Source organism: Malania oleifera, chromosome 2 (assembly GCF_029873635.1).
Source record: "Malania oleifera isolate guangnan ecotype guangnan chromosome 2, ASM2987363v1, whole genome shotgun sequence".
Taxonomy (NCBI): domain Eukaryota; kingdom Viridiplantae; phylum Streptophyta; class Magnoliopsida; order Santalales; family Ximeniaceae; genus Malania; species Malania oleifera.
Genome location: NC_080418.1, coordinates 35,984,305 through 36,056,393, shown reverse-complemented (window position 1 = coordinate 36,056,393; position 72,089 = coordinate 35,984,305). Strand labels below are relative to the sequence as shown.

At 36.7% G+C, this 72,089-nt stretch overlaps 1 protein-coding gene across 5 annotated transcripts; it reads right to left on the bottom strand.

The window, feature by feature from the left end:
- Positions 1–58,355: 58,355 nt before the first annotated feature.
- On the bottom strand, positions 58,356–65,009 carry LOC131149431 (uncharacterized). Of its 5 annotated transcripts, XM_058099866.1 has the most exons (9): positions 64,826–65,009; positions 64,480–64,625; positions 63,194–64,322; positions 62,218–62,336; positions 60,180–61,100; positions 59,798–60,098; positions 59,273–59,441; positions 59,065–59,170; positions 58,356–58,711 (listed from the first exon to the last, which is right to left on the bottom strand). In XM_058099866.1, exons 3-9 carry the CDS (start codon positions 64,016–64,018, stop codon positions 58,594–58,596), a joined length of 2,559 nt encoding a protein of 852 aa, XP_057955849.1. In that variant the 5' UTR covers positions 64,019–64,322; positions 64,480–64,625; positions 64,826–65,009; the 3' UTR covers positions 58,356–58,593. The 5 variants fall into 5 exon arrangements, with proteins under 5 accessions (XP_057955849.1, XP_057955848.1, XP_057955850.1 ...); XM_058099865.1 differs by lacking the exon at positions 64,480–64,625; XM_058099867.1 differs by lacking the exon at positions 64,480–64,625 and having other exon boundaries at positions 59,273–59,438; positions 64,826–64,981.
- Positions 65,010–72,089: the final 7,080 nt, after the last annotated feature.

The window sequence follows — 72,089 nt, the reverse complement described above, 5'->3', positions numbered from 1 at the left end:
TATCAGATTTGTGTGTTCAAGTGGCATTGGAAAGCTTACTAAGATATCTACAATTCATTGTGAAATAGCCTTTTGCTGATCCGGATGTTTACTAGGTCAAAATCGGGCTTGTACGCTAGGAAACAAAAAAAAAAAAAAAGCGTGATTTAACCCAAGCATGCAGCTCATGCGTGAACCTAGCCATGCGCTAGGAATAGGGGCTTCTTTTGTGTGTGTTTAAAAGTTGCTTTTGGGGGGCATTAACTGGAGGGGTTGAAAAGTCAAGAAAGGAGGATAGCTTTAAGGAATAAAAAGGGAGGCTTCTGAGAGGTTCTTTTTTTTGGCTTTTAGAGGAGGCAACAAAAGGAGGCGTGCGTAGGAGGGGATCAGGGTGCTGCTGCTATGACCTGTAGCTTCTCCTCTAACTCTCCACACGACTTGCATACTTCTTCTCTCTCTCTCTCTCTCTCTCTCTCTCTCTCTCTCTCTCTCTCTCTCTCTCTCTCTCCTTCTTCTCTTGTTCTCTAGTGTTTTTCTTGCATTTAAATACTTGGTTAATCATTATTGTTAAGTTTCACTTGAACTTTAATTAAAGTTTTGAACTTTTAAATTTCTGTTGGGTTATTATTATTAAAGTCAATTTATTTTTTTTCTCTTCTCATTTAGTATCATCTTTACAGTTAATTTTGGTTGGGTTATTTTTCATTGTTAAAGTTCGAGTTGATCTCTTAAAAAAATATTCTTTAGGATTTAAATTTTGTTGGGTTCTATTTATCTTAAGTTCAGTTTATTTAAAGTTTGAGTTTTTATTGTGTTTTAGTTTATTGTTTAAGTTGTTAAAGAGTCGAGTTTGTTTCTTTTGTTGGATCTAGCTTAATCATCACTTAAGTTTTTGATTGTGTTAAAATTTAGTAGTTTTTTTTTTTTTTTTTGTGTGTTTAATTGAGGTTTTTAGAGTTGCATGCTTCAGATACATGGTAAAGTTATTGTCTTTAGGCTTTTTGTCCAAAGTTCAAACGTGAGATTTATTTCTTACCTGAATGATTAAATGTTGGATTGTGTTTTGTATTTAATTTTGTCATCATCTATTTCATTGTGTCTGTTTCCCGTTTATTTTTTTGTTAATTTAGTGCGTGTTAGGTTGATAAATTAAATTTTCACATTTTTTTAATTCCGTCACAAAATCTCAAAAATCTTAGGAAACCGAATCTGAACTGTGTCCAGTAAAAAATTCATTCCTTATTTTCTTTTGGAATTACACAAAATTTGGAATTAAACTGCATTCCTTGAGCAAACAATCTAATCCTTAGGATAATTATTACACCACTGAACTCTTATACTTGGGATAACTTCTGAACTGTTCATTTTCAGAGTGAATCATCCATTGCCAATTACATAAAGTTTGCTATGACTGCGAGTACTATTACACATGGCTGTTACCATTACACAAACCATTATCATTCTTTAAAACCTTTTTGAGGGGTTTGGAGATGTTAGCATTAACAACTAGTATTTTAAGTAAATTGAGTTTGCTAGATAGGAATTAGGAAAACTAGATAGAGAAATCTTAAAATTATATTGAAACTTGTCGAAATTTCAACTATAGAATGAAATTTCCTTGGAAATCGAATGTGAGCTTTGGAAGAATGAAATTTCTCTCTTAATTTCTCCTATTTATTATTATTATTATTATTATTATTATTATTATTATTATTATTATTATTATCAAAGGGACAATTTATTAAATAGGGAGAAAAGGCATGAAGGTAATGTCACCCAAGTACAACAAAAGAATTGAAAAAATATTATAAAAAAAATTCAATAGAGTTTCCTCTTAAAATCGAGTATACCCATCCATGCTTCCACCTGTTCAAAGAAAACAACTTTCATGGGCAAAATAGTAGCAGTTTTGTCACAACTTTATACAATCATACTACATCAAATTTGTGTAAAACATTCGGCAGAGTCCCCTTTTAAAATCAAGTATACTCATCCATGCTTCCACACTTTCATGGGCAAAGAGTAACAATATTTTGGCAACTTTCATACACAATTTTATACAATCATACTACATCGAGCTTGTGTAAAAAATTCAGCAGAGTCTCCTCTTAAAATGGAGTATACCCATCCATGCTTCCACCTATTCAAAGAAAATAACTTTCATGGGCAAACAATGGCATTATTTTCACAACTTTCATATACAACTTTATACAATCATACTACATCAAACTTGTGTAAATGATTCGGAAAAGTCTCCTCTTAAAATCGAGCACACTCATCCATGCTCACACAATATTTTCACAACTTTCATATACAGTTGTATACATTCATACTATGCAAGCAGTATTTTCCAATTACATATACATATTAGGGAACAAACATTCCCAATTATATAAAAATAATGCAATGAGGCATGAAAGATAATACATAAGAATGAAACTAATGTACAACACAATATACCAATAAGTACATAAACAACAATGAGTGCTTAAGTGCCACACGCGGGTGGTCTCCGCTATCAGGGTGGCTGCCGTCTGCCTCTGCCCTCTCCTTGCTCGTCATCCTTATTTGGTCTTCCACCCCGTCATTGTCTTGTAGCTTTACCATCTATGTGCTGAGGTAGTGCATCATCATCCATATGAAGCGGATGGGGAGATGATTGATATAATGATGTAGGACGAGAATGAGGTGGAATGACTGGTGAATCCACATCCTCCACATCTATACTATCGTCAAACAGAAATGACGTGGCTAGGGTGGTAGGAAATTCATATGGGGTAGTTGAACTTGATACGTCCTGTGAAGACAGGGAGGATGAAGGTACATCTCCAAGATATGGTCTGTTACTAGACGACTCGACAATATTAGGTCCCTTTGAACATGTATATGGTGCTGACAGACTAAAGACGTCCTCACTTTGTACGAATGGCGGCTCTATAAAAGATTCTACAGATTGACTCCGTGAACCACAATCCGCATGACTCACTCGAAAAAGGAGCAGCTCGAGAGTTATCCCAAGTATGGGAGTTACGTTGTGTAATATTCAGCCCAAAGGCTAGATCGTCTCCTCAGGGAATGCGTTTTAATCTCAAATTTTACGTTTTTTTCCAATCGAAAACAAAAATGTACTGAACTCAATTCAAATTCGAGATTTTGAAGGTTGTTCAATTTTACTTTTGACAAATTAAATAACACGCAAATTAAACCCTAAAAACTAGCATGCATGGAATTAAATAACAAAAATAGAAACCCTAATCTACTCAAGAAAGCATTGGGACACGCGTTAATTAAAAATGGCAACCTAGAACATGGAATTAAAAACACACAATGGAAACTCAACCAAACACACACGCGCAATAAAAAATGGACCCTTAACGAAATTAAGAACTCAAAATAAAATCACAATTTTACGCAAACGGACCACGATAAACATATAAACTTTAATAAAATGGACCCTAACTAATCCGAGCTTCAAATTTTTTTTTATTTTACTTTATTTTTAAAATTTTAGAATCAAACCGGACATAATTAAACATCGAACTACCACTAAATCTACCAATAAAATAAATTACAAAAAAAAAATAAATAGATAAACAGTTAACTATTACAATAATAATAACATATTCAAAACCCAATATTTTCAAATATCTTCAGTAAATAAGAACACAATAACATCCACTCTTAATATTAAAAGAAAGAAAAGTAAAGAAGAGAGAAGGGGGGAGAGAGAGAGAGAGAGAGAAAGCAGCTTGGAGCATGGCTGGTAGTGGCTCGGGTTTGTGGGTGCTGGCAGTAGTTAGGCATGGCTAGAGGTTGGTTTGCTGGAGTTGCCAGTCTCCTTTGGTATTTCTGGAGTGTGCAGAAGGGCTGGCTATTGTTGGTAAGGGTCCCTCGGCTGGAGGTGGCTGCTGTGTGCCGTGGAACTGCTGGCTGTTGTGATGGTGGAGCTTGTGGCCGAGGAGTGCAAGGGAAGAGGGGAGTTGTTGTGCTAGAGTTTTGCAGTAGAGGGAGGAAACAGGGAAAGATTGAGGGAGAAGAGAGAAGGATAAAAAGAAAGAGGATAGAGACGAGTGAGAAACAGAGACAAGAAGAAAAAAAAACACAGAGAGAGTCCAAGGAGAGGAGAAAGGAAAAAGAGAAAAGAAGAAAAAGAGAAAAGAAAGAAAAGAAAAGAAAAGGAAAAAAAGGGAAAAGGGGCTTCGTGCTCTGGAGAAAAAGAAGGATTTTAAAGGGGAAGAGAGCTGCCCTAGGATCTGGATTCATCAACTTAACCCGGCCTGCATGGCCACAACTTCAATCGTAGTGGAAGGAGACTCATAAAGAAGTGATGGTAATATGCTATTTGTTTCATCAAGTTTAGAATGCCTCTCAGATTCTTGGATCTTACATTTCATATGTTATCACATGACACCAAATAGAAATTGGTTGAGCACCTACAAGTCAGCTAATTCTAGTTATGTCTTAATGGTAAATAATGTTGTATGCAAAATAATTGGAATATGAAATATCAAAATAAAGATGCATGATGGTGTTGTGAGAAATTTATGTGATGTAAGGCATGTATCGAATCCAATGAAGAATGTGATTTCATTGGGCACTTTAGATTGTATCAGATATAGTTTCAAGTCTGAAAGTGGGATAATGAAAGTATGTGAAGGCGACTTGATGGTGATGAAAGGACAAAAGGAAGCGGGTAATATCTATGCATTGCAAGGTATTGCAGTTGTAAGTGGAGCTGCAGTTATAGAATTTGAGTCAAATGTTCCGTGGCATATATGGTTAAGGCATATGGATGACTACATGTATTCAAATCTTTAGGGACCAACGAGAATAACATCATGAGGTGGAAATATGTATTTCATGGGTTTATCAGGAAGGGTCTTGGTGTATTTCATGCAGCACGAGTTAGAGGTGTTTGCTAGGTTTAACTTGTGGCTAAGGTGGGAAATTAGATTGAGAGAGAGAAACTCAGGTTAGACATTGGTATTGAGTATACTAGTTTTGTTCAAGGAGTTTTGTGAGCATGACATGTTGTATGTAGGGCTTGCAAGGAACTTCTTGGTGAAGTCAGTGAGTGTGACGTGTTTCTTGTTTAACCTATCGTGAAAGGTATCACTAGATGAGAGAGTTGCAAAAGAATTATGGGCAAGTTTTGCAAATAGACTACTCTAGTTTGAGTGGATGTCCACAGGTGCACGTTTTTAGTAAGGTGAGATATAGGCTTAGTTTAATGTCCATATAGTACATTTTTCTAGGGTATAAGAAAGGTGGGTTCAAGCTGGGTGATCCAACGACAAACAAGGTGGTGATTAGTGAAGATATGGTTTTTGGTGTAAAAGTCATAGTGCAGCGTAATCAGGTAAATGAAGAGAAATGGATGCCATAAAACTACAACAACAATGAACATATGATATAGATGGAGTTATAGACTCAGGGCAGAGATGACATAGTTCATATTGCTAGGAGTTATAACTTGGGATACCAGCAAGTTAACATGTTATTCACTAGGAAGGCTTTGACTGAGGCTAATCAATTGGGAGCTCTGTTGAAAGGTTTTGACATGTAGGTTTTGGTTATGACCAAGAAGAGTCTTATTTTGAAGATTCGCATGGAAAAAGTTGTTAGGAGATTGGTGTTATCTCAGGGTGGCTTTGTGGACAGAATTGCAGGGTGAAAATGTTTTTGTCATCTCAAGGTGGTTTTGCGGAGAAGCAATATAATTTGTTTGCTGCTAGGTACCTAAGGATAGATGGTGATGTCCGAGATATGTCAAAGGTCCCCTATGCTAGTGCAATGAGGTGTTTTAGGCAACAGAGTGGTCCGTCAGTTGTGAGGTATGTTGATGCAGACTATGCAGGGGGCTTTGATTATAGAAGGTTTACAGCAAGTTTTGTGTTTATTATTGTGGGAAGGCCTTGTTAGAAATCCAAGGCGCAGTCTCAAGTTGTTACATCTACAACTGAATCAGGGTTGTTGGAAGAAGCTGAAGCTACCACTGAAAAGTTCAAGCCTTGCTTGGACTTGGTTTTTGTCTCCAATTGCAAGGAGGGAGACGGTCCCAACCTATTGTCGCAAGGTCAAGGTGCAGCAACGGGTTTATATTTTCAGTTTCTCTTAAGGGGTGTATGTTTGCCAAGGTGGAGATTGTTGTCGTATGTGGCTGACATACTGAGTGGAAAACATGCATAAAGGGAAAACATAAAGGAAATCAAGTAGCAGTAGGGGAAATCGTCGATGGTAGCTCTCTAACTGTCGATGGTTTGGAGCAATATTTGAGAGATTTTCCTCTTTGTTTGAAACTGTCGACAGTTTGGCCTAAACCATCGATGACTTGGCTCAGGAAACCCAGCACAGATTTCAAATTTTGAATAATGGACATTAAGTTGATTGGAGTTTGGAGGGAAAACCTCCGGGAACTTTATATATATATGTTGATTGTGATGTATTTGTAATGGTTGATATACTGTTCATGTCCTTTGGACAAAGAAGATAATGGAAATTATTGTCGTTTGCTCCCGTGGATGTAGGTATTGCCAAACCACATAATTCCTTGTGTATTTGTTTTTATTGCTTTCACATAATTGTTGTGGATTATTTCTATATAGTTTACCATTGAGTGCTGCGCTTTTTTTATCGGATATTCCGTTGTGCACATCGTTTTTCACAACATATTACTTGACCACTATAGAGACTAATTATGTGGATTATATGAGAAAATGCTACAAGTGTTAGATATAAGCAAATAATTTGAAGGCTCCACCTATTCTATTAACATTCCATGGTCACTCCTTAGTCATTCTTAATGTTGGGCATGGATGTGATCAAATTGATTCCACCAATGGCTTCAAATGGACATTGTTTCATCTTAAAGGTCATTGATTACTTTACAAAGTGGGTTGAAGTTGCATCTTATGCAAATATTAGTAGAAAGGTGGTAGTCAAGTTAATAAAGAAAGAATAAATTCACAAATATGGCCTTCCAGAATAGATTATCTTAGATAATGCTACAAATCTGAATAACAAGATGATAAAGGACATTTGCCATCGGTTTAAAATTCAGCATCATTTACATAGCATCCTAAGATGAACAGAGTTGTTGAAGTTGTAAATAAGAATGCTAAGAAATTATTAAACAAGATGATAACTTCTTATAAAGACTGTCATAAGATATTGCCATTTTCATTACATGCCTATTGAACTATTAAGACTTCAACATCGATAACTTCATACTCTTTGGTGTATGGAATAGATGTTGTAGTACCAATCAAGTGGAAATATAGTCTGTCAATGTTCATATGGATTCTGAACTGACAGAAGTTGAATGGGTGAAGAACAAGTTAGGTTAGTTAAATTTCATTTATGATAACAAGTTGAAGGCAATACTCCATAGTCTGTTATATAAGCAAAGGATCATCATAACTTCTCATAAAAAGTCTTGTCCTCAAAATTTCAAGGAAAATGATGTGGTGTTGATAAAAAAATTTAAGCTAATAGAAATTATCCAAGAGGAAAATTTACATCGAACTACGATGGGCCCAATATAATGAAGATAGTTTTCTCTAGAGAAAATGTAGTCTTAACTGACATGAACAATGAAGAGCTTATACAATCTGTCGAGTATGATGTAATCAAGAAATTTTAACCTTGAGTTTTGTATTGTACTCTAAGATTTGTATTTCAAAATGATTGTAATCACCATTATGATAAACAATAAAGTTCAAGTTTCTCTCTATTTAATTAAGTATTTTCTGGTCTAGTTTGTGACTTTCATATTTGGGAAAGATGATATTTTGAAAAAAAAGAATATATTTAAAGAAAAAAAATGAAGGAAAGAAATATTAAAATATATATATACCAGATATTTTATCTACCTAGTCGTTTTTGAACTATGATTGGACTTTGATGCCTTGAATAAGGGCACATAGACAATCTATCAAACAAATGATAAATTAAGTCCAAACAATCACAAATCCAGGTTTCTCATTAGAGAAAAACTTATCACTTTGATTTGAAATATAATGTCTAATAGGTAATCAAGATTTGGGGTTGATTATTCTTTTGAAGAAGCAAAGCTATCCAACACTAGGGCAGATTTTTCAAAACATTTCAAGGATGTTGTAACAAGGGCAAGTTTTGAAAGGAAAATGCATTGTTCTTAAAAGTTAGCTTGGGTGTTCCTCTTTGTTACCAGTTCATAAAAGGATAAGGTAATGTTTTCAAAAGCAATCCGCAATGGTTTTGTTTAAATCTTGTTTTTACCAAATCCCAGAGGATCCTTAACCTTTTTGTTCTTTTCAAGTTAAAGCCTAAAATGTTTGAACATGTAACATCCTGCTATTTCTTTCCCAATTTTGACTTTTTTTTTTTTTTATACTGTAAGATTTATAATGCACTGATACTTACTAAATTAAACCAAACCATCAACCTAAGTAGTGAGAAGCGAAATCCATATAAACACCATCAAGAAAATATACAATACTAAAGTGTTAAAATGTGTCCCCAAAATATACATATAAGACTGTTTCCCAAAATACCCTCAACTGGGCTAGGGCTATACATAAATACTCTAAAAAATACTCACTCTACTAATAGGGTAGTACTGAGACCCCTCTATCTGCGAGCCTGATCTGCTCACCTACCTGGATCACCTGAAAAAAAATGTTAAAGTAATAGGATGAACCAATGCTCAGTAAGATGAAATATGCTATTATTAGTGTGTGGTAAATGAGTTACAATACTGAGAAGATCTATTTCTATATAATCATATATAACTGAATCTGTAAATATAGTATAGATAATACAACAACCACCATCCCATGTTTCTTAACATAACTGTATTTTAGGTTTCTATACATAATACTTCTACTATACATAAGTAAGCCCTCTGTTACTGTAAACTATATATACATATAATAGCTGAAAACTTCCCTAGATGGTTGTATGTCATGATTTAACCCCTCATGACAGGATTGTGCGGCCCGAAGGGGGGATCTACCCTAGTTAACCAACCAGGAATAAACCACTATACTCCATCAGTCTGATCGACCTTCCTCAACCCATATCTAATGGGGAGCCTGTCCGCTCCTAGGCATTTAATCGACCTAATTACCACATATTATCTAAATAGGTGGTTGCACTATGTACTGAATATCTGTATATAGTAACGGTACCGTGCTCTACTGTCTGATCCATCAGGGTCTAATACTAAATAATACATTACTATATACAATCTATCTGTTTTACCATGATTCTGTAATATCTGTATTAACCATGACGCTGTAATAAACTGTATCTGTATCAACTGTATTTCTGAAATAAACTGTAAAACTGTATGTCATGGTATTGAAAATTGTATAATCATGGTATTATGAAAATACTATAAAACATATCAACTGTCTGTATATTTTGTAAAATACAACTCTGAAAATACCGTAAAGCATGTTTCTATATTATATCTATATTCTCAAGCCACACATTAATTTGAAGCATATTAAACATACTTGATAAACTGCATAAATTTTTTATGTGAATAATAATCTAATAATAACATATAATTTATACTGAAAGCATACTAGAATTGCCTAGCATAACATTCTTCCCTTACCTAATTTTTTTCTAAAATTCCCCTACTATAGCGGGTCCTACACCCGCAGGGTTCTCCACTCAACACCCTAAAAATCATAAATCCCAGAACAAAACATCATTATTTCTATGTCTACTACATTTCTTACAACTGCTACTAAACCAAATTTTGCTTAAAAGACCTTACTCTGAATTTAGGATGAAATCCAACTTCGTCCCACCGACGATCTGCTCCAGAAGACTTAGGGAGAACTTCTCCAGGATCGTCGTGGTGGCCTTAGATCGTCGACCCAGTGAAGGACGGGTCCGAAATCGAAGAGAAATATGGAGGTGGAGCCATAGGAGAGAGAGAGAGAGAGAGAGGGAGTGAATTTTTGTAAATTTCTATGTAAAAAATCCAACTTTAAGCTATTTATAAAGCCGGATTCGTCGACGAGACACGCCACCTCGTCGACGAGTCCTGCAGAAAGATTGTCAATGAACCTGCACCCTCGTCGACGAATTTCAGATTTCCAAAAATCCTCTCTCAGTATCTTCTTGTCGACAAAACTTGTCTTCGTCGACGAGACCCTTTTATATCCTTGTCGAAGAATTCCCTGTGTTCGTTGACGAGGCCATGAGAAAATCCCTTGGGTATTATATCCAAAATGCAATGTCATCGACGAACGCTTTCTATCCCTCTTTATTATTTAAATACCCTAATTCTTCGGATCGTTACAAAACATGCATAGAAAATCATTTATCAACAATGTAATATCATACTACATGACAATAATGAGTAAAATGAGAAGAATTCATAGATGGATTTGTCAACTTCACTAAGTTCCAGCTAAAGTAATGATTGAGATAAGTGGTTAGCTAAATTCATACATTTTCTTTGTGGAATTTGGTTAAAAATGGCATCTCTATATTTTTATAAATTTTTATCTTAACGTAAAAGAGAGGTTGCTATCAATAATCATTTTTTTCCTAAAGATTTCATAACCAAGCTAGATAATACAAAAAATTAAGCTAAAACAAATAAAGAAGAAGGAATTGTGTAGGGTTCTTGATTGGCCACTTAATGGCGATCAGCTAGTTCATATCCTCCTATTTTTTCAAAGATTTTTTGCACCACCAAGATAGCAGTACAACAGGTTCAATTAATTTTAAAATTTTGAATTTTTTAATTTGATTGGTTGAAGAATCTAGATGTGTCAAGTCTCTTAGTCATTGCCACGTGTCAAACAACGAACTAGATCGTTGCTTGTTGGCAATTTGTGGTTATGGTAGTGGAATTTTGAAGTTAAAAATTGAAATTCCCAACCCACATTTCCCTCCACCATGCATAGTCTATCCTCTTCCTACACACCCAAGTTGGAATTACAATGAGAATACATAATAGAAATTCATTTTATTCAGGTATTAGGAAGACCATTTCAATTTAGAGGGGTTAACTATTGAAGAGATATCATCAATCTCTCAATTATTTCTTATGTAATCTTTGGGTCTATGCATATATTGTGAGTTTATCTCCCACTTGATATTCTACTTCATGTTTTCAGGTTAATCATTTCACCCTCCTACATTTATTCTCAAGTTTTGTTGAAATCTTGTATATGAGTATGCATATCATTGTGTAATTTGTATACACCATGATATTTCTCTATATTTTCATGTACTTTAATTGTTTTAGTATCTCTCTAGTGCTCTACATTTATTATGCAAAACCACACTTGGTTTTGACGTCATTTCTTTTTTTTTTTCAAAAATGCATTTTGATCAAATGAATTTCAGTCTCTGACTTATCTTTTTCTAATGTTTGCATGTTATATTTTCAAATTAGCATGTCATCTATGATAGGTGTAAATAAGGTTGGTGCAGTGTGTTGACACCCCAATTTTAACCAGGGCTCCCCAAGGAAGTCCGGCACAATAAGACTTGGTGTTGAGTCCTGAACAAACCCCTTTTTTAAAAAAAATTAAGACCCTTGATCTCCTATGGCCGAGTACTTTTTATGTCAGTTAGAGGAACACTTTAAAAGTTTCAAAAATGGTTTGAAGGAGTCTTGTAAATTTTCCAAAGTATAAAAAAATTTGTCCCAATTTTCTTTAAATTAAGATCTTTTAGTTGCAAAATTAATCTCTATTATCTAATTGAGTCCCTATAATAATCAGTCCCTATTAGGATATGTTTCGTTAATCATTAGTTAAATTCCAACTTGTTTCTTTTTTTAAGTTTTCAAATTTTTAAGTCCTATAATTAAGTATTCTTAGAACTTGGAGTTTCAAATTTTTGTTTCAATATAAAAATCAAGTTGAAGTCCTTCAAACCTTTAACTAAGTTTTAGGTTTTACACAGGATTCTTCTGATTTGAGTCTTAAACTAGAGCCCGAATACTGTTCATTTTATTTTAATTCTCGAATTCACTGCTTTTTATTTTTGAAAAATCAATTTCCCATTTCTTTGGGTTTTGGTTTGGGAATCATTCAAATTTTGGAATTGAGTTTTCAGTTTAGTCCCATAAAATTTGAATATTAAAGTGAGTCTTTGATTTTGGGTCTATTAATTTTCAAAGCAGGGGATTTGTTTGGGTGTCAAAATCTTGCTTTATTAAGCAAGGGTCAAATTGGTGAACTCCAAACTCAAAATTAAAAAGTGCATACATCAAAAATTTTATTCAGGGAGAAGGCACATGTGTACACGTGAAGTAGACACGTGAAGTACAAGCATACTGGGAATGTTACGAGGAAAATAGAAATGCAAGAGGTACAAACAACAGTTGCACTAAGGAAACTCGAGGGTACATAATAAAATACCAAAGATGAAGTGTAGGGTACAGAAAATAAAAAAAGAGGGTTGTACAAATAGGAGTTGCAGAGGGAAGCAATCCGAGGGTACATGTATGCAAAAATAACTAAAAAACAAAATAACAAAAATAACAATGCTAATGTCATGCCCACCAGTCTAGAGTTGCCACCTGGATCACCAAGCTCACCTGCACACAAGAAGTATCAAATCCAGTTAAATGAAATTCAAAAAATAAATACGCAATAAAATTTCACATGTGCATTCAATTAAAGGGAATTATTCCCTGCCAAGTAGAGGGGAATTCTGTTGAAGGGGCAATTCTGGCACCAAATTGAGCCCTGAGACTCCCTCTCGCACTATAGCTGGATACCCCCTCAAAGAGAACATCAACACTCTACCAAAATTAAGAGAAAATAGAGAAATCAAGAAGGGGGAAGAGCATAGAAACCCTACAAGAATTGAGAAAAAAATAAATTAGAAAGAGAGGGGAGGTTCTGCAGAATAGAAGAGAAATTTGTACAACCAGAGAGGCAGAGAAACTCTGCAGGATTGCAGAGGAGCAAAGGAGCGAAAGAACAAAGCAACAGAGCACAGAACAACATTCAAAGCATTTAGAAATAGTAGTGGAGCACCTTCAGAGCACAGAAACCAGCAAGCCAGGGTGCTCATAGTCCCGAAAACCAGAGCAGTTGAGGGTTGAGATAACCGAATTCTCCTCTTTCCACTTATTCTAGGTTAAATTATATGTCAGCTGAGTATTACAACCTAGGGTCTTTCTATCCAGTTCCAAATACGCTGATGAATATAATATGCGAAAATTTAAATTAAGCTCATCATTCACATAGTAACATACATGTGCGATAAATATAAAGTGCGACAATATACACAACACACGATATGTTATCGTGATTCGGCCAACTGTGCCTACGTCCTCGCCCCTAGCTCGCAAGCCCAAGGATTCCACTAATAGCTCACTTAAGGGTGGAGCGGCACCGATTACAACTAGGTCAATTAGCATAGGGCTAACCTCAACCTTAACCAGGTTAATTAGCGGGGCTGACCTCAACCTACACGCCTTAACAGGACGACACACCTAGCTTTCCTAACCGGGTCTAAGCCACTTCGGGACTATTCCAGGGCTAGTCTCCCTCTTCAGGCCCGTACTTGGAAATACAACATATGTGTATTACAATCAATGGTACAGTGATTGTGCTTTCATGTAAAGCAGATATGTACCCAAATACGCGCAATAACATACACCACAGTATGATTCAATATGTAAGCTCAGTGTGGTCTAGACAGTTCAACTCTCAAAGGTGTTTTCTATTAGTGTAATGCGTACGTGAGAGTGTCAAACAAGAAATCTTTGTATCACAAGATATTCAGTCAATAAGTTCACACAAAGATGTCAAGTCTCAAGTATTTCAATCAGTAGGATGTCTCAAGCATGTAAGTATCAAATGATGTATATGCTTGGTTTGAAAAATATATGTAATCTTTGTATTCAGCAAATAATATGTGAGTGATTAAATATTGCAACAAAGATGTTTCACCTCAAAAACAAATATCTCTTCAAATGGTTTTCAAGATAAAGCACAACAGATATTTGTAAATGATTTTTGAGAAGTTTTTGCAATCCAAAAACAGATACAAACTTCTCGAGATATTGCAATGAATATGCAATACTCAGAAGTTTTATAAAAGTCTTCTTAGGAGAGACTTATTAACAAAGTCCCCTAAGAACACTTAGGTTTAGCTCCCGTGAAAATCAAATCAATCTAATTAAAATAGGAGAGCAAACCTTTCTAATTAAGCACTCAATCAACTTACAGAGATTTTGAGCAATAAGAGAAGGTAAGTATGAGTGGTTGGGGCTTAGATATGAGTATTATAAGATTTGGAAATTTCAGAGAGTTTCTCCTAATCAAAGTAGCTAATCCCATACTTATTTGCACAAATGAGCACATATATATAGACATAGGACAAAATATGACTGTTAGGGACCTATTGGGCATAACTAGGAGAGCTTAATGACATTTCAAATATTTTAACCTTGTTTAAAAAATGTTTAACTGTGGTAAAAATCAGGGCAACCCGAGAGGTCCGGTCGACTAGAATAGTTTTGGTTGACCGAACCATATGGTTCGGTTGACTAGGAGAATTTTGAACTAAATGGTCGGTCGACCGAAAGTGCCTTTTCCAAAGGCGATTTTCCATTTCTCCGAGGTTCGGTCGACTAGATCATTTTGAATTGGCTGGTTCGGTCAACTAGACCGTTGGGATTTTTCTTGAGGACCCTTAGTCAACCAAGTAGTTGGAGTTCATTTTTGTCCGGTCGACCAAATGGTCAAACATTTGACCCCAGGGGGTTTCGGTCAATTAGGAGTTTTGAACTGCCTTGGTTCGGTCAACCAAGACCTTGGTCAACAGTTGACCCAAGTCTAGTTTGATCGACCAGGTCAAAATGAATTGTCTTGGCTGGTCGACCGAAAGTGCACAATGTGTGCAGTTCGGTCCTATTTGAATACACATTCATCCTATTCAAGTGCCTACATGCAAGTGCAAAGGTGAGTGTCCTAGGGTCATTTATGTCCAAAATCAAGACACAGAAATCAAGACTCTAAGATCTTTCTACGGTCACTTTTAGTTCGTATTTGGTTTGAGCTAACATAATAAACCATGCATGTGTTGTGCGTGCTTATTACAAACCAAATATCCTAATTACTATTACAGACTAATTAAATGAAATATATTATAACACTGAATATAAATTGGTCTTCAGGCTTTGCTTGCTTTGTGCACATCCTGATCATAACAATCTTAGTTCCTGCACAAAAACTCAAACACCCATTAGATACAATGAGTATTTGTCATAATCAAAACTGGGCGTGACCTATTAGGTCAACATAGTTCAAGTTCGAACCCGTTTTGAGAAACCACTGAAATTTGAATCCCCCGATCCAAACTCCTAACTCGGATCAGGTTTGGATCTCCTTATTCGAACCGAACCCACAACCAGAAGCCCACCTCGTTTCAAAGTGCCCTAAACAAGCCCTGATCCATTTGATGATTTATAACCACACCTATTTTAAATTTCTTCAAGCCCACTGTTCACGCCAAGACACCCAACCCACTCATTTAAAGTACCCGAAGTCCAGTACCCAATTTAAAAGACCGCAGCCCAATTCCTATTTTCAAAACCAAGCTCTGTTTCAAAAACAAAATGCGTCGACCTATTTTGAAAATGTAACCCAGCTTTTAAAAATTGCCTAGGCCTTGTTTTAAAAATGTGACTAGGCCGACTCGTTTTAAAAATAACCAAGACCCTATTTTAAAAATATGTTTGGGTCGGCCCGTTTTAAAAATAACCTAGGCCTTGTTTTAAAAATTTGACCAGCCCAAGCCTGCACCTAGGCTCGAAGTCCCTTAGGTCAAAAGCCCAACCTCCCTAACCTGCACATGACTAAGGTCACGTGACTTACTCGGGTCTGCCTGAGCCCGCACACACACTTGGGCACGAGTCAACTCAAGCATTCACTCATTGAGTCAAAGACGAGTTACTTCATCTTCATGAACTTGAAATCAAACCCTATGGCCCGAAACAGAGAACCTTAAACTAGATCACAAACAAGCATTTGAATCTGAACCATCACTTTCAAAATCATACACACACACACCTCAAATTCCAGAAACAATAACAACCGAAAAAACAACAACCAAAAAAAAAATTTGAAAGAGGAAAGGCACTTATCTGTTCGATGGTATTCAAGAATCCTCACTCTTGAGGTTTTGAACCTGTCAAGCTTAGGGAGAGCTTCGATCTCCCAGTTTGCCTCGCCATGGCTAGAAAGCCTTTAGATTTTCCAAAACTAGTAGGAAGGCCAGTTAAGGCTTTCGGTTTCATTTGGTAATAGAGAGAGCATGACGTAGTTTGTGATTTAAAGACTGGGGTTCAAGAAAAGAGGCTCGAGAAAGGTGGAGAGATAGGAGAGAGAGTGAAGATAGATCTCGACAAGGACAGAGAGGAGTGAAGGTGAAGGATGTGTTTGCAGAGGGTAACAGATTGAAGGAGCTGTAGGTCAGGGGTGAGTTGTAGGTGAGATTTAGGGTTTTTGGCTTGTGAAATAGGACAAGGGAGGGAAGGAGTTGCAGAGAGGAAGAAGGACAATGGTTCGCGAAGGTAAAAGAAAAAGGTAGAAGAGAGAGATTGAAAGAGACTGAGATGGGGATGATGGGAGAAGTGAGCTGCGAGGGGTGAGTGCTTGAGAAGAAGGCAGAGAAGGAAGATAACAGAAGCCCTAAGTTTTTGGGTTTGCTTCACAGAAAATAGAAAAGAGGGAGAGATAGAAAGAGGGAAGAGAGGGATCTGTGAAGAGAGAGGCATGAAAATGAAAGAAAGAAGAAATTTTTGGCTTAAGTATCTTAAGCCTAGAAGCCGCCGGATTGCAACACATGGCGTGTACATAGTCGTTCGATCAGAAAAGCCACGTGGCCTCTAATCACCATTGGGCCTATGCCTCCCACCAACGCTCCTGACATACCCACGTCAGCAATCTTGATGCGACTCACCTCCGCCGTCGGATATCTGCTCCGCATCAGCGGCTGAGATTGCTTCGTGTCAAAAGCAATAATTACTTCCTGACTACTCTTTCACGCATGCCTATTCCCCCCACGCATCAGCCAGCACATGGTTGTCTTGTCCCCCCTGCCATTAATGCGTGAAACATTTCCCTCCCAGCCGCCAGATCCCCACTCTAAGTAGACGACTAGGATCAAGCCACCATACGGATCCTCACCTGCATGCGTGCCCCACTAGAGGAAAGACATTTGTCATGGTCCTGACCCGGATCTTAAACCGGTCTTCCTTCCAGACCAGTCAAAGTTGACCAGTCTTCACCCCCTAAACTGGTTTGCACCGATTTTTTCCTTTTTCTATTTTAATTACTTAAATAAATCATTTCAAATTCACAAAAATTCAATAAAAATTCATAAAAATCACAGAAAAATCACAAAAATACAAAAGAAAAGTCTCAACAAGAAATAAAATATTTTTGGTTGGTTTTCTTACTTTCTTTCATATTATAAGCTTGGTTTCAAATTTCTAAAAAATGTTAAAAATCATGAAAAATCAAGAAAAATACTAAAAGGTTCCCAAAATTTTTTTCGCACTTAGAAAAATGATAAAAAATAAGAAAAAAAAAAATTTCAAACCCACTTGTCATCATTTTGCCTTAATTAGCTTTTTGTTATTTAAATTGCTCAAATTTGGAGAAAATACCAAAAATTCCCAAAAATATGTTTGCAACCAAGAAGTGTTTTTACACTTAAAAAAATCACACAAAATTCAAAAAACTCATAAGAAAATATTTTTGCCCTTGATTTTCACGATTTTGCTTTAATTGCCTTTTTGTTATTTCAAAATTCAAGAAAATTGTTAAAAATATTCATAAAAATGGAAGAAAAATCAAGAAAAATATTTTTGAGCTTGAAAATCATTTTTGACACTCTTTTGATGTATCAAACCTTCTGGAATATTAATTTTCATAGTTAGAAAGTTCTATAAAAATTTCAAAAACACTAAGAGTGTATTTCTCAAACTATTTTCTCGATTTTCCGATCTCAATGATTGCAATGGGAGGCATTGAGATCTTCGGAGTATGGTATGCCCCGGTTCTGAGGGAATACTTATATAGTATCTATCTTGTGCATTTTTTTTTTTTTTTTATGATTTTTGAGCAGGAGTAATTATAAAGGCTTATTAAATTTAATTTGTAGGATAATTTTCGATTAATTAGGTTTCATTCATAAGAACAGGCGCATTGGGGGTGCTGATACCTTCCCCTCGTGTAACTGAACTCCTGGACCCGGCTCAAGTAACGCAGACCGATTCTACCCTTAACTAGGTAGTAATCGAGTCTTCTAACCACATTAAAAGGTTAATGGTGACTCCATCACACCTTATTTTCCACAAAAATATTATTTTAAAATCCACCTTTTCCAATTTGCGTATCGTAAGGCAACACACATCAGGTATTTCCGCCCTGCGAAGGAGCACATTGCAATAGCTTGGAGACTCCACTGAGGATGATGAGATTGAGCCATTAATTAGTTGAAAATTATCCCAAAAATTCAAAATTACTAAGCCTTTTTAAGTAATCCCTTTCATGTTGTAAAAATTGGTAATTTAATCATGCGTGTGTGTTATGAATATATGTGTACTTTGGATTAATTGCAAATACCATGTTTAATTTGAAAAAGCATATTTTCCATGTTAAGCATGTAATTGAGTGTGAATACCTTGCCAAGCATGTGATTGTAAATAAGTTGACAAGCATGTGATTAGATGTGCATACTTTTAAGCATGTGATTACTTGTGAATATTTTGTTTAAATAAATATATGGATGAATGTGGGGTAGGTGGATTAGATTAAAATTGAAAAAATTCACTCACTGTCATAGCTTTATACCCAGGCTATCCTTGCTAGGATTATATAGGAGTGTAATAGTGTCAGTCCCCATGTGACAGAGCTTATGGGGACCCGTGAACCACTCCGCTCAGTGCGAGCTTTGTCTGGACCCCAATGGGGAAGGATTGAAGTTCAATCTGGGAACCTTTTGTCAATAGGGATTAAAGCCTAATCACATATGTTTATCAAAAACCCTTTGCCTAGGATAGAGCCATAGATAACCCTGTATATATATTTTTTTCCCGGGGTTGGGACAAAAGCTCCATGCTTCTCCATGTGGTGTCATGTTTGTACATATTGCTTTGAATTATGTGATACTATTACTGACTTATTGCATCCACATAGGCATCCTTATCTACTTTACCAAGGTTCTCGGAAAAGGTCTACTTCATCCATGGAGGGCATTGTAATTCATTGAGAGACAAAATCAGTCGTCCAACTATATTCTGAGAACCAAGAAAGGCAATGGAGAGGCAGTGCAAGCAAAGAATCGGTGATCGAGTTAGTAGACCGAGTCAACATGAATATGAGGTCCAATTCTTGGAAGGAACTGAAGAGTATCTGGAAAGGGTGGACCCCTCAGTGCTGTTTAAAGTTCTCCCATCTATATGGGCACATTGGTTTCTTGTTGCACGTATTAGTGAACCCCCATGTGGTCAAAGTACAAGTTGAATTATGGAATCCTTCGTATTGCTACTTTACCTTAGATGGGGTGGATCTAGCTCTGACCATTGAGGAGTATACATCACTTTTGCATCTAGCTAAGATCCCAACGCCCTTCAAAGCTTATGTACACACCAGAACATCCTTGGTTAAAGAATTGCATGATGTCATCGAGATTATAATTAAGAAGGCGAAATACACCAAGATCACTTGGCAACATTTAAAGGAACTAATGGAAAAGGAAGAAGGGGAAGAGGCCCAGCTGCATATGCTAGCCCTTGCCATTTATTGCCTGGTGGTATTTTCAAAGGAGCTTGGGACCATTGACCACGCAACCATTTCTTTTTTAGTACAGGTAAAAGAGGGAGTCAATCCGATTCATGGAATATTGGCTGAAACTTTCCGATCCCTACACAAGTGCCAAACTAGGAGGTGAGCCAGGCTGACGTGCTATGTGCCACTGCTATACATATGGATAATGAGCCACTTACCATGTCTTCAGGGATCCTTTCACTCTACCTTCTCCATGATCAAAATTCCCTTGGCTGAATGCGGGATAGACCGATGGGAGGAACACGTTAGTAAGTTTGAATGGAAGTCAAGGTTGCGCAATCTAGTCAGCAGGGGGCTCGTTTGGCAAACGCCTTGGATGGACTAGCCCAATGTCGTATACAGGTGTGGGAATTTCCCATAGGTGCTGCTACTAGGCCCGTGGGGGGATAGTTTATGCCCCCTCGTGTTCAAAAGGCAAGTGAGAGCAGCACATGGACTGGAAGACGCTCAATTCGCATATAAAGTAGGTGACAATCAAAAGCAGGTGCAAGAATTTGTAGTGTCTTAGGAGTACGTATACTTAGTGGAGTCAAGTAGCCAGGACTTGGGGGGTTGAGGGGAACTACAAACTATGTTGGGCTAATAGAGTGAATCTGTGGGCCAAGAAGATGTTTAAAGTCCTCACAGCTCATACAGAAGCTCCAGCAGCAAATACGCAGTTGAAAGAAAGTATGCATCCGACAGAGAGGGCAGCCATAAAAGCAGTAACATAGGATCAGCAGACAAAGCAAAGGAAAGAGGGTTTAGTTGCCTACTATCGTAGGGAGGTCAAATGGCAAGGAGCTCGGTGCATGCAATCGGAGGAAGAGGTAGTGGCTCTAAGGACAAAAAGACAAGTACTTCAAATAACCCTTAACAGGAAATCTCGGATCATAGAAGGCGCTAGAGCTAAGATTGAAGAAAAATACCTCTACATTCAGGAGTTGGAGAATTAGTGGAACAAACAAAAGGAAAAATATGACTAGGTGCAGGAAAAATTGGACCCATACGTGACAAAGGCAAGCTATTGGGAGGCCAAATACCGAGCCATGCAGCGAAAGATTGCAAGTGTAGCATCTCAAAGGCCAAAGTCAGCTCAGGAGGGCACGAGTGGGTCAGCGAGGGACATGCCTGGGTTCTGAATTCAGGATCAGTCTAAGTTATTCAGTGTTTTTGTATCCCTAAATTTTCTACAAAAAGATCTTTTTAATGGGAATGATGACAATCTTTTCGGCGAACCTTGGCTAAAGTAAAATAGGTTGCATACATGATCATGTTGTGTTTGTATATACTGATTTATCTATTCTATCCATGCAACGCACATTCATTACCATAGCATAATCATACGTTTACGATTCTATAGAGAAGGTTTTCTATGCAGAGTGATACCACTATGTAAAAATTGAGGTGCCCGCTCATCCTTACGGCACCAGGAGAAAAACAAGGATCATGGCTGAATAGGTGGAAAGTAGAATTACGGACCTAGAACAAGGGCAGGAGGACTTGAATGATAAAATGAGTAAGAGCTTGGACCTACTAATGGGTAAAGGCAAAGTTGTGCAAATATAGTACGATGAGATAGATACTGATCCCGTACACACTCCTGGTCATGACAAAAAAACCCCCTACCGGGCGTGTCTCTGTTTGTACCTATTATGCCGATGCCAGGATGTCCAATGGATAAAATGCCTCCAAATGTAATGACGGTAGATACAGAGGCAAGCAAATTCGCAAATGAGCACCACTGTGATGTGCCCGAAGAACAACTAAGGGCTATTGAGGGGACCAATGCATCCGGTTCTGTTGACCCCGCAGTCCTTTGCCTAGTACCAAAGGTGGTGCTACCGCCGAAGTTTAAAGTAACAGACTTTGAAAAGTTTGACAGAACCCGATGTCCTCAAACCCATTTACAGTTGTATTGTCAGGCGATGGCAGCTTACTTGGATGATGAAAAGTTAATGGTGCATTATTTCCAAGGTAGCCTAACCGGTGCAAGACAGGGAGCGGATACGTACCTAGAGAGATCTGGCCAATGCCTTTATCACTCAATACAACCATGTGATGGAAATGGCACCGGACTGGCTGACCCTACAGGCCATGGAGAAAAAGCCCAAAGAAACGTTCAGAGAGTACGCCTATAAATGGAGAGACATGACTATTCAAGTGAGCCCTCCGGTAGATGACCAGGATGCCATCTCTTTGTTTGTGGGCACATTCAGAGACCCCTACCGTGGGCATCTTCTATGAGCAACTCCCCATGATTTAATGGATATTATGGTAGCCAGAGGGAGGATTGAGGCCACCATCAAGGCAGGCCAGGCCAAAAGCGGTAGCGTCGAGACTAGTCCAAGTAAGAAGTGGGCCAACGAAAAGAAGGAGGAAGCCCAAATGATACAGGGGAACTTTAGTCAAAGAAGCCAGAATCAGAGGGGCTGTGACCAGCGGCCAGGAATGTTGTTGAACTTGTAGTTAACCAAGTAATACATGCAGGTGTGAGGCCCTAGTTCATGGCTCCCGCACCCAAACCAGCCCGTCCTAACTTCTAAGCGCACGAGGGAAATATTCCCCAGAACTTACAAAGGATTGATCCCATTCCCATGACTTATGCAGAATTGTTTCCCCAGTTGCAAGAAAAAGGGATGGTAATAGCCATACCAGGGATCCTCGCCACCAACTCTTCCCAGCAGTGGTTTGACCCTGAGGCCTATTATAAGTACCATGCAAATTCTCTCGGTCACTCCATTGACCGATGTTGGGCCTTTAAGTATAAAGTACAAGCATTAAGAGATGCGGGGAGGCTGGTTTTCGATGATAAGCAACCAAGGATCCAGAGGAACCCCTTGCCTGACCACGGGGGAAACATTATTTGAATGATAGAGGAAAGAGCCAAGGGAATCCTAGAAACATATCTTGATCGAATAACCCTAAACTGGGTGTATTGCAAGCTCATGGCAGCAGGCCTAGCAGAACAAGGGGCCACTTGTCCAAAAGGCACACTCTACACGTTCCAAAATTCAAAGAGAAGATCCATATAGCAGTGTAAAACTTTCCGAACTTTCTTGTGTAGGTTGCTTGACAGCAAGTGTGTAAGGATTGACTTTATTTAGAAGGGCAGTGAAATCTCAACTATCGGGGGACAACAAGCCGGTGCATCCCCAATATAAATGCCGGCCCTTCATACCCGTTGCAAAAAGGACCCTTTATACTCCTGAAGTGCCAGCTCGCTCGACAATTTCCACTCCCTAGCCATTCCTATACCAAAGTGATAAAGCAGTGCCTTGGAAGTATGATTACAAGGCTTATATTGAATGAGGCACAAACAATGTAGTGGGATTAAAGGGAGTAACTCACAGTGGGAGAGTGTATGTGCAAGAACAATTAGAGAAACCAAGCTCAGAAAAGGTAGGAGAACAAAGCAAAAGCCTCAAGAAGCCTGATCCACCACAAGAGGTAGAAGAGTTCCTGAAGCTGATAAAATACAGTGAGTATAGTATAGTTGATCAGCTAAACAAAATGCTAACACATATCTCAATTATGTCTTTACTATTGAACTTAGAAGTCCACTGAGAAGCCCTACTAAAGATACTTAACCAGGCATGCATCCCTCAGGATATCAGTGTTAAAAACTTCAACCACATAACTAGGAGTCTAGCTATGACCAATTACATAACTTTCGATGATGATGAAATTCCACCGGAAGGAAGGGGGCATAACAAGGCGCTACATATATCTACTAGGTGCAAAGATCACATGATAGCACGAGTTTTGATTGAAAATGGTTCCTCACTCAATGTTATGCCCTTGATCACTTTACAGAAATTGCTTGTGGACTTCTTGTATGTCAGACAGAACAATCTGGTGGTGAGAGCCTTCAATGGAACTCATCAGGAGTCGGTGGGGGCTATTGAGATCCCCTTACAAGTTGGGCCAGTAATTTTTAACGTTACATTCCAAGTATGGATATCACTCCATCATACAGTTTCCTGTAGGGGAGGCCCTGGATTCATAACACTTGGGCAGTTTCATCTTCATTGCATCAGAGGGTAAAATTTGTTGTAGAAAACAAGTTAATCTATGTATATGTCAAGACAGATGTAATGATCACCAAGCCCTCTTCCACTCCTTACATGGAAGCTGCAGAGGAAGAACTAGAAGATTCATTCCGAGCTTTTGAAATTATTAATGCCACAACCGTGATGGAAGGATCTCTTATTCCTCAACCCTATATTTCCCCTACGGCATGCATGATGGCTACTAAAATGATCAAACAAGGACACTATCTAGGAAAGGGACTAGGAAAGCACCTGTAGGGGATCCCAAGACCACTACTACTCAAGGAAGCAAAGGATAGATATGGCCTCGATTACGTGCCCACTACCACGGACCGAAGAAAGAAGGTAGCAGAGAAGAAGAGGCTCACCAGTGAAGTGAGTGCCCAGTGGGGAATGGAGGTCCCGCCTATTGAACAAAATTTCATGATTAAAAGCAGTTAGTCCAACCCTAAGGTAGAGGTAAAGCATCTGAGCATCTTGGTGATTGATTCAGAAGATTCTGTGGATGTTGTGAGCCAATGGATCCACCTTTTCTCCCCCAAAATAGAGCTGAGAAACTTGGACGTTCTTGACTATCCTGTCTTCCTCATGTAAATTTTTTTTTCTTTTCTTTCAAATCTTTTTAATTTGTAACTCGATGGAAATATAGTTTTAGGTAGCTTTTCTCATTTTAATAAAAAGGTTTATGTGTTTCCGGTCACCCTATGCTTCTTGAGATCCATTGTCAAAAGTGTGTTTGCTTTAATTTCATGCAGGGATAGGGAAGATGAAAACACAAATACACATGATTTAGGGGTTGATGCTAATTTTTAAAACATAATCCAAGCCAAAATGGAAAAGAAAAAAAAAAAGAGCCTAATTTATCCTCTAAAATGGAATGAATGCTAAAATCTGATGAAATACCCACTATGACTAGTAGTGACCCCACAGCCACCATAAACTTGGGAATTGAGGAAGAACCGAAACAAGTAAAAATAGGGGCGCTATTTAAGGGTGAAGAGAAAGACAAAATAGTGGACCTTCTGAAAGAATATCAGGATGTTTTTACATGGTCATACCAGGGCTTACTGAGCTTAGACACAGACCTAGTGACTCATAAGATACCCATATACCCCAAGTGTAAGCTTGTAAGCAAAAACTGAGGAAGATGCCGCCTGATATGCTGTTAAATATAAAGGAGGAAGTTCAAAACAATTTGAGGCTGGATTCTGGAAGTAGCCCAATATCCCGAGTGGAAGGCCAATGTGGTCTCGATAATGAAGAAGAATGGGAAAGTGCGAGTATTTGTTGACTACCGGGACCTCAACAAGGCTAGCCCTAAAGATAATTTCCCACTCCCACACATTAATAAGGCATGCCTTGTTTTCATTTATGGATGGCTTCTCGACTTACAACCAGATTAAGATTGTAATGACCTGCTTAATTTCCTTGTATGTTTTTTTTAAAATAAAAAAAAAAAACCCCCCATATAACCAATCTAGCAGATCATAATCAACCTGAACCTGTGGGTACCAGAGATACACCTGAAATACAGCATGGAAGCCTAAGCAGCAGGAAACATAACATCATATACATACCACAACACCAAGTCAGTACAATAGCAGAGTAACTACCTCCACTGTAATTTTATATATATACAACCCAAAAGAACTCCTACGGTCATTTTCCACAAAATCCATTCGACCCTACCAAAATACATACCCTTCAGAAAGGGCAGACCAATTGTATCTATCTCAGCGGAGCTTTATCCGCTCTCCTATCAGGGGCTCTTGAAATGAAAATATAATTTGGGGTGAGACACCTCTCAGTAAGTAAAAATAAACCAATACCAGTGTATGGCAACATAAGTTTTCCGTGTTATACATAAATCATACATAAACATATTTAGTAAACTGGTTGTATCATATTTAGGAAAACATATATTATCATAGCATGGGAGAAGATACTGCATTTTCATAAACATAATTCATCTCATATGATAATAATAATAAAAAACAACCCTGGAAGGTTAGCTGGCTGGTGTCATGTATTACCCCCACATGACTGGGTTGTGTTGACCGAATGCGAGACCTGACAATGGCTGGCCGACCACTGCCAAGTCAAAAGTACAGTTTGTAAGTACGATGGGATTGCTAGACTTGGTCCGTACACCAAGGGCGCCAACACTTCAATAACCACATCGACTATCTATCCTCACGCTGCCCCATACAATAGTGATAACACATATATCATGATGATCATGAACATATAGCTACGGTACCGTACATGTGCAAGCTTAAACCAAGCCAACTAGGTTCTAATAACATATAACATATTCCAAACTGTGATACATTGCTATTCTATAATAGTAATTGTCAATTCAATATGATCATATCACATTTCTTATATAACGTGAAAATCATTAGCTCGTACGCCGGAATTTCATATTTTATCAATCATGACCCGTACACTGTATCACATAATAATAAGAAGCTCGGCCCATGCGCCGGCATATCATATAAATGGCTTGGTCCGTACACTGGCATAACATGTAACAAGCTCGGGCCGTACGCCGGCATATCATGTAAATACATCCTCGGCCCATACGCCGGTATATCATATCAAAAATCTTGGCTCGTATGCCGGTTTTCCATATTAAAACTTTGTATCATTTAGCATTTTCCCAGCAAACATTATTGCTTTATAAATTCTCCTCATGCCACACAGAATTTTTCCAAACACAATGCTAATATGTATGTATATATATATATATATATATATATATATATATATATATATTCCTGAAAGCAAATGCTGTAAAAATCATACATACATTTTCATGAAAATAACTAGCTTAGTTTATCCCCTTACCTAATTCCTTAAAAAGTCCCTAAAACAATCACTCCAACACCTGCAGGATTTCTCGGTCAACACCCTGAAAACAACATCTCTCAAAACTAAACTTCAATATTTCATCGTATATAACACTTCCTACAACTATGGTAAAGCCAAATTCTGAATAAAAAGTCTTACCTTAACTTAGGGATGAATTCCAAAGTAACTCCACTGACAATCTACTCTGGTAGGTTTGAAGAGAACTTTCCCAGAAGCATTGTGGTGGCTTCAGATCTTCGAACAGGCGAGAATCCGGCTCGATATCTTAGAGAGAAGGTAGGAGGGATGAAGTGAGCAGAGAGAGAGAGAGAGAGAGAGAGATTCTCGCTGGATTGTCGGCCAAAAAATGAATGTTAGGCCTATTTATACACTGGCATTCATCAACGAGCCACGTCGCCTTGTCGACGAGGGCAAGAAGAAAATTCGTCGACAAGCTCTCACCCCTTGTCAACGAAATTCAAGATCACCAAAACCCCTCTCGGTATCCTCTCATTGACGAGACACGTCCCTATCGACGAGCTCCTCATGTTTTCTCATCGATGAATCCCCTGTGTTCATCGACGAGACCCTGTTACATTTTCCTTTTCCCCCTTCTTCCATTATTTAAATACCATAATTCTCTAGGTCACTACATTCTCCCCTCCATTTAAAAATTTTGTCCTCGAAATTTTCTATCCATATAATTCATCATCCCTTAAAGGCAAATGGTCTACTTATTTTATTACTTACCCTCACTTATGGCGGAGGAATACCGTGGTTACGTTCCAAGTCCTGGGAGATTACATATACAAAATAAAATTCCCCCAAAACTAAAATATACTTACTAACTAATCTATTGCATGTACCTGCAAAAGAAATATTACCTAACTAGTTACATTTTCTTGATCATGAAACCTCATGGAACAACTGTGGGTATTTCTGCTTTATCTGTTCCTCAAGTTCCCAAGAAGCCTCTTCTATCGCTTGATTTCTCCATAGAATTTTTACTAGAGGAATTTTCTTATTACGTAACTCCTGCACTTTCCTATCCAGAATCTATATTGGTATCTCCTTATAAACTAGTGAATCACTGAGCTCCAACTCTCCATAATTAATTATATGAGAAGGGTCTAGGACGTATTTCTTCAACATTGAAATGTGGAATACATCGTGCATCCTGGATAACATAGGTGGTAAAGCTAACCTATAGGCAACCGACCCCACTTTCTCTAGAATCTCAATTGGGCCAATAAACCTAGGGTTAAGCTTACCCTTCCTCCCTAATCTCATAACCCCTTTCAACTGAGCTATTTTAAAAAATACATAATTACCAACATCGAATTCCAAACTTCTGCGGCGATTATCGACATAACTCTTTTGTCGACACTGAGCTACACTAATTCAATCTCTAATGAGTCAAACCTTATCATACGCTTGCTATTCCATCTCTAGCCCCACAACTCACCATTCACCCATCTCATCCCAATAAAGAGGAGAACGAAATCTCTTACCATACAGTGCTTCAAATGGTGTCATGCTAATGCTGGACTGATAATTATTATTGTATGCAAACTCTACCAGCGGCACGAACTGAGTCCAACTACCCCCAAAATCTAACACGTATGTTCGGAGCATATCTTCTAGTATCTGTATCATCCTCTCAGTCTGCCCGTCTAATTGAGGATGGAATATCATGCTAAAAGACAATTGAGAACCTAGTGCTTCCTACAAACTCTTCCAAAAACATGACGTGAAACGTGAGTCTCAATCTAAAACAATAGATACTGGCACCCCGTGAGAACGAACTATTTCCTTAATATAAATCTTTGCCAAACAATTGAGGGATTAGCTGATCTTAATAGGTAAGAAATGGGTGGTCTTAGTCAAAGGATCAGCAATCACATCTGGCCGTGCAACGCCGTCAGCAGTCTTGACACAAAATCCATAGATATATGATCTCATTTCCACTCTAGGATAAATAGTGGCTACAGCTGCCCTGCCGGCCTCTAGTGCTTAGCTTTTACCTGCTGGCACATCAAACACTAAGCTACATATTCAGCAATCTCTTTCTTCATACTACTGCACTAGTATGACTCTCACAGATGACTATACATTTTCATACTACTGGGATGAACTGTGTATAAAGATCTGTGAGCTTCTTCTAAAATAATCTTCCTGATATCAATATCGCTAGGAACACATAATATGGAATGAAATGGCAAATCTCCATCATCTGCAATACTAAATTCCTCCCCCTGACCACTCTGCACTTTGATTAATACCTCTGTTAATTCTGGATCATCTTTCTGAGCATCTTTAATCCTTTCCTGCAAAGTAGGCTGCACCACTAGACTCGCAATACATACTTAAGAATCATTCTCGATCAATTCGATGTTGAGTCTCTCCAGATCCATCATGATCGAATATTGGATATCCATAACCGCCAATGCTGATTCCACAGTCTTCCTACTCAACGTGTTAGCTACCACATTTGCTTTCCCTAGGTGGTAACTGATGGTACAATCAAAATCTTTAATAAGCTCCAACCACCTTCTCTGCCTCATATTCAATTCCTTTTGAGTGAAAAAGTGCTTTACACTTTTATAGTCAGAGAAGATTTCACATCGCTTGCCATACAAGTAATGCCTCCAAATCTTCAATGCGTGTACTACAGCAGCCAATTCAAGATCATAGGTAGGGTAGTTCTTTTCATATTCTTTCAACTGCTTGGAAGCATATGCTACCACTCTACCATACTGCATCAATACACAGCCAAACCCTTTCAAAGACGCATCACTGTAAATGACATAACCCTCACCCCCTAACGGGATGATCAACACTGGCGCCGTGACAAGTCTCTACTCCAATTCTTGAAAACTCTGCTCACAACTATCGTCCCATTCAAATATGACATTTTTCCTAGTCAATCGTGTCAGCAGCCCTGATAACGTTGAGAATCCCTCAACGAAACGACGGTAATACCCACCTAGCCCCAAGAAACTCCTAATCTTCCTGATGTTCCTCGGTCTAGCCCAATTCACTATCGCCTCAATCTTACTACGATCCATAGAAATACCATCTCCAAAGATAACATGCCCCAAAAACACGACCTTCTCAAGCCAAAATTTTCATTTACTGAACTTGGCGTACAACTTCTTTTCCCTAGGTGTCTGTAGAACCTGCCTGAAGTGCGTCTCATGCTTCTCACGACTCCTCGAATAGACTAGTACATTATCAATAAAAAAAAAAACAACGAACAGAACTAAGTATTGGTGGAAGACTTTATTCATCAAGTCCATAAATACTGCAGGAGCATTCATCAAACCAAACGGCATAACAAAAAATTCGTAATGCCCATACCTGGTCCAGATGGCTATCTTCGGTACATCTTCTGCTTTCACTTTCACATGATGATAGCCTAATCTGAGGTCATTTTTAGAATACATCTGAAAAGTAAGGTGTAGTCCCAAGAGGGGGGTGAATTGGATTATAAAAATTTCTTTTAATTCCTTTTAAGAATCCTTAACCTTCTTTTATTACTTTGAGCTAATTCTTGACTTGTTTGTTTAATTCTTTAATCACTCAAGAACTTAGTTCTTTTAATTCTATCAATCAACACAACTATGTAAACAACCAAATAACCAAACCAATCATTCAAGTAACCAAGCCAATCATCCACAATTTGAAAACAAATAGCCAAATGATTTGTCAAGCACAAGTTACCTGCAGCACTTAAAATAGTTTGTTTGTTTATATAAGCCTTGTATATATAAAATTTGTACTTGTTGATATAAAGTTTTGTATTGATTGTGTTGCTTCTTCAATATGATGTGCAATACCACATCCAATCAACACAATATCTACACTCTTATCAATATTCAGAACTTAACTAAACTCTCAGTTAATTTATCATTGGGCTGTTGACCAAGTAACGTACTCCTATATGGTTTTCGCAAGGTATGGTATAACCAACGTTTTCCCTTTTGATTTTCGCAACCCAAATCAAAATTAGACTTTAAGTTTACTTGATTCTCAAATATACGTAGTATATATGATTTCCAATTTAAACCATCCACGCAATTTAAATATGTTGAAAATAAAGAGTGAGGGAAAGAAAGAGTGAGACGGAGATTTTTACGAGGTTTGGCTTATACCCAACCTACGTCCCCACCTTTGGAAAACCACCAAAGGATTCATTAAACTTGTTTCTTTAACGGGCGGAATAAACCTTTACAACACTCCTTGGTTAAGGTTAGAGCCCGCCTTCTCCAATTGATGTCCCCTTGGTTGGTCACCCCTTAACTAGGCTAGAGCCCGCCTCTCTAAGCAATATCCCCTTGCTTATCTAACAATCCAAACAAACCTTGGAATCATCAATCTACAAGATACAAATCAAATATTTGTATACAAAGAATTTTCTCCTAAAAAAGCTGATTAGTACAACAATTCATAACAATATGAAAATCAACTTGAAGCTCAATGAAGTATATCACCGATTAATTCTTTCAATGATTAAAAGATTCAGAATTTGTAGCACAATTCTAGTGGAAGAAGATCAGCAAAAACCTAGTTGAATTCGTGCAAGTTGAGAGCAAGAGAGAGCCTTGAGAATTTGAGAGCAATTGAGAGAGATTTAAAATTTTTGCAGAATTTGAATTCTTGGTGTATTGATTCAATGATCTTTGAGGCTTATTTATAGACTTGAAAAGGTATGTAACTTGATCCCCATGTGACTTGGAGTATTCCCCAAGTTTTTACAAAGTTTGGGCCCCAAGCAAACTATTTAAACAATGTTTCCGTTAAGTTTTTTAAAATTCTGTTCGAGTGGCAGTCGCCTACCACGATCTGAAAGTCACCTGCCATGTAATTTTTAAAGGGGAAGTAGGGGTAGTAGGGTAGCAATCGTCTACTAGGACACAACCAGTTGCCTAGCTTGACCACCCAGGCTGCTGTCAAGCTGCTGTCATGCTACTGTCAGTTTCGAGTACCTTTCAGTCATAACTTATTCTGTGTAACTCTAAATTTGATGATCTTGATGCAAAATGAAATCTAAAAGAAAATCCTACAAATTTCATGTTGAACACGTTTTAAAATAAGGAGCTTTGGAAAGATAAAAATACACCTCAATGCGGACGTAGAAAAATTAACAGCATTTGGAAAATCCTCTTTTTTGTGCTTTTCATTCCAAAATGATTCTAACCTTTTTGAAATAATTTTTGACCTTATAAAAATATTTTCAAAGTATGTTAAAAGGTATCTAGGTCCAATAAGTTTACCTAAGAGTTTCATGCATCCATATTGAAATTCTTTGAAGTACTTACATGAACTTTCCTATAAACTCTTTCAAATTTTCAATTCTTGAATTCCTTGAGGTCATTATGCTTGCTTCATCTTTCTTTGAGCTTTCATCAAGTTCTATTTAATCCTCATGCTCTCATGATCTTCAAGCTTTATCTTTAAATCCATTTTTGAATTTATGCTTTAAGCTTCATATAATCATTCTTCTTTGAAGTACAAGCTTTCATGAATTCTTCTGAACACTCGACCTTGCATTCATCATTGAATCCTGAAATAACATCACTTCACCAAATATGTTAATTTCTACTTGTTTGTTAGCATTTAAATAAGATGTTAAGTCTTGTAAGGTTAACAATCTCCCCCTTTTTTATGATGACAAACAAGAAGTAAAAATTGGAGTGAGCCTTAAAAAGACTCCCTCTTTCAATAAGCATCATCTTTACAATATTTGCAAGATCAATATTAATTTCAAAAACTCTTTTGCAATCATGCTCATCACTTCATTCAAGTTTAAGTTTATCAATCAATATCAAGTACTTCTCCTCCTTTTAATATATATTATGTTCATGCTCAGTTTTTGCAATACCATGCTCAATTTTTTTTTAACACTTCTCCCCCTTTTGACATCGATCAAAAAGAGAAAATAAATGATTAAGTTCAAATAAAATCCAATTTTGAGCATATCATCAAACATGCATATCAAACATATGTATATACTCAATTTATAGTTTTTCAATATAGCATGTGTAGTGTGTTTTAATAATCATATCTTTACTAACAGCTTTTTCCTTTAGACAATATTCAAGATTTCAATTGTTGATTTTATGATATTGATTTAAAATTGCATTCATGATATCTATTTAAAATTCATGATACCAATTGAGAATTGATACCAATTGAAAATTTAATTCATGATACCAATTGAAAATTCTCTGAATTGATTAATAGGGAAACAATCATAATATAAGCAATATGATATAACACTCCCCTTGAATTCAATACATTCAGTTTTGTTATCAATTTTGCTTTCATCATCCTATATTTCAAAACATTGATTCACATTATGTATCAAATATCAATATTATGTTCATATCATCAATGTCATACCATGCTCATAAAGATAATTATTCTTGTCATGCTTAAAAAACCAATTGATTTTTTAGATTGTGATACCAAATGAGTTTTTTTTTTTTAAATTGTGATACCAATTAAAATTTTTAAAATGTGAACCAAAAATATTCATGGATACCAAAGACTTTATAGATACCAAATTCATTGTCATATTATACACAACTCATGGATACCAATATAACCATTATATCTCTCATAGCTCATGGATATCAATATAAAAAGCAGTAAGTCTATCCATGTAATTCATCAATAGCATGCATGATCAAGAATTAATCTCATATCAAAATTCATGCTTATGCTTAATAATCTCATGCTCAAATTTTCAACATAGTGAGTCATAAATTATCAATATAAGTCAAGCCAAGTCAAGTCATACACATGTAGCATATAGACTATCATATAGGCATGTAAGCATGTAGCATATAGGCTTTCATTCTCAAATATCAAGATACTTATGTAATAAGCTCAATTTGATATTTTCTTAATATTTTCTTAAGTTAAGCCTTGTAAAAATTATCCTATGATTTTGCCAACAATGCCATTTTGAATTTGTTATAACAAACTCTTTAAACTCATCTTTTAGTGTTTCTACTAGTTCGTTTATTGATTATGAATTAAGTTACTTTCTCAATTTTTAAAGGGAATGACTTAATCCATGGAGTTTTTCATTTATGAACTATCTATTATCTCGATACCCATACTTTCTTGGGTCCGGTTGGTTTCATAAAGGATGTTTCTTTAACTCTCCATATTTGTTTAGTTTTCACACATTTTCTCTTAAATGGACATTCAAACTTGATATGCCCATTTTTCTTACATTGATAACATATTGTATTAGTATAGATATTAGAGGATGTGCTAGCATAAACTTTGGATTCTTTTGAAAAATAACCCATATAAAGATTCTTTTTCTTTATATTTTTAATCCCATTAAATCTCATGCCTTCTTTATTTAAGGTCATCTATTGTGAGCCTATTATCTTGTCAAAATTTGTTTTTCCTTTTGCAAAGTTATAAATGATTTTTTCTTTATCTTCAATCTGACTATTTAGATCTTTTATCTCTATCTCTTTCTTGTTTTCAACCTTCTTTAGTGATTTTTCTAATTCTAGAGATAGTTTTCTTATCTTATCCTCTAATTCAGAAATATATATATCTTTCATATATTGTATAGAGGATAGGGATCAAAGGTCTTCTATCATTTTTTCATTCTTACTTTCTAATTCTTTGATTTTCAAGTCTTTTTCTTTTTCAGCAAGATTTTTGGCTTCTAACTAATTTTTCATAGCTTCATTCTTACTTTCTATTTTCTTGATTCTTGAATTCTTTTCTCTTTCAATAGTTCTAAGAGATTCTAACTCTTTCATTATTCCTTCATTCTTGTTTTTCAATAAAGTATTTTGTTTGGTTACTTTGACTAGCATCTTATGGACTTTGAATAAATCATTTTGTAATTCATCATAAGATGCCATACACTCATCATTGGATTCATTTGATGAATCACTACAAATATTATTTAAGGATTTGGATGAGGATCTTTCCTCATCATCCCAAACCATAAAGCAAGTATAAACAACCTCTTGGTCACTTGATTCAAATTCCAAACTACTTGAACTATCCCAAGTAGTGGCTTTCATGACCTTTTTGTTTTTCTTCTTAGAACCTTTCTTAAGTAGTTGACATTCTGATTTTATATGCTCAACTTTATTGCAACTGTAACACGTAGGAGTTTTATTCTTTGATTTCTTGCTAACTTCGTCTTCTTCTTTATCTGATTCATATTTGGATTTTTTTCTCTTGAATTTGTTTCCCCTTCTTAGCATCCTTGCTAGCTTTTTAGATATGAAGGCTTTTTTATCTTCATCCATTTCACTACTTGAGTTTTCTTTTAAGGCTTTAAAGGCTATTGAATCTTGGGCTTTGGTTTTTCCACTCTTTTCATTCATTGCCATTTCATATGTGAGTAAAGAACCTATAAGCTCATCTAAGGAAGTGGTTTTCAGATTTCTTCCTTTCGTTATAGCAGTGGCTTTTGGTTCCCATTTAGATGGCAGCCCTCTAAGAATTTTTCTTATCATCTCATAAGTAGTGTAGGTTTTTCCTAGTGCATTTAGGGAATTTATTATGTGAGTGAACCTAGTAAACATATTAGTTATGGATTCATCTGGGTTCATCCTAAAGGCTTCATATTCACTTGTAAGCATATCGATCCTATTATCCCTAACATTTATAGTTCCTCATATGTTACTTCTAATTTGTCACATATCCCCTTAGCTGATTTGCAAGCCATTATTCTATTAAATTCAATGGCATCTAAAACATAATAGAGAGCATTCATGGCATTAGAATTTACTTGTAGCATCTTATAGTCTAATTCTGTCATATCAATTTTCTCCTTAGGGACTTGTTTTCCATCAACTATCTTAGTGAGAATTTGGTTACCTTCCATAACAACCTCCTATGCTTTCCAATTCATAGTTTGGAGATATATTTGCATTCTCTTTTTCCAAAGGGTATAGTTCAAACCACAAAAGATGGGTGGCTGGGTTGATGATTGTCCCTCTCCAAAGGGAGCTACGCCTAATTGAGCCATTTAGATCATTTTATAACTACTAATTAAGATTTGCTATAACCTACCTCTCATACCAATTGAAAAGTAAGGTGTAGTCCCAAAAGGGGGGGGGGTGAATTGGATTATAAAAATTTCTTTTAATTCCTTTCAAGATTCCTTTAACCTCCTTTTATTTCTTTGAGCTAATTCTTGACTTATCTGTTTAATTCTTTAATCACTCAAGAACTTAGTTCTTTTAATTCTATCAATCAACACAAGTATGTAAAAGACCAAGCAACCAAACAAATCATTCAAGTAACCAAGCCAACCATCCACAATTTGAAAAAAAACAACCAAATGATTTGTCAAGCACAAGTTACCTACAACACTTAAAATATTTTGTTTGTTTATATAAGCCCTGTATATATAAAATTTGTACTTGCTGATATAAAGTCTTGTATTGATTGTTTTTCTTCTTCAATATGATGTGCAATACCACATCCAATCAACACAATATTTACACTCTTCTCAATATTCAAAACTCAACTAAACTCTCAGTTAATTTTTCCTTGGGCTGTTAACCAAGTAACATACTCTCATATGGTTTCAGCAAGGTATGGTATAACCAACGTACTCCCTTTCGGTTTCCGCAACCCTAATGAAAATTAGACTTTAAGTTTACTTGATTCCCAAATATACGTAGTATATATGATTTCCAATTTAAACCATCAACGCAATTTAAATATGCTGAAAATAAAGAGTGAGGGAAAGAAAGAGTGAGACGGAAATTTTTACTACTCACCTTTGGCAAACCACCAAAGGATTCACTAAACTTGTTCTTTTAACGGGTGGAATAAACCTTTACAACACTCCTTGGTTAAGGCTAGAGCCCGCCTTCTCCAAACGATGTCCCCTCGGTCAGTCACTCCTTAACTAGGCCAGAGCCCTCCTCTCTAGGCAATATCCCCTTGCTTAGCCAATGACCCAAACAACCCTTGGAATTGTCAATCTACAAGATACAAATCAAATATTGGTGTACAAAGAATTTGCTCCTAAAAGAGCTGATTAGTACAACAATTCATAACAATATGGAAATTAACTTGAAACTCAATGAAGTATATCACCGATGAAATCTTTCAATGATTGAAATATTTAGAATTTGTAGCACAATTCTAGTGGAAGAAGATCGGTAAAAACCTAGTTGAATTCGTGCAAGTTGAGAGCAAGAGAGAGCCTTGAGAATTTGAGAGCAATTGAGAGAGATTTAGAATTTTTGCAGAATTTGAATTCTTGGTATATTGATTCAATGATCTTTGAGGCTTATTAATAGATTTGAAAAGGTATGTAACTTGATCCCCAAGTGACTTGGAGTATTCCCCAAGTTTTTACAAAGTTTGGGCCCCAAGCAAACTATTTAAACAATGTTTCCATTGAGTTTTTTAAAATTCTATTCGAGTGGCAGTCGCCTACCACGATCTAGAAGTCGCCTGCCATGTAATTTTTAATTTTTAAAGGGGAAGTAGGGGTAGTAGGGTAGCAATCATCTACCAGGACACAACCAATTGCCTAGCTTGACCACCCAGGCTGCTGTCAAGCTGCTGTCACGCTACTGTCAGTTTCGAGTACCTTTCAGTCTTTCAGTCATAACTTATTCTGTGTAACTCTAAATTTGATGATCTTGATGCAAAATGAAATCTAAAAGAAAATCCTACAAATTTCATGTTGAACACGTTTTAAAATAAGGAGCTTTGGAAAGATAAAAATACACCGCAATGCGGACGTAGAAAAATTAACAGCATTTGGAAAATCTTCTTTTTGGTGCTTTTCATTCCAAAATGATTCTAACCTTTTTGAAATAATTTTTGACCTTATAAAAATATTTTCCAAGTATGTTAAAAGGTATCTAGGTCCAATAAGTTTACCTAAGAGTTTCATGCATCCAAATTGAAATTCTTTGAAGTACTTACATGAAATTTCCTATAAACTCTTTCAAATTGTCAATTCTTGAATTCCTTGAGGTCTTTATGCTTGCTTCATCTTTCTTTGAGCTTCATCAAGTTCTCTTTAATCCTCATGCTCTCATGATCTTCAAGCTTTATCTTTAAATCCATTTTTGAATCCATGCTTTAAGCTTCATATAATCATCCTTCTTTAAAGTACAAGCTTTCATGAATTCTTCTGAATACTCGACCTTGCATTCATCATTGAATCCTGAAATAACATCACCTAACCAAATATGTTAAGTTATACTTGTTTGTTAGTATCAAAATAAGATGCTAAACCTTGTAAGGCCAACAACATCTGTGTACCCTGGAATTGGTCAAACAAATCATCTATACGGGGTAAAAGATACTTGTTCTTTATTGTCACTTTATTAATCTCCCTATACTCTATACACATTCTCATGGACTCATCTTTCTTCTTCACAAATAGAACTGGAGCTCCCCACAGAGATACACTAGGTTATATAAAGCCCTTATCAAGCAGATCTTGCAACTGATTCTTTAATTCTGCCAATTCTGCTGACGCCATTCGGTAGGGTACTTTAGAAATCGGTGCTGTACCTGGAAGCAGATAAATAGAAAAATCTACCTTACGATCAGGTGGAAAATCTCGTAATTTATCTGGAAAAACATTTGTAAACTCCTTTACTATTGGCGTACTAGTGAGCTTCAATTCATTCCCTATCATTTCCTTCAAAAATGCCACGAACCCCTAACAACCATTCAGCAGCAGTCTCCTCGCCTAAATAGTTGAAACTAACTGGGGCGAAGATTGCACTCGCGACCCTTAGAACTTGAATTCTGCTTTTTCTAGAGGTCTGAATATCACTTCTCATGAATGGCAATCTATACTGACAAAATTAGCTGCTAGCCAATCCATGCTGAAGATTACATCGAACCCATGCATGTCCAACATTATTCGATCGGCAGACAAAATTTTCCCTTGAATATCAACTTGGCAACCTCGAAGTACCCTACTACACCTTACCACTAACCCGGACAGTGTAGACATTAACAATTCGGTATTTAACAACTGTGTTTCAGCCTCGCATAATTTAATACACCTCACAGATACAAACGAATATGTGGATCCTGAATCAAACAATGCAATAACTTTAAAAGAAAGCATACTAACCATACCAGTCACCACGTCGTCGGCTGTCTCAGCATCACCCGGCGTTAGAGCAAAAACTCTAGCTGGAGCTATATTCCTCTGCTGGCCCCCACGTGGCGCTTGATAACCTCCCCGGTACGATCTGGGAGCAGGAATTGCATCTGGTGGTGTAGGGCAATCCCGCATCAGATGACCCTGTCTACCGCAGTGATAGCAAACAGCTCCATCTACTCGACACTCTCCCCAGTGTCTCCTCCCACAAGCCTGATAGACAAAAGGACTCTGTACTACCTAAACCTCACGATCCCCAGTCTCGTACCTCTGTCCTCTACCATGATTTCCTCTTCTCCACTGACCCAACCTATAACCCTGCTGGTAGACTGAAGATGCAAATCTCTTCCTCTATCCCTGCTCCTCTGCATCCATGCGCTCACCAACCTCTACCAAGGCTACTCTATCAACTAGCTTAGAAAAATCCTGGATCTTTAGCACTACCACGTGCTTGAATATACCTTTCCTCAAGCCTCTTTCAAACTGTCTTGCCTTTTTCACCTCATCAGGAATGATATACAGAACAAAGCGAGAGAGCTTTATAAACTGTGCCGCATATTGCTGAACCGATAATTGTCCCTACTTCAGACTCAGGAACTCTTCCACTTTAGCCTCCCTAACAGTAGCTGGAAAATATCTATCGAAGAACAACTCTTTAAACCAATCCCAAGTCATGGCTATCGGCTTCATCCCTGCTGCTCTAGAAGCCTCACAACAGTCCACCACCTCTCGGCCTCTCCCCCCAGTTTATAAGTGGCGAAGAGGACCCTCTGTTCTTCTATACACTGTAATAGAGCCAAGACTTTCTCAATCTTCTGCATTCAATTCTCGGCGGTTGTAGGATCAACTTCTCCTGAAAATGTTGGAGGATTCATCTTCGTAAACTTCTCTATAGTGTACCCCTGGCTAGCAGACAGACCTCCTTGTTCCCTAAAACTTCTAGCGATCTCGGCCATAACCTGCTAAGCCACGCTACACAGTGCTGCGTCAAAGTGAGTCCCGCCTGCACCTGAGGGCCCTACCCCATCACTGGCACTCGCATGGGCACTACCTCCTCCTAGATCCATCCTGAAAGACAAAAAACGTAACATAGAAATCCTATCTTTATAATTGACCCGCCTAACCTAAATTTTTATCTCAACATTCTCAGCTTATTTCTAACCCCAGTCCTACATTCTAGGAACATAACTCGACAATAGTTTACTATGGTTTTCCTCAAATTGTCACCATAAGAAAAACACAAAAACCACCACGGAAGTCCTACCTCTAGACTGTAGAACAACACCTCAAATTCTTTTCCTACACTCTGGTATCGTTTCCGCTGCACTTTAAAGTCTACAGAACCTAGAAACCTAGGCTCTAATACCAAACTGTAACGACCTGCTTAATTTCCTTGTATATTTTTTTTAAATAAAAAAAAACTGATATAACCAATCCAGTAGATCATAATCAACCTGAACCCATGGATACCAAGGATACATCTAAAATAGAGCATGGAAGCCTAAGTAGTAGGAAACATAACATCATATACATATACCATAACACCAAGTCAGTACAATACTAGAGTAACTACCTCCACTGTAATTATATATATACAACCCAAAAGAATTCCTAGGGTCATTTCCCACAAAATCCATCCAACCCTACCAAAATACATACCCTTTAGAAAGGGCAAACCAGTTGTATCTATCTCAACGGAGCTTTATCCGCTCTCATATCAGGGACTCCTGAAATGATCATATAATTTGGGGTAAGACACCTCTCAGTAAGTGAAAATAAACTAATACCAGTGTGTGGCAACATGATTTTTCCGTGTTATACATAAATCATACATAAACATATTTAGTAAACAAGTTGTATCATATTTGGGAAAACATATATTATCATAGCATAGAAGAAGATACTGCATTTTCATAAACATAATTCATCTCATTTGATAATAATACAAAAACAACCCTAGAAAGTTAGCAGGCTGGTGTCATGTATTACCCCCACATGACTAGGTTGTGTGGCCCGAAGGCAGGACCGGACAATGGCTGGTTGACCACTGCCAAGTCAAAAGTACAGTCTGTAAGTACGATGGGTCTACCAGACCTGGTTCGTACACTAGGGGCACCAACACTTCAATAACCACATCGACCATCCATCCTCACGCTACCCCGTATGACAGCGAAAACACAGATATCATGATGATCATGAATACATAGCTACGGTACCATGCATGTGCAAGCCTAAGCCAAGCCAACCAAGTTCTGATAACATATAACATATTCCAAATTGTGATACATTGCTATTCCATAATAATAATTGTCAATTCAATATCATCATATCACATTTCATATATAACGTGAAAATCATCGGCTCGTACGCCGGAATTTTATATTTTATCAATCACAGCCCGTACACTATATCACATAACAATAAGGAGCTCAGCCCATACGTCGACATAACATGTAACAAGCTCGGCCCGTACATTGGCATATCATGTAAATACATCCTCGGCCCGTACGCCGGTATATCATATCAAAAATCTTGGCCCGTACGCCGGTTTTCCATATTAAAACTCTGTATCATTTAACATTTTCCCAGAAAATAGTATTGTTTTATAAATTCTACTCATGCCACACAGAATGTGTATGTATATATATATATATTAAAATTTTTCTCATTTACATATGCTAATATGTGTATATATATATATATATATATATATATATATATATATTACTGAAATCAAATGCTGTAAAAATCATACATAAATTTTCATGAAAGTAGTTAGCTTAGTTTATCCTCTTACCTGATTCCTAAAAAAGTCCCTAAAATAATCACTCTAGCAGCCGCAAGATTTCCCGATCAACACCCTGAAAACAGCATCTCCCAAAACTAAACTTTAGTATTTCATCGTATATAACATTTCCTACAACTATGGTAAAGCCAAATTCTAAATAAAAAGTCTTACCTTAGCTTAGGGATGAATTCCAAAGTAACTCCACCGACGATCTACTCCGGTAGGTTTGTAGCAAACTTTCCTAGGAGCATCGTGGTGGCTTCAGATCATTGAACCTGCAAGAATCCGGCCCGAGATCTTAGAGAAAAGGTAGGAGGGACGAAGTGATGAGGGAGAGAGAGATTCTTGCAGAATTTTCGTCCAAAAAATGAAGGTTAGTCCTATTTATACACTGGCCTTCGTCGATGAGCCACGTCACCTCGTCGACGAGGGCAAGAAGACAATTTGTAAACGAGCTCTCACCCCTCGTTAACAAAATTTAGAATCGCCAAAACCCCTCTCGATATCTTCTCGTCGACGAGACATGTCCTCGTCAACGAGCCCTTTATATTTTCTCTTCAACGAATCCCCTGTGTTCGTCGATGAGACCCTGTTACATTTTCCTTTTCCCCTTTCTTCCATTATTTAAATACCATAATTCTCCGGGTCACTACTAAGATGGCCCCAGAAGATAAAGAAAATACCATGCTCATCACCTTATTGGGAACCTTCTATTAAAAGGTAATGTCATTTGGTCTAAAGAATGCAGAAGCCACTTACCAAAGAGCCATAGTAACCCTATTCCATGACTTGATCGTAAAGAGATCGAAGGGTAGGTGGATGATATGATTGTTAAGTCACAGGGTGAAGGAAACCATCTGGCAAACCTAGAAAAGTTGTTTAGAAGGCTACGAAAATGTCAATTGAAGTTGAATCCTAAAAAATGTACCTTTGGTGCTAAGTCAGGAAAGTTGTTGGGGTTCATCTTGAGCGAGTAGGGGATCGAGGTTGACCTGGACAAGATAAGGCTATTCAAGATATGCGTAGCCCCAGGACTGAAAAATAGGTGCGGAGTTTCCTAGGCAAGCTTGATTACATAGCCCAATTCATATTTCAATTAACCACTACCCGTGAACCCATTTTCAAGCTATTAAGAAAGAATAACCCAGAGAGATGGAATGAAGAATGTCAGGAAGCTTTTGAAAAGATAAAATACTATCTCTTGAATCCACCGGTTTTGGTCCCTCTGGTACTAGGGAGGCCGCTCATCCTATACTTGGCAGTATCTGAAAACTCGATGGGTTGTGTACTAGGGCAACACGATGAGTCCAAAAGAAAAGAGTGGGCCATCTATTACCTAAGCAAGAAGTCCACAGAGTGTGGATCCTATAAAGAATAAGGTCAAATAGTGCTAAAAACCTAAACAATGAAGTGATGACAAGGTTGTGCAGTCAATTCAAGGTTAGGCATCATAACTCAGCTCCTCATAGGCCACAAATGAATGGGGCAGTTGAAGTAGCCAATAAGAACATCAAGAGCATTCTAGAGAAGATGACTAAAACTTACAATGATTGGCACAAGAAGCTCCATTTTTGCTTTGATGGCTTATATAACCACGGTTTGAACCTCCGCAGGGGCTACCCCTTTCTATTTGGTGTATGTAATGGAGTTCATAATCCCAATAGAAGTTGAGATTCCTTCTCTGAGAGTCTTGAAGGAGATAGAATTGACCAATGCCAAATGGGTGCAATCCAGATACGATCATTTGAACTTGATTGAAGAAAAAAGGATGGTCTTCATAGCTCACGGGCAGTTGTACCAAAGGAAAATGATGAGAGCATTCAACAAGAAGGTGCGACCCCGACGGTTTTAGGAGGGGGACTTGGTATTGAAAAAGATTCTACCGATTCATAGAGACCCCCACGGCAAGTGGACGCCCAATTATGAAAGACCTTATGTGGTAAAGAAGGCATTTTTGGGTGGTTCCTTTTTGTTGGAAGATATGGATGGGACCGACCTCTTGCACCCCATTAATTTGGTTGTTGTAAAAAAGTATTTTGCTTAAAAGCCTTTGTAAACTCTCAAAAATAATTCAATGAAATGGCTCTTCCATGGATCTATTGTCAACTCATGTTTTGATTAAATGATTGATGATTATGTTTAGCCGACCGGTTTTCCTATAAAAAAAAAAAAACTAAACAATGATTTATCAGTTGCCAACCAAGTTGAGTCTGAATGTTAAAACGTTTTCTTCCAAAATAAAACTAGTGTTGAGTTTCAAAGGTTTGACAAATCGTGAGAGACAACATCTGGATGCCAAAGTGACAGTAGGCCCTCTTTCTGCTACCCATAAAACTCAAAAACAAACCCTTTGCTAGCCCTCTTGAGCCCGAAAATTCGATTTTTTTTACTTACCCGCCAAAAGATCATACCCTATACTGGGGAAATATTAAAAAGTTTAGTCCCGCATGGAATACAAGTCAAAATAGAGTCAATATTCCTTCACAGAAGGGAAAGAAAAAGAGGCACCATATAAAAAAGAGAAAGAAAAAGAAAAAAAAAAAAAAAAGGAAGGGACACACTTAACATATGGTCTTTGGCTAAAGATCCCCCTTTTATAAGATCAACAAGGTTTGAGCCTGATTTGACCATTTTTTTTGTTTAACCAATACCCCTAGCCTACGTTACGGTCCTATTTAAAAAACTGACCAAATTGGTGCATACAACGTTATCTCAAATGATTTAATAGATTCAATGATCGAGTTTGAACTACGTAATGACCTGATCCTGAAACGGTACGCAGGCAACTTGTTCAAACGACAAGTTCATTCAATATCTTGCAAAACCCCCCAAATTGGGGCAAAAAATGTCATTTAGGGGAAGGGGTTTTTTCGAGCCTTGATTTCCTTGTACTTTTATAAACCTGAATCCTTAAGCCCAAGTTTCGTCCCAAATCTAAAAGACCATCTTGAGATCAAAATGTGAGTGAAGACCATGGAAAAGCACCTAAACAAAAGAGAGCCCCATTTGATTTTTACGGCACAAAAGGATCCCTCAGGTGAAACTAGGGCAGTTTGTGAAAATGGGAAGATCAATTATTCTAGTGTTCAGTTTGATAAATTAACGTTAACCTCAATTGACTTCGGTGAAATTGTTGTAAATTCTTCTCTTCCTTGAAAAATAGCACTTGCAAATGGAAAAATATCCTTTGCACATGCTGACCTCTCAATTTGACAAATTGATGACATAAATGCATGAATATTTCTAAAACCTTTTACTTTGAGGAAGAAGGGATAGTCAAAAGGGCTATAAGCTCCAGTCACATTCGCCAAGGAATAAGGAATGGGTAACATGGCCTAGATTAGTGGCTGATACAGACCCCATGTCAAGTCTAGTGGGAGTAAATTCCAAGCACCTTCTCATAAGTTGAAACTATGGCCAAGACTAGTAAAACTGGGGTAGTTCTTATGTTGAAAACATAGTCAAGATCCGAAACTGGTGCAGCCTTCAAATTCCATTGGAACAATTTTAGGCACCTTCACACAAGTTGAAAATATGGCCACGACTAGTAAAACTAGGGTAGTTCTCGTGTTGAAAGGAAGATTCAGGCACCATCATGCATTTCATGCATTGCAGTAGGAAAGTGCATGCATGTTTATCCCCGCATTGTGGCACCATAAATAGAAACATGCATTATATAGCTTCATTCACTCACACCAGTTGCGTTGTACAAATTCTTGCATCCATCATCAATAAATAACCTTTGTTTCATTAATGTCCATAACTGAGGAAAACGAGCTCAGGAAATGATTGATTCGCCTCCTCGGAATAGGGGCATTGGCTTTTGAGTTCAAATCGAGTCATCCACGAACAGCCAAAGAATCTCGAGATCCTAAGACCGATTGATCGTCCCCAGTGGAGTAACCATTTTTCAAAGGTTATTTTCCAAAAGAATCTCAAGATCTCGGACCCGATTAATCATCCTCAGTAGAGTAACCATTTTTCAAACTTAAATACTCATTTTCCAAAAGATCTCGAGATCTCATACCTGATTGATCATCCCCATCGAATCAAGTACATTTCAAACTTAAATACTCATTTCGAGATCCTGCACCTGATTGATCATCCCCAGTGGATCAACTATATTTCAAACCTAAATACTCATCTCGGGATCTCGCACCCGATTGATCATCCCCATATAGAGTAACCAGCCCTCCAAAACTAGAATCATGCACCTCAGTAATCTTCTATCACTCATGGTTATGCATGACATCCTCTCCGATGTGCTACCTTGGATTTTCACATCCGATACATGACATCCTCTTCGATGCGCAAACTCAGATTCTCATATCCGATACACGACATCCTCTCCTATGCGTTAGCTTGGATTTTCACATCCAATGCACTACATCCTCTCCAATGCGCTAGCTCGGATTCTCACATTCGATGCGTGACATCTTCTCCGATGTGCTAGCTTGGATTTTCACATCCGATGCACGACATCCTCTCTGATGCGCTACCTTGGATTTTCACATCCGATACAAGACATCCTCTCCTATGCGCTAGCTCAGGTTTTCACATCTGATGCATGACATCCTCTCCTATGCGCTAGCTTGGGTTTTCACATCCGATGCACAACATCCTCTCCGATGCGCTAGCTCGAATGTTCACATCCGATGCACGACATCCTCTCTGATGTGCTAGCTCGGGTTTTCACATCCGATGCACTAGCTCGGATTTTCACATTCGATGCACAACATCCTCTCCGATGCACTAGCTCAGATCTTCACATATGATGAACGACATCCTCTTCGATGTGCTAGTTCAGATTTTCACATCTGATGCATGACATCTGTTGACTCTATGAGTCTAATCTGGTTTTGATAATGACAAATCACTTGGTATTTGATCTGTGCATTAAGTTTGTGAACATGACTTATATTAAGCATGCATGGAAGGATAACAAGTCATGGAAGCCTTAAAGTAAAGCATACATATCTTGGAAAGATCCATGGAACTCAAAGAGTACGAGAATCAAGATGCAAAGGGCAAAATTTAAGCAAATATTGGGAATACTTAGACATTATGTATTTACATTTTCGTATGATTTAATTTGAGGCTTAACATATACTTTAGAATGACTTTTAGACTCATGCATTTCATGAACATCATTAGGGGACATTCATGGACTTAGGATTCATGTCAAAACCCTGAAAAATGTTGGATGGACATTTTAGAGTGTTAGAATTGGTGTATTCCCAAGAGGGGGGGTGAATTGGAATTTTAAAACTTTTTCACCTAGGTTGATCTATGCAACAACGGTATGTACACAACCTAGGATCAGTCTATGCAATTTCCAAACGCGTAGATAAATATGCTGTGAAAATTAAGTCAAACGCATCATTCACCCATAACATACACGTGCGGTAAATATAAAGTGCAGAAATATAAGCAAACACACGATATTTTATCGGGGTCCGGCCAACTGTGCCTACGTCCCCGCCTCAAGCTCGCAAGCTTGAGGATTCCACTAATAGCTCACTTAAGGGTGGAGCGGCACCGTTTACAACCAGGTCAAATTAACACAGGACTGACCTCAACCTTAACCAGGTCAATTAGCGGGGCTGACCTCAACCTACACGCCTTAACAGGACGACGCACCTAGCTTTCCTAATCGGGTCTAAGCCAATCCGGGACTATTCCAGGGCTAGTCTCCCTCTTCAGGCCCGTGCATGGAAATACAACTAAAGTGTATTACAACGAAATGGTATAGTGAATAAGCTTTCAAGTAAAGCAGATGTGTACCCAGATATGCGCAATATCACATACACCACAATATGATATAATATGTAAGCTCAATGTGGTCTAAGATGTCAACTCTCAAATAGATTTACTATCGTTGTAATGAGTGCGTGAGAGTGCAAACCTAAATGATCTTTGTATCACAGGATATTCAATCTAAGTGCTCAAACAAAGATATTATCCAAACTTCATATATTTCAATCAACAAGTTTTCTCAATATATATATGTATATGAAGTTCTAGCAATGTATAAGTTTGGTTTGCAAAAAGAGTTTAATCTTTGTATTCAACTATAGATATAAATCAATGAATATTGCAACAAAGATTTCTTTTCTCACACAAACAAATATCTCTATAAAGATTTATCAAGATAAAGCACACTAGATATATGAAAGTATTTTGAAAATGTTTTGCAACCAAAAACAAATACAATCTTCTTTAGATGTTGCAATGAAGGTGCAAATCTTAGAAGATCTATCAAAGTCTTCTTAGGATAGACTTATTTACCAAGTCTCCTAAGAATACTTAGGTTTAGCTCTCAATGAAAATAAATCAACCAAATATGAATGGGAGAGCAAACCTATTAACTATAAACACTCAATCGACTTACAGAGGATTTAAAAGATCGAAGAAGGTAAGCATGAGTGAATGGGGATTGGATATGAGTATTATAGGGTTTTGGTTTTTCAAAGAATTTTCCCTAATCAAAGTGGCTAATCTCCCTTAATTTTCTCAAATGAACTCATATATATAGGCAAGGGAGAAAATATGACCGTTGGGGACCTTTTGGGTATTATTAGAAAAGTTTAATGACGTTTAAGGCATTTTAACCCTGTTTAAAAATATTAACTGCGGTAAAAAAATCAGGGCAACCCGAGAGGTCCGGTCGACCAGAAATGGTTCTGTCGACCAGGACTCAAATGGTTCGGTTGACCAGGGGTATTTTGAACTGAGTGGTCGGTCGACCGAGGCAAGGCGATTATGCAAATTTCTGAGGTTCGGTCGACCGAGCCTTTTTGAACTGAAAGGCTTGGTCGACCAGACCGCTGGGAACTTTCCCGAGACCCTTCGGTCGACCAGGTAGTTGGAGTACAAAAAGTGGTCGGTCGACCGGGAGGTCAAAATGTTGACTCCTAGGTGGTTCGGTCGACCGTCAAGAAATGAACTATGAAGTTTGATCGACCGGGCCTTGGTCAAACTGTTAACTCGGTGATGGTTCGGTCGACCAGGCTAGGAATGAACTATTTTGGCCGGTCGACCGAAAGTGCACCAAGTGTGTATTTCGGTCCCGTATTGACCCAAACAAGTCCTATTCAAGTGCCTAACAAAAATATGTGTATATGTGTGTGTCCTAAGGTCACTTGGGGTCCAATTTGAAGGCACCGAAAAAATCCGGTGTCGGTCGACCGAAGGGCACCCTAAGGTTCTGTCTCATTCATGGTTCGGTTTGAGCTTACAAAACAAATCATGCATGTGATTTGTGAGCTTATTACAAACCAAACACCTACTTATTATTACAAACCAATTTAATATATTACATTATGAAATAAAACTTTGGTCTTCGGGCTTCTTTTGCTTTGTGCACATCTTGATCTTATCATTCTTGAATCCTGCACAAAAACTCAAACACTCATTAGATACAATGAGTATTTGTCATAATCAAAATCGGGCGTGACCAATAAGGTCAACATAGAGGTAAAATAATACTGGAAAATAGAGGCTTCATTGACGAACCCCATGGCCTCGTCGATGAATGCATGAAGGCCACTCGGCAACAAAGGTATTGTTCTCGTCGACGAGAAAATACCGAGACCTCTAAAATTTCAAACAGGTCACTCGGTGACGAACCCATGTTCTCATCGACAAACGAGTGTTGAACACTTGTCGACCAATGTATCCACCCGTCGATGAGATCCTAGCGCAGAACGGTGGTTCAATGCAGACACGGACGTAAATAGTTTATTTTAAATGATCAAACGGCCAGGAATTGATCCAATACTGATAATACATGTTTAAACACTCCCAAAACCCTAGGAGACTATAATAAGATAAGAAGAGAAAACTTTTGCATACCTTGCCAACACTCTATCACATTCAGACATCTTTTGGGCATTCTCTCAGCTTTTCAAAAGCATTCACTCATACATCTTACAAGCACATTTTGATATTGAGGTTTGGTATACAAGGTTTTATATTTGAGCATTTAATCTTCATTGTAAAAATTTTTCTTTTCTTATATTTTTATTTAATATATTATTAAAAGAGCAAGAATCCTAAGTTTCATATTTTTGTTTGAAAAATTTTGTGGGAAAAGTTCATTCTAGGACTTTAAATCTTTGAAGCATTCTTGATTTTATTTTTATTCAAATATTTAATATTCTTTTATTCGTGCCAAAAGTTATTTGAGAAAACCCTAGATCTCCAACATATATTATTTGAAAAATCAATTTATAGAGATATATTGCATTGGGTGTAGATCTTTGAGAAAACTCATCATACATATTTTTATATACAAAGATCATATATTTGATTATTATTGAAATCATCACATACATTCATTGAGCTTCAAGTTATATCCTTTGAATGCATTTTAGGAATTTTATTGTACTCATTAGTTTGTTGAGAAGCATCTGAGTGTTTAGGAATTTTATCAATCTATTGTATTGACGGTTCAGGTTGTCCGGGGAAGGAGGAAGCTATGCCTCTTGTAAGCAACGAAGTAGGAGGAAGTTGTGTCTCTTGTAAGCAGCGGGTTTGTAACAGGAAGCTCTGTCCCAGTTAAAGGAGTGAGATTAGTGGAATCCTTGGGTGTTTTTCCCAAGGCGAGGATGTAGCCAGATTTGGCCGAACCTCTTTAAAAATTCGGTGTCTATGCTCTCTCTCTCTCTCTCTCTCTCTCTCTCTCTCTCTCTCTCTCTCTCTCTTTCTCTCTCTCTCTCTCTTTACATTTACGCATTTATATTCATATTATATCTACTGTGCATGTTTTAAATATTGGTATATATGAATATCTAAAATACATGAGAATAATTGGGTAATACTGAATTAATTAAGATATCCACGAATTAAATCAATTTAGTTGTATAATACTGAAATCGATGTATATCTAAATTTGTGGATGTATGGTTGGGTTTTCAATTAAGGATTGAAATATAAAAATATTTTTAAATACCCAATTCACGCCCTCCCCTCTTGGGATTACACCTAAATTAACAAAAAGGTTAGTTAGGTAACTAATGATTGGTTATTTATACTTGCTTATTTTCAAAATTGTCACAAAATTAATTGGTAGCAAAATAGATCATCTAAGTTTGGTGTCAATATCAAGTTACTATGAGGTAAATGTTGGGGATGTGGCTTATATTCAAAACGGATCACATGAACTGGACAAAGCTACATGAGGCGAGGGACAAAGGGACAGAAGCAAGGTGTTTTCTTCTATTCCAAACTGTTGATTGTTTTTCGTCGACATAGATTACATAATTTCAAATTGGGGGCTTGTTGATTAAGCTTATTTAGAGGATTACTAGAACACTTCTGTATGCATTAGATGTTATATAAACATCATTATGTAACCCTATTGGCTTTAGAGACATTTATCATAGTGAAAACCCTAGTGCTGCTCCCGTGGACGTAGGCTATTGCTGAACCACGTAAATCTTGTGTGTTCTAGTTGTATTTTTTATTCTTCTTATCATTGTTTGATTGCTTCTTGAGTATATTTCATTGTCGAGTGGTTGCATTAGGTAGTTGATTGATTTGTGTGTGATTGTGTGCTTCTACTGCACATGTTCAAGTTGAATGAACATCAACAAGTCGTACAAGAGCTTTTGTTGGTTACAAAAATTGGTATCTGAACTAGATACTTGTTGTTTGCTCCATGCGAATTGAATTAACAAGTGGTATCAAAGCTATTAGTTCAACATTGCCTGGGGTCTCTTCAATTAAGTTCAATGTGAACAAGTTCAACGGAAGTGGTAATTTTGGGCTTTGACAACAAAGAGTGAAAGACTTGCTAGTGTAGCAAGGGATGGTGAAGGCTTTGTACGAAAAGAAGTCAAACGATATGAATGATGCAAGTTTGAAGGAGCTTGAATCAAAGATAGTTTCCACGATCTAGTTGTGTATGGTCGATGATGTGTTGTATCACATCATGGATGAGGACTCTCCAGCGGCATTTTGGTTGAAACTGAAGCTCTAATACATGTCCAAGTCGATTTCGAACAAGTTGTTTCTTAATAAAAAGCTTTATTGGCTTAAGATGATGGAGGGTTTGGACTTGACTCAGCACATCAACACATTTAATAAGATCATTAGTGATCTGGGGCGAGTTGATGTGAAGTTGTAGGAGGAGGACAAAACGCTGATGCTACTAAATTCCCTACCTATGTCACCTACATACAAGAATCTGGTTACGACGCTGACTTGAGGGGAAAGAAACCCTAGAGTTGGAGGACATCACAAGTGCATTGCTAGGGTTCCACCAAAGAAAGAAGGCCAACAATAAGGATTCACATGGTGTAGGGCACATGGCGAAGGGTAATCAATATCGTGGGAGAGGAAAATCCTGGAGTGGACCAAGTGGTAATAAAACTTGGTCCAAGAGAAGGAAGGATGTAATGCAAGAAACTAGGACACATAAAATCGGAATGTTTGAAGTGGGATAAGGGAAAGGCAAAATCTCAAGAGGGTTCATCAAAATCCTTGAATGTAGTTGAAGAAGGGGACTCAAGGAGTAGTGATGGTGAGATGCTTACTGTTTCATCAAGTTCAGAATGCCTTTCGAATTCTTAGATCTTAGACTCGAGATTATTTTTTCACATAACGCCCAGCAAAGCCTGGTTCACCACTTATAGATTGGTGAGACCTGGTTTCATTTTGATGGGAAACGGTGTGATTTGCAAAGTTATCGGAATGGGGGATATAAGGATCAAGGTGTATGATGGTGTGGTAAGGATGTTATATAGGGTAAGGCATGTACCCGATCTACAAAAGAATGTGATATCATTGGGTGCTTTGGATTGTGATGGTTATAGTTACAAGTCCAAAGGCAAGACGATGATGGTGTGTGATGGCATATTGATGGTGATGAAGGGACAAAGGATAGTAGAGAATCTCTATGCATTGCAGGGTAACACAGTTGTACGTGGAGCTACAGCTAAGAGTTCTGAGTCAAGAAATACTATTTTGTGTAATGTAACCACACACAAAACAATGGGTGTTCTTAACTACATTGGTGTGGACATTTGGGGACCAGCAAGGGCAGCATCATTGGTTAGACATGGGTATTTCGTTAGGTTATCATAAAAGGTATAGGGTATCTCATGCAGCACGAGTTGGAGATGTTTGCCTGGTGTAACTTGTGCCTGAAGTGGAGTGTCAGACCTGAAAAAAGTTCCTCAAGTTAGATATTGTTGCTGAGTATGCTAGTGTTCAAGAAGTTTTGTGAGCAGGGCATGGTGTATGCAGGGCTTGCAAGGGACTTCTTGGTGAAATTAGTAAGTATAACGTGTTTCTCAATTAATCGATCACCAAAGGTATCACTAGCTAGGAGAGTTGTAGGAGAGGCTTGGACTGGTTATACAGTAGACTTTGGAGGTCCAGTCATGCACGTTTCTAGTGAGGTGGGATCTAGACTTGGTGTTATATATGTCCAGATAGTACATCTTTCTAGTATATAAGAAAGATATGTTTAAGCTGGGTGATCGAATGGCAAACAGGGTGGTGATTGATGGGGACATACTTTTAGGTGTTAAAGTCATGGGATAGCGTACCCAGATAGATAAAAAGAAACGGGTGCTAGAAAGTTGTAGTAGCAGCAATGAACATGTTGTGCAGGTGGAGTTGGAGATTTAGAACAAAAGTGTAGGGAGTTCTAACTCAAGAGACTTACGGTATCATGGGATAAATTGGAGCAAAATGGAGATTGTATGCAGGTGGAGTTTCAAACTCAGGGCAAAGATGACGTTGGTCATGATGCGGGGAGTTCGAGCTCGGGAGACTAGCAGGATCACAATGGGCTTAGAGGCGCTATCAGGCCACCACCTATGTGTGATCTGATGTATTATGCAACCATTACTACTAGGAAGGATCCTACTACCTTTCATGAGGCAGTGCACAGCCAAGAAAAGGGTAGGTAGATAGGTGTTATGGTGGATGAGATGGAGGTATTGTATAAGAATCAAACAGAGGGGTTGGTGGTGCTCGTAGAGAGGGTGAGGGAGATAAGATGCAAGTGGGCAATAATTCTATGGTTTTATGTGAGTGACATGCCTATTGCAGGAAAGCATCTAACTAAGGTAAATCAGTCAGGGACTCTGTTGAGAAATGAAGTTGACATGAAGATGTTGGGTGTTGCTAAGAGTATTCTTGGGTTAGAAATTCACAAGAGTAAAGTTACAGGGAGATTGGGATTATCTTAGGGTGACTTTGTAGCTGTGGGGAGATTGGTGCTATCTTAGGGCGGCTGTACGGACAAAACTACTTGGAGATTATGGTTATCTCAGGGTGGTTTTGGGGATTAGGTGTTGGTAAGGTTTAGCATGATTAATGTTAAACTCGACACCGGTACACCGTTACCGAATCTAAGTAAACAGTCTACCGCTTAGTACTCAAGGACAAACAGTTATGTTCAGGTCGTGTCAAAGGGTTCCTATGTTAGTACAATTGGGTACTTTGGCGAGCAATAAAGGGTTCTGTTAGTTGTAAGGTTTGTAGATAGAGACTACACAAGGGGCTTGGAAGATAGGAGGCTTGCAATGGGGTATATTGTGGGAAGGTCTAAGTGTTGAAAGTCTAGGGTAAAGTCTTAGGGTGCACTAATTACGATTGGATTGGAGTTCTTGGTAGAGGTTGAGGCTGCCAAGGTAGCGTTGTGGTTCGAAGGATCGTTAAAGGAACTGGGTATTCAACTAGGTGAAGCTCCTATTACCATGATCAAGTTCAAGCATGACTTGGACTTGGTTTACATCTCCAGATGTTAGAGGGGAGGCAGGTCCCAATCTACAGACCTGGGTGGAATAGTGGTTACGCTTTTAGATTTCCAAGGTGGTGATTATTCGCCAAGGTGGAGATTTTTGGGTATGTGACTCATATTTAGAGTGAATCACATGTATCGAAGAAAGCTACGTGACGTAAAGGACAAAGGTACATAAGCAAGGTGTTTTCTTCTGCTCCAAACCGTCGATGATTTCCATCAACGCTAATTACGTATTTTCAAATTGGGGGCTTGTATATTGGGCTTATCTGGAGGATTTTCCTCTAGGGGATCGTTGCAGATGTAGTTTAGGTTTAGTAGAACACTTATGTACACATTAGATGTTATATGAACATCATTATGTAACCCTATTGGGATGAGAGACATTGATCATAGGGAAAACCCAAGTGCTGCTCCTGTGGACGTAGGCTATTGTCGAACCACATAAATCTTGTGTGTTCTAGTTGTGTTTTTTTATTATTATTATTATTATTATTATTATTATTATTATTATTATTATTATTATTATTATTATTATTATTATTATTATTATTATTGTCGTTGTTTGATTGCTTTTTGCATATATTTTATCGTCAAGTGCTTGCATTAGGTTGCTGATTGATTCGTGTATGATTGTGTGCTTTCACTACACGTGTTCAAGTTGAATGAATATCAACAAGTGGTATCAAAGCTTTTGTTGGTTATAGAAATTGGTATCTGAACCGGATACTTGTTGCTTGTTTCGTGGGAATCGAATCAACAGTCAAGATAGGAGCTACTCCACAAATTCAAAAAAGCAATACCCATATTGTCAAAAGTTAAAAAGGCCTCTCATAGGGTTGATCCTCCAAGTTGGATGAATGTGAACCTTGTGTTTTATGTTAGTTGCCTTAGTGCATTCATTATTGATACTAAAGATCCTGTTAGCCCCAAGGTTTCATTAATTTGGTTTAGATGATAACAAATTGTTTTTGACTGATAGTTGTGCTTTTAAAATATGATTTAACAAGTTTTAAGTTGTTAGACTTGAAAGATTAAGATAGCTTGAAAATATTCTTATATAGATATATGTGTGAGTTTCTCTTAATTGAAATTACATGCTTAATTTCCATGCTTTTTATCACCTTATATCATAAAGAAACTTTGTTTTAAACATTAATTTTAGTAAATAAGTGTTCACGATTAAAATGAATTCAAAATGAGGTAAGAATGGGTTGTCCTGTGCGTAGTGTTAAGTGATAGGTTGATTGGTCTAATCTAAAGTTTTAACAATCGATGAATCGAAGTGGTTTGGGTAGCATGCATGTGTGAATAGCTATGTAATGGCTAATGATCATCAACCAACCAAGGGATAGGTTGACTGCTCAGATTACCTAATATATTATAATGGGCATAAAATGATTAGTTTGACTCCAGACTTTGTATACATGCCCTCTATTGTCATCATATTTGCAAACTGACTACTCTCTATCTCCCTTTAATCTCTAAAATTTTCTTATCTTCATCAAAAAGCGGAAATATTGAAACTTTGTGTCATAACTTAATATTTCTCGTTAGTTTCTATTTTTGTATTTGATTTTTGAGTTGTAAGTCTATATTTGTGAGGAATTTCTTTAGGTGTGTTTAAAGCTTTTAGTGTCCTTACTCTTATAAAGTAAAGGGTGTAATTGATGACCTTGCCATAGTATAAAGTAAAAGGTTGTAAAGTTTCTCTTGGAAATAGTCGAACCAAAATAAAAGAGTGAATTTAGGCTTGGGATAACTGAATCATTATTTTATTTTATTTTTAAATGTTCATATCTTTTATCCCTGCTCACTTTACTTACTTTTCATATTTGAGTGAATTTCTTGTATTGTTTAATTTATTTTAAATTTGATAATCAAGCATTTAAGTAATCATCAGACCCAATTCACCCCATCTTGGGTTGCCATTTGGGAGAACAAAACCAAATATAAGTCATTTAACCAAAGCACCATGGAAGACCGTAACCCAATAGATAAGAAGCTGAAAAAATTCTTGCAAATAGAGAGTTCACACTATAGGAAAACAATACAATTTTTTTGTAAAATAACAGGATCTCGGAGATAATGAAATCAATTAGATATCACTGAAGGCATGCACCCATTCATGAATAAAATTGAAGAGTGTTTTGCCTCAAAGTCTATGAGGACAAACTAGGAGAGAATATGATAAATTAAGCTTGTTGAAGATGTCATGCTTGTCAATGACAATTTTGTGTACGTTAAGTGGGTAACCATTATGTAAATGCTAAATACTTTCATTGGTTTATTCATTTGGTAATGCCTTAGATGGAGAACAAGACCCCTCAATCACATTAATGTTCCCTAATGTCAAAGTACAATTGGCATGAAAAACTTTTGGAAGGAGGACAAGTATTGATCAATCATTGTAAAACTTAGGTATTGTCAACATGATAAAGTTTTATTTAACAAACTAGTTCCAAAATCAAGTTGGTACTTTTCTTATTTGCCTCGTTTATTAAAGAAACTAAAATCTAAATCTCGGAGTTCATACTCCCAAACATAATTTTAATTATTTAATAAATTAACCAAGCAAATTAGACAGTTTACTAGAAAAGAAAATCTTGTAAACTAGTTATATGAGTCAACTCACAATATTAACAAGTTAAATATTATCTAGATCAAACTTTTTTAATCCACAAGTTTTAAATCAATTTATCTCATTTATCACATTAATAAATGTGTGGAAGCAAATTATAAATTTATTATTAGACCTAACATTTATTATTTGCTAACACATTTCACATCATATCTCCCTTGAAACAGAGGTCAATCTTGTGGTGGGCCTTTAGACTAATTACAGGGCTTAGGGATACTTAGCGAGCCATATGGGCCTTCACGATGATTTGGGCCTCCTACAATGGCCCACATAAAGTCCTCATCCAAGCAAATTCCCAAACAAGAGGGTGGTTTACGAAATATTTCTCTAATAAAATATCTTTTTATTCAAATCACAAAGAAAAGTAACTAAAATTTTGAATAATTGTGTAAAAATACATTTAAATGAGTCATGAATTTGAAATTTTATTGGATTTGGATAAAATATAACATAAAATTGTATTAAAATTTGTCCAAATCTAAGTTCAAGGTTAAAAATTCATAATGCCAAAAAACAACATTACTTCATTTTTGGAAGGTATAAATTTTTATATAATAAAGAAAAAATTCAATATAAATTATATTAATTTTCATGCAAATCTAAGTTTGAATTGAGAAATTTATAATCTTAAGCCAAATCTTCTCTTTTGAAAGACATCGTGGAAGTTAGTAATGCAGACTTTAGTTTATCCTAATCAATAAATGACAATGTTTTCTTTTTAATTACCTCAAATTTGTTTTTTAATTTTTAGGAGAATTACAAAAAATGCCTACTTTCTATGGAGGTATTTTCTACAAAGATATCCTTTCACATGACACAAGTAAAACCAATGAAACATTTGGGGGGGGGGGGGGGGACCAAAAAAATAAATAAGGCAACTTACCACAACAAAATATAACCAAAAGTTCTCAAGGTGACTACCCTACTAGGTTTAAACAGTAGTTCTCAATGATCAAAAGAAATCACTCTTATCAACCAAACTATATCAAGTCTAGTCCGGATGTACTCATTCTTATCGAAGGAAATACTCAAGTGTCTAACCTAGTAGTCACGGTAATCTTGAAGCAACTAAAATCATCGTTGAGGAACCCAAACTTCAATAATAAGGGAAATAACTCATATTTCACCAGTACTAAGGGTAACTTTTATTCCCTCATACAATTGGAGTTTCGGGTAATATCATACAACTGTATAGCCAATGTCTAAAAAGGATATGCACCCACACCTCAACCGCGCAAACCAACATAAGACTTTTACATCATACTTGGCCAGTGAAATGAACTATAAAGGGTTGAAAAGGAAATAGATAAAGCAAAAATCAAATGATAAAGGTTCCATTTCATTTCATTTGTGCATACATGCCAAACATACAAAATCAGTTGGAGTTTCATCTAGTGGGATGAAAATGTGGCCAAAAAAGAGAAAATTCGAGCCGAAAAATAATATTTTATTTTTCCACATGATATTTTTATCAAGGATACCTAATAACCAAACATCCATAAATATATCATGTCAATAAGACCCACAATATTTTTTGTCGTTCCAGCTATTCTGTCTTTTATTATTGGATGGAATATGCGCGGATAACCTCAATGACTGGTGCCCGGCACATTGGACATTTTCCCTTGCCTTCAACCAACTCATTTGCACATTTTGAACACGTGCACATGTGCCCACATCTGTGACAAGAAGAAAAAATATTAAGTTAAACTATAAATGAGAACGTCAAGGAGCTCAGTTGTTTGGGCAGTCGTGGAGAGCAGAGAGGAAAAAAGATAAAAATTTCTTTCCACCTTTGTTGGTAAGAGAATTGAGAGAAATGTGAGAAGAAAGAAAGAAAGTCGAATACTCATTTGGAAGAGTGTTTCTCACATGACCACTCTTTAAAAGCAATGTGGTCTCTTTTCACTTCCATTTCTCCTCAAATGTTAGAGAAACGAAATGATTCTTTTACACTCTTTAATTGGCCAATGCTTACCCCTCCAGATGCTAGATCGATAATATGAAAGTCGACAAGCTAGATGATTGATACCTATACAGTAAAGAATCAATACTGCAATCACAGCATCTACAGCAGATTCCTTTCCTCACATGATCCCATTTGGACAAATCCTTTGGTGAAGAATTTTCGGATGCCTCTGCGCAATAAATCAATGGTAACTGCCCTTAGATCGAGTTGATTTGGAAAGAAATGAAAGAAAGCAAATGGAGACCATATAGTGCAAAGTAATTGAGCGAACCTGCTAAACCCATGGACCGGTTCAGAGCTGCAGAAACTTCTTGTCTTACTGACCGCTGGAGCTCAAGTTGCATGTCCATACAGGCTTCTAGCATCCTCTGCATATTGTTCAATCGCTGCTGAAGCCTAGCCATGTCTACCTTCAAATCATTAATGATGTCCCACTCCTGCTGCAAATCATTAACCATATTCATTCCACTTTGAAGATTTGAAAATGGAGTAAATACTAAAACCAATGTTAAAAATATAGTCCACTGAAATAAATCAAGCACAAAACACCAACTAAGAAAAGCAACAAGAAAACTTATTAAATTCTGTTCACTCGAATGATCCCAAACCGGAAAAAAAAAAATTAATACACCACTATTCGACAATTAACCTGAAAAAATGGAAACGAAAACCAATATTTTGCCAAACAAATTTTTGCAGGGAAAAAAAAAGGGGAAGAATAAGAAGTCAAAATGAAGTAGCAATCAAATCTCAATTTAAGAATTCAATTGTGTTAAAGGAAGGAGAATAGACCCACAATTCCCAAGCGCTGATGTGTGTTGTACTGCGGCCAATTAGCATGGTGTAATTCCTGGTCCCAAAGCGACTGAGATGGAAGCCCCGGGAGTGAATGTGGTGCAGGTGTTTCAACAACAACCGACAGACCATTATTTTGATCTTCAGTCTGCTGCTCCGGATCTTGCTCATCACCAGGAGAAGGCAATGTTTCATGCTCCTCCCACTCAACAGGAGCACGGCCTTGCCTTTCCACATATGACTGTATCAGCTGGTCTAAACTCTCACGGAAACCACTATGAAGAAGATTAGAGACACGTCTCCTACAACATCAACAAATTTTCTTTAAAATTTTGACATTTAAAATGACCAGATACCCAAAGGCCCAGAAACAATATCAATACCTGCTTAGAAGTTCCCTCAGTTCCATATTGTACACATTATCATCGTCTTGTAAAAAAAATGTATCAACAGGTTCTCGAGCAGAAGGCCCTTCTAACCAATTGTCAACAGCTTCTTGAGAACCATCATCATGCAACTCTGAATGGGTTTCTTGCGGACGATTGTGTTCACCAGTTTCATTTCTTGATGTTTCTTGTAACCATCCATGAACAGAAATCTCCTGCCAATTTCTATCCATATCACGTCCTCCATTCTCTCTCAAATTATTAAATTCCACACTGGTGAAACTTTGCCAGTCTCTTTCTTCACTTTCAGTCCCTTGTTCCTGCCAATCTTCTATTATGGCAGCTGATTCTTGCCCATTTATATCATCAACCATGCCACCATCTATATCACTTGACCGATCAGATAATCCATGTGTCCCATGTTCCTCATTACTAGGCTCAGACTGTTCATGAAATATCCCAATGGGCTCTTGCAGATAACTGTGCTCTCCTCTTTCATTTTCTGAAGTTTCTTGGAACCATTCATTAGAAGCGCTTCCATGCAGATTTCCATCCATGTCCTCTCCAGAACTCTCTCTCCCATCACTAAACTCAATAGCTGCGGTCTGTTGCCAGTCCCTTTCTTCATTTTCTGAAACTTGCTCCTGCCACACCCCTCCCGCAGCAGCAGATTCATCATAATTTACATCATTAACTGTATTGCCTCCTAAGTGTTGCGTGTTACCGGAGAGCCCATGGATGTCACTTTCCTCAACATCATGCACGGATTGTTCAGTGACTTCACCTAGGACCTCCTGTGAACTGTCTGCTTGACCTTCACTTCCAAAACCATTAATTTCATTGTTAGATGAGATGTCAGAATTGTCAGTGCTTACATGACCATGTCCAATACTGTCCAATCTGGAGAAGAATCCACCCCTGCTTCAAAATTCAAGAATGAATGAAAAAAATAAAATAAACAAAATGTATAAATATTTACTTAAATAGTTATCATCTCAATAAAATGCATTAATTGGACTGTATCACCCTCAAATGTTGCACTTGGGGCATATCCTGAACATGGATAAACCTAGACTCCTAGTTACTTTAGTAACAGTTTTATGGAAACTGGAAGTCCAGGCAAGAATATCTCCCTAATCAGATTGTTACCGAGGACATCATCTATGCAGTCCAGACAAGCATATTAGCATGATTCCTGACAACATATTCTATATCCATCAGAAACTGTGTGAGCAATGGTCCTTTTAGGCCTTGCATGCCATACTTTTCTATTAGATATATGCAAGACCTCATGCTCAATATGATTCCTGACAACATATTCTATATACATCAGAAACTGTGTGAGCAATGGACCTTTTAGGCTTTGCATGCCATACTTTCTATTAGATATATGCAAGACCTCATGCAATAGTCTATATCCATCAGAAACTGTGTGAGCAATGGACCTTTTAGGCCTTGCATGCCATACTTTCTATTAGATATATGCAAGACCTCATGCAACGCTCCTCAACCACCAGGGTCAGGTCTTTGCCATTGAACACAATGGAAATATTTCATTGTTCTGAGCAGATTCATACTAAAATAATTACTTTCTGCAGTTGCACAGACCCAGTTCAATGATAGAAGTATCTCGAGTCCTCAATACTAGTTTCTTTTCTTAACCCTTCTTTCAGTGAATGATAAGAAAAAAATCACCAACTGCCCATGCCACCGTGCCATGTTGCTGCCAATGTGCCACCATGTCATTTTCAGAGTAATTTATATAGTAGTTTAATAAATGAAGCAATACAAAAATAAGTTATTAATTTTTTGAATAACATCGATTTTATGGTGTGGAAGGCTGATTCAAGAGTGAAATCCCAAAAGAAAACAGGTGGGGCATAGCAATTAAGGTCATGAGATGCATTTGCAGCTATTCCTATGCCATATCACAATTTTCAAACCCCTGAATGCATTAAACTAAAATGCTCTTGCAATTTGAGAATTGAAAGAACATAATGGTTAGTATAAATACTTCATAAAAATAGCCACATACCTTAAACCAGATACAGTATGTCTTTGTCTTAATAAACCTAATTCACTCGCTGCTACAGAAGTTGGTCTCTCTTCCTTAACCAATCTTCCATTTCGCAAGAATCTACCCCTGAGTAATGACTGCAAAAGAGTTGCATTATAAAGGAGACAAGTATTGTAATAATGCAGGAAAGCTTTCCAAACTTAAATATTTGATGTCATCTGTAGCTAGCTGAATGCCAAATTTATATTTTTTTTATAAAAAGGAGTTAATAAAACAATGCCCTTACAAGCAACAAATATTCTTTTTTTTATTTTTGACTTTTTTACAACATTTAAATTCAGACTTCAGACACCATAACTGGATGACAGGAACTCTTTCTTAATAGAAAGCTAAAAAAAAAACATGCAATGTAGTCAACCCAGAGTCTCTCTCATGTGAGAATCAAGAATTATCTAAGACCTTAAATACTGAAACGAGATTGACATTTAACTAAAAGGGAAAATATAGGAAATGAAGAAAAATATAAACCATTTTTCTCTGCCATTTTATCTTATAGTCTGTAATGAAAGGAAGCGAAAAAAGAGAGGGATGCAAAACAAAACAGTGAATTCTAGAATCCAAGGGCAGGAAGAGCAACTGGAACGGACAGCAGAGCTAGCTCAATCGTTAAATGCAATTCCAACACCCACCGCCACCAAACCTCCGACTGGAAAATAGTTCACTTTTTGAAATCAGGGGTATCTGCAATTCTGAACCATATGCTAAAACAAGTTGAGCAACATTTGAAACAGAAAACAAAGAAATCCCTGGAAATTTTCACATTTGCACTCAAACCCCAACTAACAAATAGTTGTACCAAATTCACAAGATTATAGTTCTTAGGTTTTATAGTAAAATAGATGGTAAAGGCAGTGCATGAACAGAGGAAACAAAGACATCACATAAATATAAAGTGCAGAATTTTTCTTTTTTCAAAATTTAGCTGCTATCAAACCTGAATGCGATTGCGATAAGCGAAATTTGACACTGCCCGATGCTCCAACAGACCCTGTAGCTCTCCTTGTCTTTCCCTTTGACTCCTCAGTAGCATATCCAGCAGAGCTTGTCTACCACATAGTCTACGAATATCCCTCCGGGCGTGTTCAGTTTGGCCCTCAAAATGATTAACAACCAATCCATCACGAACTCTTTCAATCTGAGCACAGATTTCATCAGCTTGTTCATCGCTACTGCTACCATAATTGGCTCTATGCTCACTAGTCATTTGTATCCACTCCCTTACAACCCTGACCCTCTCACGCTCATTTTCACCAAGCCATTGTGCCCTTGAATTGCTGTTCCTTTGAGGAACACCTGAGGTATGTTCCCCTGCACCACTAGTCATCCATTCCCGAAATATTTGCCTTACCCTCTCCCTTTCAACTTCCCCAAAATCATGGGACTGCTCCCATATAGAACTATTGCGATCCTCATGATAATTCCTAGAATCTGTTTGACCTTGCGACCATGTTTCGCATTCATTCTCACTCTCAGTCGCAGCCTCTGAACTACCCCTCTGTTCACTTCCTTGGCTTTCAGGTAAGTTCAGGATCAGGAGGTCAGCATTGAATGCATCAGTTCTCTGACGCTGCAATCTCTCTCTATCTTGGGCATGGCTCACCAAATGCTCATCCTCAAGTTCTCGCCACATTTGCAGGAGCGAGGATGCCCGGGCGCTTGCCCTCCCTTCATCAGAGCTCTGCCTTGATGAAGAAGGCTGAGACTCTCTAAGGAATGATGACTCAATCACAGAAAGATTGTGTAAATCCGCAACAGCCATTAGATTAAACTATTAAGTCTGACTCATACAGCAGCAAGACTTTGCAGTAGACACAGAAAAAAAATGTGCCTATGGTTTAAAACATTAAATACGGCTGGTCAGACTCTTCTTCCCGGATCAGATTACTGCATCTGCACAAAGTTGATCACACTCTTCGTGATCATCATGGCCGTCAATCTTCAGAATAGAGCTAGATGAAGGCAATGGCATACAATCATCAGATCGATCCACCATTAAATCCTTCAATAGAATCAATACCCTCGAGAGTCTAGAAATCCCGCGCAATCATGATTCCTTCATATTCCTGCGGCATATCGGATAAAAAACTGTCATAATTACTTCACTTGATCATCTCGACTTGCCTCCCACCAAACAGTTAACTCAGATCCCAGTTCAAAACATCAATACAAAAATTCAACAAAACAATATCATCAAAGACCTAAAATTTACATCTCCCGCACCATTGTAGACATGATTCTCCGGTTGCTTGCTACCAGGGGAGACAATCGTTTTCGTTCTAGATTTTTATAATTCAGGGAAACAGAATAAAAATCCCAATCGATTGTGCCGAAAAGAACTAGATGGCCCAGCTGAGGAAAATCTAATTCTTCCAAAAACCAAAACAGCATAAGAATTAGATGGAAAATTTCATTCTCCCTCGGCTTTCACATGCTCACCAATCAAACATAAAGTACAAATTTAAATTTTCAACCATATGCATCTGAAAAACGGAATGAAAAATAAAAAAACAAGGAAAAGAGAAAAAAAAAAAAAAGATTCGGCTTAAAAACAAAAACAAAACCGTACCAATGAGGTTCTACTCCTTCCAAAGTACAAAAAAGAAACCCTAGCTGTGCAGTAAGATACAAAGAAACGAAAGTGCGAAGAAACAGAGCGTTCAAGAAGGAGAGAGAGAGAGGGAGAGAGAGAGAGAGAGAGAGAGAGGGAGAGAAGAAGACAGAGAGACTGAGAGGGAAGAAAATTACGAAATAATAAATGGGGGGGGAGGCGTCACGGTTTTCTGACCCACAAATTTTGGCGTAACCACAACGTCTTAAATTTTCAAAAGACGCGTGGGAGCGACGCGTGGCACTAGTCCTCCGCTTTCGGACAAATTACGAAACTTACCAAATCTTAAATTCAACGGGAAGTGGCGAGCAAGAGAGCGGAGTCGGGTCCAATGCGACGTCGTATCTTTGTGTCTTTTCTCTTTTTGTTAAATGACGTCGTTTGATGGCGTTCCTCCTGTCCAAGAGGCCAGTAAATGCGGTGACGGTCTCCGTCCGTTGGGGCGACCCTCTTATAGTCTTACGGTATAATCAAGTGAATCAATCATAGATGATCATTCAAAAATCAATAAATAGGCGGCTATAATTGCACTATAATTGAAAAATTATTGTAGAAAGTAAAATAGAAATTATGAAGAATGAAATTTTGCGCCTAACATAATTTCTCTCTTTTATTTTGGTCCACGGGAGCTCCAACTATGATATCCTATATATTTTTATACTAAAATTTGAGAATTGCAAAATAAAAATTTAAAATTTTAGCCCATATTTTTTGTCATTTGCTTTTTTCTTTAAGGGTAGATTAATCATTCTTATCAATGAGAATGTGAAAAACAATATTAAATAACTATTGCACTAGTTCATTCAATCTCATAAACCTTATTTCCCGAAACAATATAATTAATTACGCAATTGTAAAATAAATACAAATGAGTGGTGATCAAACACCAACACCAGTGAGATTAAAAATAAATAAATATTATTCCATTTTAAAGTTCTCTATTTTAAAAAAGCATAAACTCTTAATTTACTAGGTATTTATTGGGTAAACAGTGATATGGCAAATTTGGTAAAATTTATATGGCAATTTTTGAAATCAACTACTACTACTAATAAAAAGGAATAGATGGATGAATAGATATCTTGTGATATAATTTTAGAAAGAGGTGAGAATAGGAAATGAGTAATCTATAAATATATATAATCCAAATCTAGCGGGTCACAATTGCTTATATTTAAAATAAATAAATAAATAAAAAGAGTTAATTATTATAATTGAAAATTGACTGTAAAAAGTAAAATAGTAGAAGTTACACAGTTCGGTAATTAGTTGGGAATGAGCATTAAATTCATTTTATTTCTTATTTTAGTCCATTAGATGCCTAGATTTACCATACACCACGTATTTTATGTCATACCACTTCTTATTCTTTTTCTCTTTAAAAAAGTTGAGATTTTTAATACAAAAGTTTCGGATTTTAACAAATGTGATGTAATTTAAAGTACGTTTGTTTTGGTGGCTTGATTATTTTTCACATAATTTAGCATATAACATGGGAGTAGACAGGCCAAGATCTATACCAATGCCCTCCTTCAGGATCTATTATACACTATATACATTTTAATCGTTTGCTTGGTACCTTTCAATTTTTTATATTAGATACCTTGTGATATAATTTTGGAAAGAGGTGAGAACAAATACTAAATGGAAAATGAGTAATCTGTAAATACATAATCCAAACCTAGTGGGCCATAATTGCTTAAATTTAAAATAAATAAATAAATAAATGAATACGAGGAAGAAATAATTATTATATAATTGAAAATTTACCGGAAAAGTAAAATGGTAAAAGTTATAGAGTTCAGCAATTAATTGGGAATGAGAAAAATCATTTTCTTTCTTATTTTAGTCTGTTAGACGCCTAGATCTACTACTATACACTACGTTTTTATCTCACACCTCTTCTCATTTTTTTTCTCTTTAAAAAAGTTAAAATTTCTAATATAAAAGTTTCAAATTTTAGTAATTTGGATGTAACCTAATATACATTTCTCTTGGTGACTTTATTATTTTCACATAATTTAGCGTTACATATGGGAGTAGACTAACACTTCCCATGACCATAACAAGAGTAGTTGACTACATTTATATTTCTCTTTTGGTAAGTTCACTTTTTATTATTTCAATAATTAATTTGTCCTTTATAAATGACAATGTGAATATAAAATAAATAACCATCTTAGTCAGTCTAATTTAAGTCAATCTCATAAGCTTTAGCCACTCAAACACACACTCATGAAAAACATTCAATGCAATTGTTAGAGGTGGCAAAATGGGTAACAAGTTGAGTTTGGGCTTGGGTTTGATCATAAATAGGTGGGATTTTTTAAACGGGTTGGGTTTGGGTTAATCCGTTGACAAATGGGTTAATAAATCACAAACCCAAACGTGCTTAATTAATAGACGGATTGTAAACAGGTACCCGTTAAGTACTTATTAATTTTATATTTATTTTTTAAAATTTCATCAAATATGGGCTAAATTTTTTAAAAAAAAAAAAAAAAACTCATTTATTCTTTTCTAATTAATAGCTTAACATTTGTGAACTAAAAGCACTAGCTTATTCATTATCTAATTTATTTTTCTATTTAAATATTTTTTTTAAGAAAAAAGTGATTTGAGATTTAAAAAATAGTACTTACAACCTATTTACCATTTTTTTCACCCTAAATATTTCAAAAAAATGTAGCAATATAACTTGTATCTTAACTCTATTTGTTTAAAAAATACATGGTACATATATATATATATATATATATATATATAGAGAGAGAGAGAGAGAGAGAGAGAGAGAGAGAATTTAAAATTTTTTATAAAAAGCTAAATGGATGACCGAGTGGGTACCCAACCCAAGCCCGACTAATCCATTTATTAATGGGGTTGGGTTCGAGTTGACTTGTTTATGAATAGGCCACTCCTTAGACTCAAAATTGTTTTAAATGGAAGGGTAATGAGTCACCCTTTGGGTCACAACCCATTTTACCACCCCTAGCAATTGCATAATAGTAAAAAGTACAATAAGCCATTATATGATGATTGGATATTATTATAATTAAAATTGAGATTCTTTTCATTTTGAAGTGATTTATTTTTAAAAATATGTAAGCCTCAATAAATTTGAGAATATTTATATATTTTATATGAGAATATAAACAACTAAAAAAGAAACAAATTTACGAAGAAATAAATTTATAAGAATTTTTTTTGAATTTTAAATATCATTTAACAATAATAATAACAATAATCATTTCCCAAATTGGTTTAAAGAAAGGATAAAATGGAAAGATACCGTTTTATTTTTTATTTTTTAAATTTAACAACTACACCATTTGAGTTTGTTCATGAGGAGAAAATATCAGGTACGCAGGCTCTGCCACCTAATATGTTGATTGATATGCTAAGACCAATATGAATTGATCTATGATTTTAACCAAATTAAGCAGTTATAATTTTTCTTTACCTAACAAACTATATACACGATGAAATCATATTGGTCCAAGTGTAGTTATGAGTATTTACTAAAATATTAAAAAAAATATATATTACTTGTAAAATAATTGTAATAACATGTCAAGGAAAATATTGCCAAATAAAACTAAGTGCAATGATAAATAATCACTTACTCACTAAATACTATAAATAAATATCCCTCTTTGTTAGTATATTTAATATTATTATTTTATTAATTATATTGTTATTTTATTTTAAATATTATTGTTTTATTTATTATCTTGGAAAATAGCATGTATCTTGGATTGGGTTGTATATCTACATTTAAATTAGGTCATTTATTCATGTATTTCATAAATGCATAAGATTAATTATATGAATGTACTTTAGATCTAAGTGTGTATCTATTTAATATATATATACATCTTATTTATTAAGTACATGGAGAATGAAAGGTCATTTTGTGTCTATAAATAGACCATTGAAGCATTGGCACTTTATACCAATCTCTTCTCTTCATTCTCATCATATCATCCTTTTTTTGAGTTTAGAGAGTTTGACAAGCAAAGAAATGCGTTTTTAGTAGAACTTTGGACTCCTCCATTTGTTCAGAATTAGAGAGAGTCATACGATTCAAATCAGACTATTATATCCTGGGGGAGATAAGTCTTGAGGAGTTCTGTTACACTGATTCATGGGCTAAGTCAAAAACTACAGAGGGCTTGAATATCCTTAAAGAGTGCAAGATATTTGTGTCTTAGCCTGTTTGTGAATCGTGTTTATATTTGTATTTTTTTTATTTGTGTTAAAGTTTAATATTTTTTATTTTATTTTATATTAAATTTCCTAACAATTTTAAGAAGATACAATATATGGAGCTTATAGTTGAAAACTCGAGTGAAAATATTGGAGATCTCAACAAGCTTTTTCAGTTTAAATGAGCCCACTTCAAGATATGGAAAGAAAAAAGTCAAATTACCTTACAATATGCAATTCTGCAACAAAAAAAAAAAAAAAATGGTAATACCAATAACGGTAATATCACAAAGGTAAATTTAATTACTTCTGAAATACATAATACTTTGCCCAAAAGTTTTTTTTCCTAAAAACCCTCAATTAAAGCCTAAGAGGAGAAATATGAAAAATAATAGTAGACCTGTTGACTTTGGTGCAATCCCAAGAGGGGGGTGAATTGGTATTTTAAAAATTAATCTCTTAGGTCAATCAACTAAAAGCAGTATTTCACAATCTAAGGTCTTTTTATGCAATCTCAATCAAATATTTAAACAATTAAACACAAACATTCAAGTGTTGAAATGTAAAGTGCGACAATTAAAAGTAGGCACAAGAAATGTTATCAGGGTTCGGCCAATACTGCCTACGTCTCTGCTTTGGCTCATAAGCATAAGGATTCCACTAAGGCTCACTTTATGAGTGGAGCGACACCTAAATACACTCAGGTCAATTAGCACAAGGCTGACCTCAACTTTTATAACCAATCCTTTCGAGCTGGATTATCGCCCTCTCAGGCCACGCCTGGAATACAACAGAATCACAATACAATTTGCGTACAAATATTATGCTTCTCAATCAAGCAGATGTGCACCACTAATAATCAAAGCACACCAGAAATGTAAGAACAATAAGCCCAATGGTGTATATGTGCAACCAACACTCAAAGTAAAGATTATCTCAAATTTAAGCACAAAAGTGTATTTACAAGCTAATCTTTGAAATTATGTTTAGATAAAAATCTCAATTACAGTTTTAGGGTTTCAAAAATTTGTACTAAGAGTAATGTGAATATCTCAAAAAAATTTTCTCAATACCAAAGTACAAAGAGATATTCAAATCTAAGATTGTAAAATGATTTTTGCACACACAAAAATATGACCTAAGGTGTCTTGCAATATGAGTGCAAAGACCCACAAGCTCTAAGTTTTCCCACTCAAAAAATTTATTAAATTAAATTTAAAGGGAAAACTAAGTTCAACCCTCAATCCAAAAATCAATAATGCACTGAACAAATTAGGGTTTCTAGCAATAGCACACAATGAATAAGACACTCACAAAGCTAGATTTCTCAAAGGAATGGTAGTATATGAGTGTATAGGGCTTGTATAAGAAGATAGGGCTTAGGAAATTTCATAGGATTTTTTGCTTAATTAATATGCTAATTAACTGCTAATCCAAGCAAATGAACCCCTATATATAGAGAAGGTTAAAATTATAACCATTAGGGATACAAAGGGAATTATTAAATTTATTTTTAAAACGTTTAAGAAAATTAACCCTGTCTAACTTAAAATAACCACAATAAAAATTAGAACAACCCAAGAATTTCGAGCGCCTAACCTGTGGTTCGGTCGCCCGAACAGACACAACAGGAAAAGTGATTTTTCAAAGTTTGGGTGCCGGAATAAAGGTTCAATTTGCTGAGCTGAGGCGATTTTCCAAAAATCACGATTTGATCCTCGGTTTCCAGTTCGATTTGTCGAACTTAAATATTCGATAGCCCGAGGTAGTTTTGAACGTGAAGGTTCAAGCTGTCGAATTGGTAAAAAAGGTGAGCATACGAGTTCGGTTGACCGAGGATGGTGAAGTCCTTTTTGGTTCGGTCGCCCGAAGTCAGGTCAACTATTTGACCTTTCAACGGTTCGGTCGATCGAGGTGTTTTGAACACCACGGTTCGGTCACCTGAAACCTATTCTTTTTAGCCCTTTAAGTCCTATTTTAATTCAATTGATTTCCCTGATATTATATGTGATTTTGGGGATGATCTTACATGTAAGTGCAAGGACCTAGGATTTTTTCTAAGGTTTTAGGCATTTTAGCTTAGCCTAATAAACCTGTTCGATCGACCGAAGTCTCATCTAAGGTTTCTCGATTTCCAAGTGATGTGTAGGGACCTATGGTCAGTCTAAGACCTTTGAGCTTATTAGTTCCTACATGCATGATATGCATTCATTATTACAAACTTTCCCTATATTACTATTACATACCCGAATTAAACTTAATATTCAATTACAACAAGTGAATTTTTTGGGTCTTCTTTTGCCTTTGAGTCATCATGTGTTATCATACGATCTTACTAATATAAATCTGCACACAAACTTAATAAAAATTAAATACCGGAGTATTTGTCATAATCAAAAAAGGATATGACCTATAAGGTCAACAATCTCCCCCTTTTTTATAATGACAAATATCTTATGCAAAAGTGGGTACAACCAAGAAAGGCTCCCCCTCAAACTATACATAAGGGAAATGTAAATATTTAAATGTTCAAGTTCAAAACATTTATCCCAAGTGCCCAATTTTGCCCCTTCTCCCCCTTTTGGCAACAGCAAAAAGGGTATGTAAAATATAACTGGTTTTGAACAAATAAATAAATAAATGGCAATTGAGCACACAAATAGTATAACTGGTCATTCAAATTTAAAATGACATAACAAACATGATTAAACCAAAATTATCCAAAAACCATAACAATTTAAGTCATATCATAAGACCTGTAAAAGATTTGATTTTAAAACATACAACATATGATAACAGGTAAAAGGTTTGAGCATAAAACAGTCTAACTAGTTAGTATGCATTTTCATGTGTAGTTATCGAACCAGTTATGCAATTTAAAAAAATATATATGTATGTAATAATAAGGCAAGATATGAAGAGTTTAGTTTTGAAAATAGTTCTTGCCGTTAAGCATAAAAAAATATTCACCCTTGATATTTGCAAAAAGTACTAGGGGTGCATGCTGAAAAAGAAA

Excerpts from the sequence above, each read along its gene's own strand:
- LOC131149431 (XM_058099866.1), bottom strand. The coding sequence starts at position 64,018 with ATGGCTGTTGCGGATTTACACAATCTTTCTGTGATTGAGTCATCATTC. Across the intron at positions 62,337-63,193 it reads CTTATCGCAATCGCATTCAG|TCATTACTCAGGGGTAGATT; the intron begins GTTTGATAGCAG and ends ACTCTTTTGCAG. Across the intron at positions 60,099-60,179 it reads CTGAGGGAACTTCTAAGCAG|GAGACGTGTCTCTAATCTTC; the intron begins GTATTGATATTG and ends TTGATGTTGTAG.